Here is a 72089-nt window from a genome sequence, read left to right as displayed (position 1 = left end):
GACAGTTTTAGACTACTGTTTGACTACTTGTAGGAGATAATGACAGTTTTAGACTACTGTTTGACTACTTGTAGGAGATAATGGCAGTTTTAGACTACTGTTTGACTTCTTGTACGAGATAATGACAGTTTTAGACTACTGTTTGACTACTTGTAGGAGATAATGACAGTTTTAGACTACTGTTTGACTACTTGTAGGAGATAATGACAGTTTTAGACTACTGTTTGACTACTTGTAGGAGATAATGGCAGTTTTAGACTACTGTTTGACTACTTGTAGGAGATAATGACAGTTTTAGACTACTGTTTGACTACTTGTAGGAGATAATGGCAGTTTTAGACTACTGTTTGTCTACTTGTAGGAGATAATGACAGTTTTAGACTACTGTTTGTCTACTTGTAGGAGATAATGACAGTTTTAGACTACTGTTTGTCTACTTGTAGGAGATAATGGCAGTTTTAGACTACTGTTTGACTACTTGTAGGAGATAATGACAGTTTTAGACTACTGTTTGACTACTTGTAGGAGATAATGACAGTTTTAGACTACTGTTTGACTACTTGTAGGAGATAATGACAGTTTTAGACTACTGTTTGACTACTTGTAGGAGATAATGACAGTTTTAGACTACTGTTTGTCTACTTGTAGGAGATAATGACAGTTTTAGACTACTGTTTGACTACTTGTAGGAGATAAAAGCAGTTTTAGACTACTGTTTGTCTACTTGTAGGAGATAATGGCAGTTTTAGACTCCTGTCTGTCTACTTGTAGGAGATAAAAACAGTTTTAGACTACTGTTTGACTACTTGTAGGAGATAATGGCAGTTTTAGACTACTGTTTGTCTACTTGTAGGAGATAATGGCAGTTTTAGACTACTGTTTGACTTCTTGTACGAGATAAAAGCAGTTTTAGACTACTGTTTGTCTACTTGTAGGAGATAATGACAGTTTTAGACTACTGTTTGACTACTTGTAGGAGATAATGACAGTTTTAGACTACTGTTTGACTACTTGTAGGAGATAAAGGCAGTTTTAGACTACTGTTTGACTACTTGTAGGAGATAATGGCAGTTTTAGACTACTGTTTGACTACTTGTAGGAGATAAAAACAGTTTTAGACTACTGTTTGACTACTTGTAGGAGATAAAAGCAGTTTTAGACTACTGTTTGACTACTTGTAGGAGATAATGGCAGTTTTAGACTACTGTTTGTCTACTTGTAGGAGATAAAAACAGTTTTAGACTACTGTTTGACTACTTGTAGGAGATAAAAGCAGTTTTAGACTACTGTTTGACTACTTGTAGGAGATAAAGGCAGTTTTAGACTACTGTTTGACTACTTGTAGGAGATAAAGGCAGTTTTAGACTACTGTTTGACTACTTGTAGGAGATAAAAGCAGTTTTAGACTACTGTTTGACTACTTGTAGGAGATAAAAGCAGTTTTAGACTACTGTTTAACTACTTGTAGGAGATAAAGGCAGTTTTAGACTACTGTTTGACTACTTGTAGGAGATAAAGGCAGTTTTAGACTACTGTTTGACTACTTGTAGGAGATAAAGGCAGTTTTAGACTACTGTTTGACTACTTGTAGGAGATAATGGCAGTTTTAGACTACTGTTTGACTACTTGTAGGAGATAAAGGCAGTTTTAGACTACTGTTTGACTACTTGTAGGAGATAAAAGCAGTTTTAGACTACTGTTTGACTACTTGTAGGAGATAAAAGCAGTTTTAGACTACTGTTTAACTACTTGTAGGAGATAAAGGCAGTTTTAGACTACTGTTTGACTACTTGTAGGAGATAAAGGCAGTTTTAGACTACTGTTTGACTACTTGTAGGAGATAAAAGCAGTTTTAGACTACTGTTTGACTACTTGTAGGAGATAAAAGCAGTTTTAGACTACTGTTTAACTACTTGTAGGAGATAAAGGCAGTTTTAGACTACTGTTTGACTACTTGTAGGAGATAAAGGCAGTTTTAGACTACTGTTTGACTACTTGTAGGAGATAAAAGCAGTTTTAGACTACTGTTTGTTTACTTATAGGCAATAAAGGTTGTTTAGACTACTGTTTAACTACTTGCAGGCAATAAAAGCAGTTTTATAATAATGTTTGTCTACTTGTAGGCAATTAAGACAGTTTTAGACTACTGTTTGTCTACTTGTAGGAGATAATGGCAGTTTTAGACAACTGTTTGTTTACTTATAGGCAATAAAGGCAGTTTTTAACTAAAGTTTGTCTACTTGTTATACTTGAGATAAAGGCAGTGTCAGGCTTTTTGTCAGAGGACATGCTTTTTTTTCAGCTCGGCTTTCCATTCACTTCCTCTTACTGCCTTAGTTCATGCTCATCTAGCCATACTGTGTGTCCCCGCTGGTGCTCCATACATCATCACCTCCTGCAACCTGAGGAGAAAAGTAGGTGCAGGACTCACATATATTATTTAAATGGAGTGATATTTTTTTCTTTGCCGGCATATTTTCACTCCATGTAGTGAATCTGAGCTTTGACATTGAGGTTAATGTTTCTGTCAAGAATATGTAAGACAAATTTATCAACATTATCGAGGAGGAATCGGTAACGTAAATAGACATTTATATATAACGTTTTAGCTGTAATTTGTGGGTAAGTTGTTGAATCTCATGAAAACATGGCCACACTTCACTTCAAATTCTTTTAATTATAGTAATAATAAATAGCATAAAGAAAACCTTGATTATTGTTTTATTGGTATGTAAATGAGCCTAATTGTCATGAAATAATGTCACAATGCAAACCAACTTAATAGTACTACAAATAGGCTTTGTTTTGTTTATGTGGCCTGATCATATTCTTGACAGGTTATGTCGACCAACATAAATTGTCCTTATTTTTCAAACAAAGTCCTAACCTTTACCGTAACCCTACATGACCCCAAAAAATATGACAAAAAATGATTGGTTAATAGAAAGTTTGTTCCCAAAAAAACCCCACAAGAATATTGATCCATGAAGAAGATGACTACTTGGCCAAATCACGGTATGTTTCTTGTTTTTAGTGTTTAGGAGTAGTGCATAAACTAGATTTATTTTCATAAAAGATTTACATTAAAATTACATCAGCAATTCTCCTTGGAAATCCGTGCCTCAAATGTTGCAGGATGGGAATGGAAAGGATTTTCTCAGTGGTCTTGAATTAGACTCAAAGCATAGACTTCCTAGAATACACTCTGAAGCATGAAGTCTAAATCCAAATGAAATCATTGGAAATCCAGTTGCAGTTTTCAGAGTTGGACGCAATCCTGCAGGGCTGCTCACGCTTCTCACTTCAACCTCTTAGCCTCATTTTAATTGGGTAATAGGCAAAACGATGTTTTCACAAGGATCAGAGGAAAAAGCAATCAGACAGAAGTTTCAAAGAAAAAGAATCATTAAAATACACTCTTACCTGTTATAAATGGCCTGTTGAAGCATGGAAGTGCTGAATGCACATTTGGAGGCTGTTTAGTGATTTAATCACTTCAGAATTCCAGATTTGCATATCAAGTCAAGCCGCTCTGCGTTTCACTTATAAAAAAAGTAAACTGGTAATTCCACAGTATTCTTTAAAGTGTTTTGGAATAGCATGTACTGTAAATACCATGAAATACTATTTGTGCATCAATGGCGGCAGTGGTGGCTCAGTGGTTGAGGCTCAGGGTTACTGACCAGAAGGTCGGGGGTTCAAGCCCCAGCACCACCAAGATGCCACTGTTGGGCCCTTGAGTGAGGCACTTAACTCCAGGTTGCTCCGGGGGGATTGTCCCTGTAATAAGTGCACTGTAAGTCGCTTTGGATAAAAGCGTCTGCCAAATGCATAAATGTAAATTAAATGCACAGATTCAAATGGATTATTTGTTTTATAAAACAATATGATAAAAGACACATGATAAATGTGAATATGTACATGTAGTAATATAATTGTCAGAATAAACCATTCTTATGTCAGTCTAGTTCGTTTGTTTTACTTACAATTTTACAACTGTAAAATTCTATTTACAATTACTTTTATAAAATGGCGGCAACAACATTATGATAAAAGACAATATCAATATAAAATAATAATACTATTATTATTATTATTATTATTATACATTGTTACTTTTTATTTTACTATATATACTATATTTGATTATATAATATATATTTATACATATTATTTATTAACTATATAACTATTATTCATATATGTTCATATTAATAATCAGAATGTTAACATTTTTCAGCAAGTAATATAGTTCATTAGACTAATTGTAGGCCATTTACGGTTGCCAAGAAACATAAAAACTTGCATAATTACTTTAATAAAATGGTGGAAGCAGCATAATAAAAAAGGACAATATAAATATAGAGTATAATGATAATTAGTAGGCTAAATAAATTGTAGGCTGTTTACAAATGCCAAGCAACTAGCATACATTTTATATACACACATACTGTGTATATATATATATATATATATATATATATATTTTTTTATATATATATAATATATATTATTTTTATGTTTATAAATTACTATATTAATATTATTAATAATATTATATATTATAACACTATACATTATATTTTACTATATATAACTTTTTATTAAAATTAATTATCAGAAAAAGAAAAAAAAAAGCTTGGTAATACAGTTTATTAGCATAATTGTAGACTGTTCGTGTTTGAAAAAACATAAAAACGTAACAACTTGGTGCATTAATATACTGTAGAATATGCTGTCATTAGGTATGGATTACCGACCGGGCCAATGGGGCCAGTGCCCAGGGGCCCTTGACTGCCAGGGTGGCCCTGGGCTTTAAGGTTGAGTGATCCAGTTTGGCGATACCCCCGCTCAAAAACCTATCAACAAAAAAAAACCAGTTTAACCATTTTTGGAGGGAGGCCCTTGGAGATAATTGGCCACTTTGCAAGTCATAATCCATCCCTGGTGGTCATGAGCGTTTATTTGTATTTTACAATGGCTTAAAACATGGCTCATCCAATCAGAAATGTGCGCTTATTATCTGTTTTATAACTCAAAGTACCATGTTATTACACCCTTATATCATCACTGTACCATGGTATCACTATGGTCCTTTTTTGAAAGGGTTATATGTCAACATTTGGCTCGACAGGCAGAGTTATATTTCATATTAAAGACTCTGTGTATAATGTTGACTAAGCAGTCGTACAGCTTTATGAGGAGTCGACACATGCGCGGGTAATTCTCAGATTTACATGAAAGCGGGAACGCCACTGACCCGTATTCTTTTGTGGTCAAGATTTCATTTTACAACCACTTTTGTAACTGACTTTTTTAACAACTTGCTATATTTTTCTCAGCAACGGCAGTTAAACACAGCAAAAGTTTATGAAAGGGAGAGGTAAATTATTTCAGACAGGTACCTAATAAAACAATCTCATAGCTCGTATTTCAGAGAGTATTAGTCTATGTTTTCCAAGCTGCATTTACTCTCAGCGAAAGCCAACGAGAAATACCTCATGGGGTTTTGACTTGTGTGCCGTTTCCATTTATAATGAATCTTTAAAAACAGAAGCACCTTATTTTACAATCTAGTGAGGTGGGGAAAAAAATCATGTTTGAGTTATTCACGTCTGAAAGGAAATGAAAGGAATAGAATATAAACTTTATTTATCCCCATAGGGAATACTGTGTGTGCAAATAAAAATGGTATAAGATTTTTACATATTCTGAAGAAAATGTGAGTGGTGCTTGATTAACTCTGTGGTTCCTAAGGTATTCTAAGTGGTTGCTAGAATGTTCTTGGTGGTTGCTTATCGGTCCAGCCCTAAAGGCCAGGCAGAGAACGAACGGGTGTGATGTCATTTAGAAACTGAGTTGTTTTTGCATTCGTTTTGGTGGTACGTAACCGCTCGCCAGGGTAAACTTTCAGGAAAACTTCTTACTGGCTGCTAAACACCTTCTTACTGCCATTGGTCCACATCATCGGTAGGTGTGACCTGAAGCTGCACCTACTTTCAGTCAGTCAGATAAAATCAGTCAACATGAACACACCATCGTGTAGAGTAAAGATGCCTTCATGTGCTATCGGAATTATCCTACCACTGAAGTGGTAATAACGAGTACGTTGTTGTCAGATATAACAGGAAACATGGATGACGTCAGGTTTATTTTGAGACCATAATACATATAACTCAGCTTGCTAACGATAATGGAATTGTGGTCAAATATAATGACTCTCCTCCGCCATGTTGAAAGTTTAAATCCCAACTTGGGCTACGCTCTGGTATCAAAATGATCTCAGAGTTTACTTGTCGTAATTATGACTTTAGGGGTAGTTTGTACTTTAGTGCAACTTCAGAGTGGGAAACTCATATTTACGATAATTCTGCCTGGTGAACTGAATCGTGTAGCCGAGCCGGATGGTCCAGGCCAGCCATCGCGACGGGTTGAGAGTGCTAGCCATGCATCCAAGCTCCGGGCGAGGGGACTAAGGGGAAAATCATGTTCGATGTACCTTTGGGTGGGGCCTCGTGGCAGGGGGGAGCAGGAGACACCATGTCGAGGAGCCTTGCTTCGTCATTCAGCATAGGGCCGGTCAGCGACGGCGGAGGAGGGGGATCTTCCTTGTGACTCGTCACAACCGTCTGGCCATGGGTCTGAGTCGGCGCGAAGGCGGGGGGTCCGCGTTCGTAGCACCCTGGCCGTGAGTGCTCGGTGTCCGTTTGCCGTGACATCGGTGGTTGTAAACACTGGCCGTGTGATGACATGAGTGAGGAAACCGCTCTTTTATTTGACATTGTGGGTACTGCTGAGCAAATTCCACGATGGTGTTGCCGAATAGGCCGTTCTGAGAGATGGGCGCATTCAGGAAACTTAAGTTGTTGGCGTCCCTCATCTCAACCAAATTCAGCCATAAGTGGCACTCCTGGACCACCAAGGTGGACATCGCCTGCCCGAGTGCCCGAGCTGTGACCTTTTTGCCCAGAGGGCGAGATCGGTCGCCGAGCGCAGCTCCTGCATCACATCAGGATCGGGACTACCCACGTGCAGCTCTTTCAGTGCCTTGGCCTGGTGTTCATGCAGGGTGGCGGAGGCCTGTCCAGCAGCACTGTAACCATTTCTCACCAGAGATGACATAGTCCTACCGGCCCTGGAGGGGAGTACCGGGCGATTCCGCCAGGTGGCGGCGGTTTACGGGCACAAGTGCACCGCAACTGCCTGATCCACCTGAGGAATCTCTGTGTACCTTGGCCACCCCACCGTCAAAGTAGTGAGACTGGACGAACTGGGAAGTCGGGTTCGGACAGAGAAAGAAGTCCTCCACAACCTCGTCAGTTCATCGTGCACTTCTGGGAAGAAAGGAACCGGGGGAGGTCACGGCCGTAAGCGGCACCCAGGAACCAGTCGTCAAGCCGTGAGGGCACAGGGGCGGGTGAAGGGCTCATGCTCAAGCCCGAAACTCGTGGCAGCCCGGAAAAGCATGGCGGTCAGCCTACATAAGTCTAAAATTGGCTTTATTTATTTCAAGTAAACTAACAAGAATCTAAAAGGAGACAAATGAAAAAGACAATTGTTCGTTCAAATGTCTAACTCTAATGATTCTGGCCTTTGCTTACACCACTAATAAATAATTAAAAGGTTCATCTACATTTATTCCAACTTATCCCAGCTAACCTTTGAGCGACAGTGAAAGGTTTCTCTAATCACTCATTATATTTCAGAGCACTGCACTCTGTTACAGTGTTTCAGCTTTGCATAGAGGAGGCCAATTAATCCAAAACCCCAACCGCAGTCCACAAAGACCATACGAGAGAGAATGACAACAGTTAATGCGATTATTCCACCAAGGGCTAACCGCAAAGGGTTTAGGTGACAACATCCGAGTTTCTGATCATCACAGTACCTTACTGAAACACTACCAATTTAAGCCAGTAGAAGAGATCTTAAGCTGCTATGAATCATGTAGATTTGACACAGAACACAAATGGTGGCCACTTTATCTTACAAGACACTGCTTCTCACACGTGTGAGAGTTTTATGATTAAAGATAAAAGTAGCTCTTATTAGGCTTAAGTGAAAACACCCTCTGTACAATTGTCAAGAACGACTTTAATAGCAAGTTTTAACAATGCAGTTTTAACGTTGTGGAGGCTGGGAGTACCAGAAACGTATTTCTTCGATGTGTTCTGACATGAAACTATCCACTTAGGTTAATGACTGCATTAGTTTAACTGCAGTAAGCTTTAATCATTTCTAGCTTGCCCAACTTCACCATTATTCTACTATGCTAAAAGATGTAAAAAAATTAATTAGCATATCACTAACTGGACTTTCTGTACAACACTCACTACCATATTTAACACCTTAAGAATTCATAATTTTGATCACTCCTTCTATACAGTTTTTTAAAGATGGAATAACAAACACGACAAACATCTTTAAGTATTTAACAAAATTATATGGATTCTGTAATGTCTTGTAGTATTAGCTGGAGTAAATAACCAAGTTACACTTTTTAAACTATTCCGCTAATACTAAAAAGGCTTTTGAGACATCTAGGAGACCTTTCATGCTAAAACAACATTTATTAGCATTAAACATGCTAATCAAGTCTTGCTGATATTCATTAGCAACCAAGGGCACGACTGCCATATATCTTTCCAGCATTGACAACCAGGCCCATAGCGCCGCCATCTCTAACATATCTACCGACATCTTTAGTCTTAATGTGCAACATTAAGAGAATGTGCATGTAAGCGCACTGGCACTCCAACACTCGAGATTTAAAAGGGTCAATAACAATACACAAAGCACACCGCGAGAACTAGCGAACCATTAGCAATCTGGCACCATCTGTTGTTATTGCAGGATGTCTAACTGGCTTGATGCTATAAAACCATAGTAGCTGAGTTAGCAATATGCACCATAAAATGTTAAGGTGTAGCAAGTACATTGAAGCAGCCTGTAAGTAAGAGATACTTTAATAGACTATCAGATGAACACAGAGAATCGTGCTTTTATTATGGGCTTGAATTAAATGACTGTCAATGGACAAATATATCCTTTTCCTTCCCTTAATAGTGTAGTTGCTGTATCTACCAGCAGGGGTTATCTGCTGAAGCTAACAAGCCAAACATTGACCCTCTGGCTTGTATTCACTTTGGTGGCTGTTTGTTGCATTAACTTGTACAAGATCCACTCTAGAGACTCTTCCTCTTAACCAATGAACTCAACAGCTCTGGCTTCAGTCAGTTGGGTCAATGCAGATGTTTACTACCTCAAGCTGAGCAGCTGGCCTTTAAAGGTCATACAGTGTGAAGGTGTTTGGAATAATTATGAACAACAGCTTATCCAACACAGTTTTCTCAGAGTAGATAAACAAAAAAAGGACCTTCAGTGCAATAACTTGCTTTCTACCCACAACAGAGTTCATTTCGACTTGTCAAGATCTGCTTGTAGGAAAGAAAAATCACAAATTAGATTTTTATAACTATTGCTGCATTGATGTATCTCCGGAGAAAGAGACCCCAGTAATCTCACAAGTCACATATTTTGACTGTTAAAACTTCCCATTGACCAACAAATTTAAACATTTTCGGACTGTGGCAGGGCGGAGGGCGGGGCCGGGTCGTGATCCTACACACCCGGTCCCGTATTAGGCTAATTATGCCTCCGTGAGGTTTAAAGGCTGACTGCAGAGGATCAGTCGGGAGAGAGAGATCGTTTACGGACATGTCCGTCGTGTGTGTTTGTGTCTTCTTTTCAGTTTATCATTAAAGCTATTATTTATATTGAAAAGCCGGTTCTCGCCTCCTCCTTTCCATTGAATACGTTACACTGGTGCCGAAACCTGGGAAAGAGGAGGGATACGCCGTAGTAGAGTTCTCGCCACTACCGTCCACCCTAACGGAGCAGCTGCGGCCATCTGCCGGGGGACGAGGAGCCCAGCCGCCTGGAAGAAGATGATGGCCGGCGACCGCGAGGGGAGAAGGGGCTCCTAGCCGACCGCCTGGAGCGGTCATTGTCGCTGCCAGGGGCGCAGGAGTCGCCTACCGGTCGCTGAAACGCGGCGGGGTTTAAGACCGCCGACCGCGAGCGGGAAGGGGCTCACTGGCGGCCGTCTGGAGCAAGAGAACCCCTGCCAGGGGCGGGGGAGACCCCTTCTGTTCCCCGAGAACACGGCAGGGTGTTTCGTCTGCCAGGGGCTGGAGGACTGCCTCGGATCTGCCCGGAGAGGTGCGGCCGTTGTCCGATAGAGGGTGGAGGAGTGGCCGAGGAACAAGCTACGGTGTATCGGAGAACTGGCGAGTTTTTTTTTTTCATCTCTCTCTCCTCTCTCTGTCGCTCTGAGTTGGCCTTTACCCTCTTTTAAATTTTACAGTGTTTTGGGGGGGTACTACACTGTTACAGGAAGTACCCCCCATTTTAATGATTTCTGTTTCCCTCCCCTTGTCCCCTCCCTCGTCCAGGTAGATGGGGATGACCTGCCGGCAGACAGAGCGGGCTCACCAGCCTGAGAGAACGAGGGAGGAATGTGGCAGGGCGGAGGGCGGGGCCGGGTCGTGATCCTACACACCCGGTCCCGTATTAGGCTAATTATGCCTCCGTGAGGTTTAAAGGCTGACTGCAGAGGGCCGTGCGGGAGAGAGAGATCGTTAGCGGACATGTCCGTCATGTGTGTTTATGTTGTCTTTTAAGTTTCTCATTAAAATATGATTTATATCATCAAGCCGGTTCTCGCCTCCTTCTTGCCCATCCTTTAACTGTGTTACACGGACATAAAAAAATGTCGGGTAAAAATATTAACATGAAGCCAATCTGTAGGTTTACCTTTTTCTGACATCTTGCAATGGATGGGCGGATATTTACGATACTAATGTTTAGCAAGTTATATTTGCACTGTATAGGAACTGTTCTCCTTCCACTCAACTTAATGCAGAGAAATGCTGAACTATCAAACGCCGCTTAGCGTTTGTTAAAATAAGAAGAAGCTGTTTTTGGCCGAGGTAATGTCGGAAAAACAGAGAAACTGCAATTAACATCGAATCTATTTTAATGGGTTTGTGTGACGTTCGTTACAAGTTTATTCAAAATAAAAGTTGCTAATGTTCTGTAACTGTTGTCAATAAATGATAACCTAAACAAAACAGAAGAAATTTTAAGTAAATGCAACCATGCAAAATCTGTCATGTTACAGCATAAAATAAACACTGCAATGAGATGACCGGATTTTTTTCACATTGACTGGGACCAAATTTTCTTACTGGAAACCCGTAGGGGTATCGCTTTATTGAAATGCATTAGCATTTACACCTTTGTGGAATAATGTCAAAATATGTCCCATCCAAATAAGTTTCCAGTGATTCAATAACAATGCATCTTGGGTGCATTTACACATCAAGTGTCATCAGATTGTGATCCAATCACCTAAAACACATGTTAATGCCAGATGTAAAAGGAGGCTTTGTGAAGCTAGCAATAGTGAAACGCTGTGCTAATGCAGTGGGCAAGTCTTAATCACATTCCCTGGAGACTGCTACTACTCTACTTTATTCATACAATACTACCCACAAAGCTAAAGACTTTCTAATGGGGAGAGTTATAGAATCGATACTGTGATTAGCAGCAGCCTTGTAGCTGTTGTGTGTTGTTAGCAATCTATTGTATCAGTGCGATGCCCACGGGGGATAGCACACATGCTGTGAAAAGAAAACAAGACTTGTATGGCCTTAACTGCTGGGCCTATTAGAAGCTGCTTGGCAGCCCCGTGTTAGTCAATAATGAATTTAGCAAGCTCCGTTTCTGAACAGCATGCCCATTTCACCTTGACAACATGCAGCGAGCTTTACATATTTACATCTTTAAATGCATATTTCGCAAGTTGCCGTTCTTCAATCCTGCATATTAGTTGGCAGTTAAAAGCACAATGCTCTACATTGCTAGAAAACTTTTGTAGCATTTGTAGTTACCACCTTGCTGAAACATCTTGTGTTGAAATCTGTGTTTGGGATGTCACGACACAGTGCTCATTTGTATTTACACATCCTACAACATGTGTCATTGCACCCTTGGCCCCGCCCACTGGCATGCAGTTCGAGAGGGCAGACCTTGTGTGGCTAACTATTACTAACATAACACCTAAGGGGACACATCTGGACTATTTTAAATAATTTTGTATATGAACATGAACTATTCAGACTCTTTGACTGTTGCCTTGTATCTCGTTGCTTTTAAAAGACGTGGTGTCAAGTTACAACTCTGAAAAGGGAGAAGCGATTCTCTTTCAGCTGCTGCCTCTTGTTTACACACTGCACAGCTCTCTACCAGCTGGCTCCATTACACTCACCCCCCTAAACCTCACTCCCATCCAGGTCACGGCACCATTGTAACCGGCCCTGCTCACCCCGCTCTGAACTGGACTCGAACCAGCGTAGGAGGCAAAAGGCTACAGCCTCAGTCGCTAGTACACCTCTTGAGGTCAGGAGAGTGAACTGGACTCGAACCGGCATAGGAGGCTAAAGGCTACAGCCTCTAGCCTCAGTTGCTAGTACACCTCTTGAGGTCAGGAGAGTGAGGTTTACACACTGCACAGCTCTCTACCAGCTTGCTCCCGTTACACTCACCCCCTAAACCTCACTCCCATCCGGGTCACGGCACCATTGTAACCGGCCCTGCTCACCCCGCTCCGAATGGGTCTTGAACCGACATCTCCGGCGTAGGAGGCTAAAGGCTACAGCCTCTAGCGTCAGTCGCTAGTGCAAATCTTGAGGTCAGGAGAGTGAGGTTTACACAATGCACAGCTATCTACCAGCTGGCTGCCGTTATATAAGCTTCTAATCAAGCTTTATTGGCAAGATAAACTTAAGTGTACACTGCCAATGCATTATATGATACTATACATACAGATATAAAACATATTGAATGCTAAAGTTTCATTTGCTAATTTTAAAATCAAATTCAAAAGTATTATTTTCTCTGGCTGCCGTTTAGTCTCTATTGTACACATGCTTGATCTCTCTCGCACGGTTTCGCTTTAGACACTGGTTCTGATGACAATGACAATGAGTGAGCATTTTCGGGTGAACCCAAGAGATACGGCAACTTATCTGTATCTCTCCCACACTTGGCTCACCACTTGCTGGTGAAATCTCCATTATCTGTACAGTAAATCCGCTCCCGTGTTTATTATGCACGGGACATGCTCCGCGCGTAATGAATAAGCGTGCATTGCACCACACAATAATTTTCTGTGCAAGGATGTGCAGTTGAGTCAAGCGTTAACGCTTATATATACATATATATATATATATATATATATATATATATATATATATATATGCAATTGTTTTCAGGAAGTCTCAGGAAGTACAAAACAAAGGATACTGCATTAATGCCATATAAAAAAGTGTAACTATTAATCGCAAAAATTAACGCCCTAGTTTTTTCATGTTTTAAGCATAAACACCACCAAATTCTCCCATATATTAAGCATTCTTATCATGTGTCCGTTCTCCAGTTCTTTGAACTGAAGTATATGTATATGTCCTATATGTTTATAGAAGTACATCTTCAAGAGTAAACTGATGTAACTGTCCAGCAACAGTAATCCTCATTCGAACCGAAACCTCAGGCACAAACCGACTGTTTCAAAAATCAACTCTGGGGTTTTGAAGAGCAATGCACCACAAAAAAGGAACGTTAACAAGCCGAGCAGTGCTTAAGATGGGTTAATCCCTTTTTAAAGTTATTTGTCTATACGCACACATCTCTGCACACTTCTGACTCAATTAGAGGTCTCGGACTGTGTGCTAGAATTCATTACTGCTTTGCATTACATGGCCATGTGGCCCGAGTCAACCGAGGGGATGAGAGAGCCAATCAATATAGTGGTATCTGCTGCTCCTAATCTCTGTCGCATGTGTCAACGTTGCTATCTGTAATAGATCTCTGGGATTATAGAAATTCCTTAGACACTACGACAGTCACCCAGGTTACAGGCTTGTCTGCGACCTGGGGCATCGGAGCATTGCCTCCATCTAGCGTGAGGGGAATGCCGTTGGGAGTTAACAACCACGGAGCTAGCAGAGGGCGGATAAGCGCAGAGGGCGAGCAAGCAAAGAGTCTGTGTAATTTCTATAATCCTTGTGGCATTTATACCTCTCCACTGACAGATACTGAAAATTAAAAATCTAAATGCAGAGGAAATTTCCCAAAGCTGAGCGTTTTAGGTTTTTTTGCACGCTTAACTTTGTTCCTCCTGGTCAGAAAACATCTACTGTAAGTGCTGACTCATAAGTTGATGTCATGGGCATATTAAGTGTTGTAACCGTTAGGTTATGGGGTAGTCTCGTGTAGTCAGACTTTTGACTATCAGCACAACAGCTTCTTCTGTCCCACTCAGACAGAAAGAGACAATTTGACTGACAAGTCAAACAGCTCTATGATGCCACAATAGCGCAACGTTGCTTGCCCACTTTTTCCGCCATCTTGGATTTGGAAGCTCTTTTGCCGCACTTTGTTCGCAGCAATTCAGATCGGTGGATCATTTCGCTTCAGGACGATGGGTGGTGCAGTTCTTTAACAAGAATTGCACTATTAATCTCGATGTTTTGTCGATTGTAGTGACGCATGGGGTCTCTTCTGAGAGCCTCGCGTACCTCTGAACTTGAACTTGAGAAAAGGCCAATCAAGTTGGCAGACAGAATTTGCATGCCACGCCCCCGGACATACATAAAGGGAGCGGGCGAGCGAATGCCAGACTGGTTTTCGCTGAGGAGCCGAGAACACGGTTATGGCGCATTACAGTGGCAGGGATAGTGGCGTGGCAAGGGGAACACAACGTCTCGTTTTTTCCATTGGGGAACGGAGGTTACAACAGTAACCATGACGTTCCCCTTCTGTCACTCACTCGACGTTGTGTCGATTGTAGTGACACAAGGGCTCTCGTGTCACTACAATCAACACAATGTCTCGTTCCTTCCATCGGGGAACGGAGGTTACAACAGTAACCATGACGTTTTGTTTTATTTAAATGAAAACCACCGCATACCATCGATTAACAACCTCGTAGCTTACGGTAAGTCTGTCTTTAAAGGTTGAAAAGTTATAGTTCAAAATCAATTCCCCTTTGGAGAAAATGAAGCACTCTATAATAAAACACTGTGTAAAAAATCAAACTAATTGGCAAGAACTAGCCAAATATAAAAAAGAAACGTGAACTTGGACTGTCCTGTTAGAGCTTAGAGTTTCAGTAATTGGACGGTTTATTAGCTCACAGTTCTGAATGAATGTAAGGTTGTTTATTCATCCATGATCACTGTGTGGAACCAACAGATAAACGTGATGTAATGAATTGAAAATAAGCATGTGTGTTGCTTGGTGATTATTATACATATCACTCACAGAGAAACTGAGTCTAGATTAATAATGATGAAAATTATTCACAGTCAGTCTTTTATAGCATTGCTGTGTTCTGAGAGTCAATTGCTTCACACGTGTTAATGGAATACCAGATATTGTAGCTAAATGCTATTTTTAAACCACCATTATAATATTTATGTTGCTAATTTGTTATTTTTTGATAACTTCGGATGACAGGGATAAGATCACACACACACATATATATATATATATATATATATATATATATATATATATACTCATGCAAGGACTCGCTATTTTGGATTTGCTATATGCAACACATAATTTAAATTAATTAAACCCATTGCATACTGTTGAGGACACTCTATGTAGTAATTTAATGGTTGCTATGGTGACTAAACAGCATAGCGTCGATTTCCGTGAACTGTTTCTATGGGCGCAGCGCCAACAAAAGTGTCTCTGGTAAGAAACCTCTTCGATTTTTTTTCACTGAAACCTGTTTGGTTGTGAAGAGTATCGTCTCTAGTTTCATTTGATATGCTGCTTTAAATATTTTGTTCATTTTCTCGCTTTGGCACGCTGATAAACATGAAGTATTTGGATGAGTGCTGTGGAGCGGTTTTCTGACAGACGTTCCAAAAACATGTTATTTTGAATAACTTTTCACAGTAACACATCTGTGGGTCATTTTGCTTTTTTATATATTTGTGTTTGTTAACACTGTACAATACAGTTCTATTCACTAACATTAATAAATGCATTCCTATATTGACTGTGCATTATCACATGTGTCATCCAAAAGCTGAAACGTGTCTTTCAGAGGCTTTATATGGAGTTAGGATGAAAATAAGGTGCATTTCAAACTGTTCTGAGACCAGTGCAGACAGACAGCACACTGGAGGTTAAGTCATTCACTAAATAGGGAGCAAGGGAGCATCCTATAGTTCTGCTATAACTGTTCTGTGACCAGTGCAGACAGACAGCACACTGGAGGTTAAGTCATTCACTAAATAGGGAGCAAGGGTGCATCCTATAGCTCTCTATAACTGTTCTGAGACCAGTGCAGACAGACAGCACACTGGAGGTTAAGTCATGCACTAAATAGGGAGCAAGGGAGCATCCTATAGCTCTCTATAACTGTTCTGAGACCAGTGCAGACAGACAGCACACTGGAGGTTAAGTCATTCACTAAATAGGGAGCAAGGGAGCATCCTATAGTTCTGCTATAACTGTTCTGTGACCAGTGCAGACAGACAGCACACTGTTAAGTCATGCACTAAATAGGGAGCAAGGGAGCATCCTATAGCTTTCTATAACTGTTCTGAGATCAGTGCACACTGGAGGTTAAGTCATTCACTAAATAGGGAGCAAGGGAGCATCCTATAGCTCTCCTATAACTGTTCTGAGATCAGTGCACACTGGAGGTTAAGTCATTCACTAAATAGGGAGCAAGGGAGCATCCTATAGCTCTCTATAACTGTTCTGAGATCAGTGCAGACTGGAGGTTGTCATTCACTAAATAGGGAGCAAGGGAGCATCCTATAGCTCTCTATAACTGTTCTGAGACCAGTGCAGACAGACAGCACACTGGAGGTTAAGTCATTCACTAAATAGGGAGCAAGGGAGCATCCTATAGCTCTCTATAACTGTTCTGAGACCAGTGCAGACAGACAGCACACTGGAGGTTAAGTCATTCACTAAATAGGGAGCAAGGGAGCATCCTATAGCTCTCTATAACTGTTCTGAGACCAGTGCAGACAGACAGCACACTGGAGGTTGTCATTCACTAAATAGGGAGCAAGGGTGCATCCTATAGCTCTCTATAACTGTTCTGAGACCAGTGCAGACAGACAGCACACTGGAGGTTAAGTCATTCACTAAATAGGGAGCAAGGGAGCATCCTATAGCTCTCTATAACTGTTCTGAGACCAGTGCAGACAGACAGCACACTGGAGGTTAAGTCATTCACTAAATAGGGAGCAAGGGAGCATCCTATAGCTCTTCTATAACTGTTCTGAGATCAGTGCATACAGACAGCACACTGGAGGTTAAGTTATTCACTAAATAGGGAGCAAGGGAGCATCCTATAGCTCTCCAAGCAGTTAAGTGCGTTCACTCTTAAAAATCTGATCATAAGTTCAGTTTCAGGCTGCAGATGATGTTTGGATCACTCAACATGTTTGACACACACGGGACGATGATCATCAGCACATAGATTCACCATTTACAATGTAGCATTTTATTTGAACATGGTTGACAGTGATTGGACGATGCTGGATATTACTTTGAATCCGAAATATGAATTCATCGTTCTAGAAATTCAGCTGTAATGTTTATAACATCCCAAAATCATGAATAACCAACACTCCTGGACACATAATAATCTACCGAATGAAAAAAAATCTTTGCAAATGCACAGTCACTAACGCAAGAATATTCACCGGTTGACGATGTAATTGGATATTGGGATTTTTATAAAAAAAATATTGTGAAAATATTTCTTGCATATCGTCCAGCCCTAAGAGGGAACAAAACAAATTCATTCACACACATTCAAAGTCATTACCCTTCCGAAGCAGCTAAACTAGGTCCTGGGATGAAGATAAAAAAAACTCCAACATTAAACCCGCAACAATCCACAATAAGTGATGTTCCCCGTCTGTCGCTCTCTCGACGTTGTGTCGAAGAAGCGACACTAGGGGTCTCTCTTGAGCGCCGAATATGCCTCTGATCTATGAAAAAAGGCAAATGAGAAGTTGGCAGACAGTATTTGCATACCCCGCCCCCGGACATACGGGTATAAAGGCAAGGAAATACGTCGAGTTCATTCAGAAATTTTCTTCGGAGCCGATGGTAGTGCATGCAGTCTGCTGCGAGTCACACCCGTTCCTACATGCTGTTGGATCGACGGCGCATTACAGCGGCTATTTCTCCTTCTTTGCACGGCAGTGCAATTTTCCCCTGGGTGATTCGACAGTGCAGAGAAACTCTAAAATAGTTGTTTAAAAGAGGTAAAATTGTGCACTTTTTCTCTCAGGAGATCCCACTCATCAGATCCCTGGACGATTCCTCCCTAGCCCTTGTGGGTCCGCAGTTCAGCGGAGGAACTCGCCGACCCAATCCACTGCGGGTACTTAATCTACCCTGTACTGGAATAGGTGCTCCACAGGGTAGAACTCCTACATGGACTCCGCCTGTGTGTATTTTCCGTGGTACAGTCCCCTTGCGAGTGGACCCGCGTCTCCCTTAGGCAGTCCCAGGTGCCCTCCGGTCGCCGTGTTGTAGCAACTCCCCCCTCCTAGTGAGGTTGGATCTACCACTGCGCCATTTCCACATGCCGCCTAAAAAACCCATGTGATGTATTCAACACTCTTACCTCCCCTTCAGGGCAGGTGTGGTCTCTGTAGGGTCTTTCTCCCCTGAAAGAATAGGAAACTGGGTAAGACCCCCTTATCTCGATGTGTATAAGGGATCCGGCCGTTTGTTGCTCTATGGGCAGAAACATAGAGAGAAAAGAGGCCCAGCCATGCTTGGCCCGTTCCCAGGTTGGCAAGCGTCCCCTTGTTCCCCTGTTTAGGGTAACCAGAAGGACTCCGACCACTGTTTTGGGGCATTGGGGAAGGGTACGTGCGGTCTGACAAAGCTGGTCGCCTGTGCACGTCAAAGACCTGCCCGCTCCTGTGTCAGCAGAACACGTACGCGGCTCAGCGCATGGCGTGATTTAAATTGGACCCCTAGTGTCGCTTCTCCGACACAACGTCGAGAGAGCGACAGACGGGGAATGTCTAGGTTACAGATGTAACCTCCGTTCCCTGATGGAGGGAACGAGACGTTGTGTCCTCCCGGCCAGGTCGCTGAGTCGAGCCACTGTAGTGCCCGGACCATTTCCGGCTCCTCAGAAAAATCCTGAATGAACTCGACGTATTTCCTTGCCTTTATACCCGTATGTCCAGGGGCAGGGTATGCAAATACTGTCTGCCAACTTCTCATTGGCCTTTTTTCATAGATCAGAGGCATATTCGGCGCTCAAGAGAGACCCCTAGTGTCGCTTCTTCGACACAACGTCTCGTTCCCTCCATCAGGGAACAGAGGTTACATCCGTAACCTAGACATATTTGCCCGGACAACGAAATACCCGACCGGTAGTGAATGCACGGATTAAGTCGGTTCATTGCCAAAGAGATGTTGCCCTTCACAACTGTTGAAAAGCCATCTTTCAAAAAGTTGAATAACATAATTTTAATTGCACTTCATTTTGTTTCCATTGCATTTGAATTTTTTGTTAAAATAAATCCAAAATAAAGTTCAAAGTTTGAAATCAAGCTGCCTTAATTTAAATTACCCAATAGTCGTGCCTAGCATCCACCCAGCGGTAATACTGGTGTTGAACGTGAACACCACACCGGTTTGAAAATTATATCGTGGCAAGGTTAATGTCCTCACATATATAACTGTCATGAAAATAAAGTCACAATACAAAACAATTTAATGGTTTTAAAAATAGGCTTCAGAAATATTCCTCCAACTCTTCAAAACTACTCTCTAACCCTTTCATAAAACTAGTAAATAACTCATATATAAATAAATATATTTTGAGGCAATTAAAACGCCGAGTGCTTCATGGAGACCTATCTTTAGAGAGTTAGCCTTTTGAGTGGGAGATTAGTGTAAACTGAATTGCAGCGCGTAATGCTATACACAAAGCACTTGACATCTGAACTCAAATATTGACATGGGCCAAAACTGTCCCTTTGCATAAGCACACCGCAATTAACCTTCAGCCGCAATAGGTCAGCTAACCCCAAAAACATTCAAGAGTCCAAAAACTATATTGCCATTATGCTAACTTTACACAAGCTTCCTTTGCTAATGGTAAAGTTGCTAGCTTTAACATGCATGCGATTTATTTCATGCAATCTCCAAACAAACTTGTGTACATGAACTCATGGCTAATATAGCTAGCCTATTAAAATGTAAATAAATGTATATTACTTCAGTTAGTGTCTGTTTTGTTTTTATTTTCTTGAGACAAGCGCCTGATGTTGAGCTTTCTGCAAAGCAGTTAATATACTTGTAAAAAATCTAAACTAGCCGCAAACTTTGCCTTTAACTAACATAATAAAATTAAAATAAAACTGTTAATAATATGCATTTATTTACATGAAAATAGCATGTAATTACATTACAAAAGGTATTTAATTAACCATTTTAAGTTTTGGCTGTAAATGAAGAACAAATATGACCTCACACCCTCAAATAACAAATAGATGAACTTTACTTTGAAAATAAAATCATACAATGTGGATTATTGCTTATGAAAACTGAGGAAGAGCATTTAGATCTGCTAAAGTCTTTATATTTGACGATATCAACCTACATAAGAAAACAATAGCAATCTGATGTTAAACTCTATTTTTACACAAAATAATGTAGCCTAAAACTGAGAATAGAGCATTTATTAGAGCATTTTTGTTTATTATGCTCCCATTCAATGAGGGGACAATTAGCCTTTTCTTGTCCTGCACACATGCTTTGAATTCAGGAGCCATATACGTGTGCAGGGCTGGACTGGTAATCTGGCATACCGGGCATTTTCCCGGTGGGCCTGCGCACTTTGGTGCCGATCAGGGGCGGGCTGGCCATCCAGAGTACCGAGCGGTCCAGTGGGTCGGCCATGAATCATTCCGAATGGGCCGAGATAAACTAAAATGAGCCGCCGTGTTATGCAGAACGGACCACAAAACGGCACCGCGATATGCCCAAAAGGACAGCGAACAACCCCCCACTTTATGCAAGTTCAGTGACACTTCACATAATCTATTTATGAGCACTACAGAAAAGAATAGGGAATAAAAAGCGAATTTTCCGCAATTTATCATAATTGGGAAGGTCAGATAAAAGTGATCTGCTGGCCTCATCGCATCACTGACTTACATTAAATAAAGAGTTTACATCATTTACACTTATAGCTCATACCGCTGCCCTTTTCTGAATATCGCAGCGCTGTTTTACGGCCTTCTTCAGCCAGTCTATTCAGCGGCTGCTCTTTTCAGCTTATCGGTTTCGTGGCCGGCCCACCGGGAAAAGTCTCGGCTCTCCCTAAAAGTCAAAATGGGCACGTCAGTATTTATGGGAGTGACTGAATATTCCGATCAAGGGAATTTCTGAGTCAGATGTTTTGTAGAATCAATAAAGTAATTAATAAATGTTGATGCCACCTTACTTGGATTTTGGGTCACATTCCCCCTCTATATTTAATTCTATTGTTTTATTTATGGCATTTCATTTTGCTTCACTAACAGCCTTAATGAAAAATGTTACTTCTGCCTTTCTGAGCTCTTTTACAATCTTAGTGTGGTAAATAAATATCTCTCATGTTCCACCTTATTCTTGAGAGCGTGAGCCCTTTGTTTCATGAGCAATACATTTTTTCATTTAACCATGGTAGATAGTTCACTGAACTGACTATTAGGAATTTTATACTCTTCTAGCTTCTTGTAGGCTGAATTTCCTTTTATTGAGATTTCTTACAATCAGAATCATATTTTGGTCAGATAACTCAGATTGTAAGATTTCTTTATTCTCTCTGGTCTATTAGTGAAAGCCAAATCAATAAGGGTTTCTGAGGTACTAGTTATTCTAGTCGGTCCTTCAATAATCTGTTGAAAACCAAAATTACTTTCCTTTTTGCTTTGTCATGGTTCAGAAAAGTTTTTATGGAAGCCCTGAACCACAAGATGGAGCAAAATATAGTGTCTCAGATAATTGAGCCTGAGTCTTATTTTTTCCTAAAAAAGTTTTTTTCTTCCTCTTAATTTTTTTTTTCTCTCTTCCAAATTTTTTTATTTCCTCTCTTCAAAAATATATATTTTTTCTCTATTAAAAAAAAAAATAAATAAATAATAATATTTTCTCTCTTCCAAAAATATTTTTTTTTCTATCTTCAAAAAAAAAATATTTTTTCTCTTCCAAAATATTTTTTTTCTCTTTACAATTTTTTTTTTTATTTTTCTCTTCAAAAAGTTTTTTTTTTCTCTCTTCCAAATTTTTTTTTCTCTCTTCAAAAAAACTTTTTTTATATTAATTATTAGTAGTTTAACAACTTGAGAACTTCATTCTCAGGTGTTGCTCAGTGTTACATTCACCATGTAAATGACATACAAGTGTTTAGAAAGATCAACAATTTCCAAAAAAAAAAAAACTTTTTTATACAAATAAAGTTACTTATGTTGTTACATGACAACGAATGCCATATCAAACATATGTAACCTGATTTTGTCTTGATTAAGGTTTGCAAACCCTTAATAAATAAATAGTAAATGTATTATTCAACTATATAGCAGCAGAGAAAGCATTAAAAGCATAATATGCACCTGGTGGCCAAGGTTGGTACCACATGCATTTAAAAAAAATATGTATATATTTTTGGAGAATAAAATAATTTTGTAGAGTGAAAAAAAAAATTAGGAAGAGAAAATTAGGCTCAGGAAGGAACTGAGACACTATTTTTAATATATATATATTTTTTTTTCTGGGCTTCTGTAAGTTTTCATTAAAGCATATAAGAAAGTATATATTGTTTTTATTATTAATAACTCAATGCATTTATTTCTAAAACTGGAGGATGTGGTCATCAATTGGCCTAGCAGACTGACAGAATCTTGTCATAGTGGCACACACTGTTTGCATTAAAACAGATGAGAAGCTATGCAATTTTCTGTGTTTTAGTCAAAATCAATGTCTTTAACTCATTACTCTGCCAAAACGTTTCCTCCTGTGGTGGTGAAATAAACAGGTGTCGCTTGATGAAACCTTGCTGGCCGTCTGAATAATTGTGAGCAGATTGTAAGCAGATGTTGTTGACATGATGCCACGGCAGGTTGACAAGGCCTTGACATGTCTCGGGTCTGAATCAAGAGGCAAAAGAGAGCAAAACAATTTCTAACACTTGTTTTTTCACCCTTTTCCCCTCCGCTGTCATAACACAATGTGAATATCTGTGGCCACGCAGCTGTCGAAATTCATTTGCTACGGCTGGCAGTCACCCGCAGACACAGGACACCTCGCTCAGCTGATTTCAGGGGGAATAACACTCTCATATACAGGAAGACATACGCAACATGCCATGACAAAACCAGAGGTCTGCATGTGTCGTGCTGAGAGAGCGAGTTCATAATCGCCACAGCGTCGTAGTTGTGTAGAGTTCAAAATGGCAAAGAATGATTTGTAACAGTAGAGTTGGAAAAAAAAAAGGGTAATTTATTTCAAATGTGTCATGTTTGAAGTCAATGTGAAAACGGCATTCACATCCAAAATTACCTCCGTAATGTGAAATATTTCCATATTTATAGTTAGATTTACTAGAGCGGCTACATACCATTGAAGTCTATTGAGAATGGCATTTCACTTCAAGGTCTGGCAGATACACCAAGGGATAACAAATACAAATTTTAACAATAAAAAATCTCTTCGTTTCATTCTCTCGTACATATTTTATATCCAAAGAACAAAGCAGGATCCCCGCAAAATGCCACATCCACACTAACCATTCCTTTTCAAAAAGCATGCATTAAGCAAGTTTTTATTTGGCGGCAAAAGCTTCAACATAGCTAAATGTATGTATTAGTGTGGAGGTGGCCAAATGATGCGTTCACGTTGATTGACAGCCCTAGAAAGATCAAACAAAGGTGAATTAATTAATACATGTAGTGATAAATATTTTGCTGTTATCAACAAAAAAGCCATTTAGACCCCATTTCTACCTGGTATTACGATGCGCCTTGGGTGATCCGATCACTTGTGTACAGGTGAGACAGATTTGCCCTAAGTCATACGTGGAAACACAATGGGCATGGCCATGAAGCTTTGGTATTTTTGTACAAGCATGCACTACAGTGCAACCGCAGTTTGCACGCTTACACCCACTTTAGTGCAAAAACTCCCACCCATGGCCATTTGCACTTGGCGCTGGCACAAAAATTGCACTTACAATTAGCGTTCTCATTAAAACTGGACGTTGCTCACAGTCAAAGGGTGTTGTGCTGCACGAAATAGTGCTCCAGGTCCCTTAAATGCATCTTTGGTGACCACTTGTATTTGGAATTGGAGGTGAGGGTCTCAGTTTCATGACATACATGAACCACTCTGTCAGTGTGTTACTGCATGATGTAAAAGCGCAACAAAGTCAGAAAAGGCAAAGAAAGCGTGAAAAAAATGGCGCACTGTTTCTCCCAGAAGCACAAACGCAAGATATCAAGCAGAATTATCCATTATTTTAGTGGATTTTTTCAATAGGACTGTTATTTCCTTTTAAATCCGGCACATTTTAAACCCTTGTTTTAGCACAGTGGTTGATTGACAGGTGAGGGGGGCGCTTATATGCTGCCGGGACACATACAAGATGGATTTGCGTTTACACCTCAAATGCGATGCATTTTTGACCATATTCGTATGTGGTTTTTGTGATACGATCACAAAACATTTTAGACCACGTTTAGACCTGTATTTAGGGTTGACCGCATGTAAATGGATCAACAAAATTCATCTTAACACCAGGTCAGAGAGTGTTGCCTTGGAAACGAATACCTTCCCGAGTAGACCCCGAAGCCGCCGCCAGGCGCCACCATTTGCGCCATTTAGAATTTCAGCCGCCGCCAGCCAATAATTTCGTAAGCCAAATTGAGCCGCCATCTGATAAAGTTTGGCTGAGCCGGCTAGGATTATTTGCATCAAATAATAATTCTATCACATAGAGACATACACACACGAAATATATAAACAATACACGAGATCTTTCCCACTGGATTCATAACAGCACAGTCTTGTGCTCGTTGCTATGATACACAGACTCACAGTGAATTGACGACCAATCCACATTGCTAATTCACGACGCATGCTTCAGTGTACATTGAAGTGAAATGTGCAAAACTTTGTCCAAAATAATACTGATAGCAGTGTGTGTTTATATTAAGGCGAGACACGGCAGGCAAAAACATCGGGGTTTTTTTACTGGTCAATTTTGAGGTCTTCTTTCAGACTTGTGGTGAAAAAAGTCTGAAATACACATTTGTCTTTATTTTACTACACTTCGTCTGTTTGCGTCTGTAGATTTCTCATAAATTCAACAAAAGTTTGCGTTCTTACTTCTCTGCATCTCTGCCGTCACGCAGGTAGTGTGCCGGTGGAATGCATGTTTAGTTCCACTGGCCTACTGCTCAATGGCAAACGATCATCACTTGCTCCTTCAAGGTGTAATATGATAAGCTTCATCCATGATAATGCCAAGTTATTGTATACAACTTAGCCTACATACATTTAGCCTAAACACAACACATTGTAGGCTATTTGAAAATGACTACAAAATAAATATGTACATACGTTGTGAAAGTAAAATCTGATGTTTTCTTTATTACATTGTATTGCATTTTGTAGAAATATAGTGTAAGCCATGCATTGCTTGGATATATTGAGATCTAGTAAATCAGTATAACATAGACATCTGTAGACATGAAGTGGCAGCTTCAGCCGTTTGGCGGCTGCAGCAGCCATTTAGGTTTTGGCTGAGCCGGCTAGCCAGCCAATAACTTTATCAGCCAGCCATTATTCTCAAAACAAATGGATTCGGGCTCTATTCCCGAGGACATGAACAGCAAATTTTTCTGGTGTTTCGCAATATTTGTCCAATCAGTTTTACCAGGGACGAACTGCTGAACATTCGCCAGCACATACCAGACAATCTTTTCACGGTTTTTGACTATTCGGACACTTTGCTGGACATTTTAGTCGGAGGTGCCGCTGTGTTTTTTTTAAGTGAACACAGCCTTGCAACAGCTGGCTGATCAAATCACAGACACAGAACAAAAACACCAAGACTCAGTTAGTATTATTCTTGGGGATTTTAACAAAGCTAACCTCACACGTGAACAGCCCAAAAACAAACAGCACATTACATGCCCAACCAGAGACAGAAGTATACTGGATCACTGCTACACAACAATAAAGGATGCATATCACTAGATCCCTAGAGCAGCTTTGGGACTTTCTGATCACTGTGTGGTTCAACTTCTTCCAACCTACAGGCAGAAACTAAAATCAGCTAAACCTGTAGTAAAGACGGTAAAAAGATGGACCAATGAAGCAGAGCTGGAACTACAAGCCTGCTTTGCCTGCACTGATTGGAGTGCTTTTGAGTCTGCAGACACCAATCTGGACGAGCTCACAGATACTGTGACATCATATATCAGTTTCTATGAGGATATGTCCTACTAGGACCTACAACATTTAGCATACAACAACAACAAACCGTGGTTTACAGCAGAACTCAGGCAGCTTTGTCTGGCATAAGAGGATGCTTACAGAGGTGGGGATAAAGGACTGTAAAATCAAGCCAGGGACCCACTGAACAAGGTAATCAGAGTGGCTAAAAGAGGCTATTCTGATAAGCTGAAAAACAAGTTTTCAGCTAGTGACCCTGCATCAGTGTGGAGTGGCCTGAAAAAACGTAATAACTACAGGACTCCTGCCCACAACGCTGTAGTGGACCAACGACTGGCTGATGACCTGAATGTGTTCTACTGTAGATTTGAAAGGCCCAATCTCACACCCCACACCCGCTCTGACCTTCACATCACACAAACATCAACACCTCCTGCAACCCCCCTCCTGCTACTCAACCAGCGCTTAAGATCTGTGAAGAAGAGGTGTGCCTTGATCTTCCAAAATTGAAAGACAAGTAAATCCTTTGCTAACCAGCTGGCCCCGATCAGAGCAGTGTCGAAACGATTCACGTAAAGTGTTCTTCTGCAAATTACTTGCAATTTTACGTTTTAACCACAGATGTCGCTAGAGAGCACAGAGTTACGTAGTACAGCTTTTATTCCCTTAAACGGCTGCATTCGCGTCTACGTGACGTTTTAATGCCGCTTTCTGCAAAACCCCAGATTAATACATTAAATTAAAGATATATATAAAATAAAAGATAAAGAAGCCTCAGCAATTTCAAATGGCGTCCACATAGCAAACTAACAAGGATGTTTGTAATCATAAGTGGAGAGCTGTAGTTCTAACCACACAACTTTGCGATGTAGTTTGCAAATGTTTGTTGGAACTACAGTTTCGGGTAACACGTTGTTGGTAACGATGGAACTTGCAACCATAGTTGGCTAACGATGCTTTTGGGAAATGCACACCAGCCCGACAAAGCAATATTGGCTCAACCAATTGTGTGAATTTGGGGTGAGATTATCTATTTTTCGACCAATGGCAAACAGGGGTTGTGTTCGGGAAAGCTGTTTGAATCAACTTGCCGTTGGCATTTCTAATAATCAAACGATGCCCTAGTGTTCTGTAAATCCTCTCATGGGACAGAGAAAACATCTCACTTTTGGCTGGGGAACATGTAAGCCCATGTTCATTCAGCATCTTCACCAGCTTCCCAAAATCCAAGGAAGTCCTTCATGGCGCCAAACACTGCTGGAGTGGAAAAAATCAGTTGAATTCAAAACAGAAATCTTTCAGATTCATCCTCTTTTATTCTTTACCTCCTGCCAGTCCAAGATTAAATAATCACATAATGACATCCTGTCAGGTCAGCATCACATTAATCCTGACCCAAACAGTGCTATCGACAGAGCCATTTTTAATGAAAGCGAAGCGAGGCGGCAGTAATTGTTCTAATTTGGGGTGGATCGATGCTTTTGGCGGAGCACAAATCACACAGTTACACAGGCATATAAAAGCAGCCTGTCAGACGCCTCATCCGCTCCCTGCCAAAGCTCTATTCAACACAGCTGGCACGTTGTAAAGCTGGCCAAGTTGGCATGCAATGCTTTTTGGTTCTCTATTCAGACAGAATGGCTTTTGACATATTATATAGTGCACTGATGTCTTTTAACTCAAATGCCAGCAGGTTCAATTAAGGCACAGTTGCGTGCATCTATGTCCAATCTGAGCCAACAAAAATAGCCAGTAAATATAATTAGTGGTGTTTTCTAAGGCAAACCTCTGACCCTTAGTGATAACTCATGTGGCTTGTTAAGCTATATGTGTAAACTATCTATAACTGTTGAGGCGTTGCCATTTTCGTTCTTTTTAAATGTCACAACAGACAAGTAGGAGATTGTAATTTTGAGTTCTACAAAGATGGTTTAACAAAGTCAGGGTCTCATAATTATGGTCATTTCGACATGCTGTGAACGTACCAACAATCAGAACACCTTAACAACTGCATAGCAACACCCTGGAAACTGCTTCAAAACACCCTTCTTGCCACGTTATTAGCACAAGCACCACTCACATTTTCTTCAGAAAATCTCAAATATTTAGTTTTTACATGTCGTTGTAAAAAATATGTTGGTCTACATGGTATTACACTGATGAGCCAAAACATTATGACCACTCACAGGTGAGGAGAATAACGTTGATAATCTCCTAACAAGGCCACTTGTCAAGGTCTGGGTAGATTAGATGGTAAGCGAACAATCAGTTCTCGTAGTCAACGGTGTTGAATGCGGGAGAAATGGGCATGAGTAAAGACCTGAGCGACTTTGACAAGGGCCAGATTTGATATGGCTGACTGGATCAGAGCATCTCTGAAATGGCAAGGCTTTTGGGGTGCTCCTGGTCAGCAGTGGAGAGTACCTACCGACAGTGGTCCAAGGAGGGACAAATTAAAAACCGGCGACAGGGTGTTGGGCACCGAAGGCTCATCGATGCACAAGGGCAACGATGGCTATCCCATCTGGTCTGACACGACAGAATGTCTACTGTGGCATATGTCACAGAAAATGTTATTGATGGTTACAGGAGGGATGTGTCACAACACACAGTGCAACGCACCCTGCTGCGTATGGGGCAGCGTAGCCCAGACCGGTCAGAGTGCCATAATGACCCCAGTCCACCGTCGAAAGCACCTACGATGGGCATGCGAGAGTCTGAACTTCTTCCACTGCCTTGGAGCAGTGGAAGAAGGTAAGATGAGTCCCATTTTATTTGACATAACGTGGATGGCAGTGATGGCATTGGGGAAGATTCACGATCACGTTCTGCTGGGAACGTTCTACCTACCTAAACATAGTGGCAGACCATTTACATTTACATTTATGCATTTGGCAGACGCTTTTATCCAAAGCGACTTACAGTGCACTTATTACAGGGACAATCCCCCTGGAGCAATCTGGAGTTAAGTGCAGCCCTGATGGCTGAAAGAGTGGCCTCAAGGACACAATGGTGGTGGCCATGGGGTTAGAACCTGTGACCTTCTGATTAACAGCCCTGTGCTTTAGCCACTACACCACCACCACTCCAGACCAGGTACACCCCTTCATGTCAACGGTATTCCCTGATGGCTGAAAGAGTGGCCTCTTTCAGCAGGATATTGCACCTGCCACACTGCACACTTTGTTTGGGAATGGTTTGAGGAACATGATGAAGAGTTCAAAGTGTTGCCCTGGCCTCCAAATTCCCCAGATCTCAATCCGATTGAGCATATGTGGGATGTGCTGGACCAACAAGTCTGATCCATGGCGGATCCACCTCTCAACTTACAGGACTTGAAGGATCTGCTGCAAATGTTTTGGTGCCAGATACCACAGGACACCTTTAGGGATCTTTTAGAGTCCATGTCCCAGCGGGTCGGTGCTATTTTGGCGGCACGTGGAGGACTAACAGCATATTTGCCTGGTGGTCATAATGTTTTGGCTCACCAGTGTATATCAGTAACATCATGCTATAACAATATAAAAATTTTAATGTAGCTTTTTATGTATATTTAAAATAATGTAAATTTTTAAGTGAATACATAACGTACAAATCTTACATATACATCTGCACATATTTAAATATTTATTAAATACATATTTAGAATTATATGAAAAAAGAAAATCATACTCATTGGCACCATTTCCTTGGATACATTTAAATAAATTTGAAGTACCCTCAAAGATAATTGCCTATTTTAAATAAAACACATATGTTGTCATTTTTAAACTGCCTAATTAAATCTAAAGTAATGATACACTTCTCAGCCCAGCATTGCAAAGTGACTTAATGTCACTCACTAACCTAACGGCAGGTGCACGTACAGCGAGACACAATTTGCTGAAATTGACTTTCATATGTTTATTTAAATCAGTTTATAATCACACCTAAGTAAATATGCTTATCTGGGCAAAAATGTGCAATATTTTATTTAAATGTCAAGGGATGATGTGATGAACAAAAATAAATGTTAATTTTAAATGGCCTGTTAAATCAGCAGGAAACTAAATCATATTTGGGCCCTTGTTTCTTGATGACCGAAGCAAAATATTGATAAAACACAACACAAAAAAGTCCACATTGGATGAAGCCTTCATCTTTGCCGACCGTTTGTACATTCAGTAAATGATACCTCAAATTGGGTGGCTTGCGATAACTTTTTGAAAAGATTTATCTTTATCTCATAGACGTATATTGAAGGACTCAAATCATATCTAGACTTGGGGGTGGGCTCTTTAGATTTAGGCCAGTGAGTAACCACCCAGAACACCCTTGCAACGACTAAGCGACACGGTAGCAACCACACACACCATAAAAATACAGCATTTCTACATTTTAAAAATACATTAGCAATAACATTTAAGCAATCATTTACAGGTTTTGCATGGGTACTCATTACTCAAATATAAAAATCTACTTTTGTGTCTAAAGCGATATAGAGAAGGCGTTATTTTTTTGTACATATGTCTGTAAAGTAATTCTTAATGCAGGTGTCTGTCATTTTTACTGTCAATTTGCACAGGATTAGCCAAGCCGTGTCTATGAGTTGTTGTCATGACGAAACTAAATACTTTAGCGGCAGTTAGGTTAATTATTTATTTATTTTTATGTATTTACTTTTTCTCTCTCCCCTTTTGTCCCCAATTTATAACGCCCAATACCCAATGCGCTCTCAGTCCTCATGGTGGCGCAGTGACTCGCCTCAATCCGGGTGGCGGAGGACGAATCTCAGTTGCCTGAGACCGTGAATCGGCGCATCTTATCACGTGGCTTGTTGAGCGCGTTACCGCGGAGGTGTAGGGCATGTGAGGCTTCACGCTATTCTCCGCGGCATCCACGCACAACTCACCCCCCGCCCACTGAGAACGAACCACATCATAGCGACCATGAGGAGGTTACCCCATGTGACTCTACCCTCCCTAGCAACCGGGCCAATTTGGTTGCTTAGGAGACCTGACTGGAGTCACTCAGCACGCCCTGGAATCGAACTCGCGACTCCAGGGGTGATAGCCAGCGTCAATACTCACTGAGCTACCCAGGTCCCGCAGCAGTTAGGTTATTAAATATTAGCTTAATTGATTATTTATGTATAGGGTGATGCATAAGCCAGGCTATCTAATGCAGAATAAATCTTATCTAAAGTTGCCACAAGCCCTAATCCTCTGAGAAGGGGTTCGCATTTTCATACTGCATCTTTGGGCTCTATGTCTCGACACGATACTACTACATGGTGAAATTAAGGGACTAGGGGGGTAAAATAGCACCTCCATATTTAAAACTATTAGGGAAACTCCTTTTTAACGTTTGGCTGCAGTTTCCCAGTGAAATATCCAGCAGGGGGCGCCAAAAGCAGGTGAATTGGTGTTGTAAACAGACAAGGTTTTTAAGGTGAATATAAGATAGTGGTTTTAATGAGTAAAACGTACCTCTCTAACCTACAACTTTACAGTTGTACAATCTCAGACTGATCTCACTGTAAAGCTGCGTTCACACTGCCAGCGACAACGCGACCTCATCTCGTTAATTTTCAATAAGAGTTGGCGGCTTCCGGCAACACGAGCGACGGCGACCGATGTGGCTGACGGCTGGCCGTGTCCAGCGACGCGACAAAGTTGAGAAAACTTTATGCAAACGAAGAGCGACTTTCGGGAGCGACAGCCAATACGAGAGAAGATAGTAGAGCTCACGTGATCCTAATATTTTTATAATAATATTAATTGTAAAGAAGCAGTGCTGTTTAGACTCTCCATACACACCACTAGCGACCTAACCGCCAGTCACTGGCGATAGGCAGCGACAAAGTAGCTGGCAGTGTGAACGCTTTACGGAACGCAACTGTGGAGTCGTGTGGGCCAGAAGTCGGGACGGCTGTGGCTCAGTTGGTATAGCGGGTTGGCTACTAATCACATGATTGGTGGTTCGAATCCTGGCCCACACGACTCCACATGCCCTTGGGCAAGACACTGAACCCCAAGTTGCTCCCAATGGCAGGCTAGCACCTTACATGGCAGCTTTGCCGCCATTGGTGTATGAATGGGTGAATGTGTCACAGTGTAAAGCGCTTTGAATACCGTTAAGGTTAAAAAGGTGCTATATAAGTGCAGACCATTTAACTTTCAACAAAAATAGTGAAAATACACCCAAAAAACGATGTTCGCCATTTCTTTTCCTCTACCTTTTCTGCTGCCTTGTTTAACCCTCCTATTATCTTTGGGGTCAATTTGACCCCATTCAATGTTTAACGTCTCTAAATACATGATTGACATACTTTCTTGTTTTTGCTTCTTATTTAATGACTTTCCTAATTAAATGGGGACAGCTGGGTAAAAATGACATTAACATGATGATGTGTTTTCAATGTCCTGTACACATTTTGTAGCATCAGTGTTCTTTGGGGTCTGTTTTAGCTGTATAAAACATATAAGAAAAATCTAAATTTGACATACATTTGTTTTGGTTGTTTTGGATGATATTGAGGTCACTACATGCAATTTTATAATCTTCAAAAAACTTCCTTCTGCTTTAGGGCCCTAACCTAACATAACAATACCTGTAGTATTGCGAGAACCACTGATAGTTCACACGGCATGGGGGAGCGGAAAACATAATTCCATATCAATTCCATATGTTCCATATTCCATATAAAAGCTTGCACAGCAGCCTTCTAACCCATTCCTCTTGGTGCTCTGTGGGCTCTCTCTTTATGCTCTCTCTCTCAATTGAAAATGACCTCTATGCAAAGGTTTTCTGTCAATGAGGTTTTCTCACAGTTCTTTGACTGTGAAAGTGACATAGAGGAGAATGGACCCTGTTCATCATTTGAGCTCTTTGTAACACCATTAATCTAAAAGGCACGTGTATGGGGACATTTGGAAAGACTTGGATGTGACCCACTTGCGAGTCTACATTGGGTTGCTCAGTTTTCCAGGAGTGTACAGGTCAAAAGGGGAAGCAACAGCAAGCCTTTGGAATGCTGACACGGGAAGGGCAATATTTCCAGCCACAATGCGTCTGTGGCAGGGCGGGGCCGGGTCGTGATCCTACACACCCGGTCCCATAATTAGCCTAATACGGGTAATATGGGATATAAAACTCGCAGTAATATGGGATGTATGGGACAAGTGGGTCCAGCGACTACCCTTTCTTTACAATCCAGGCCCCCGTGTCCCTGTGGATGAATGTCTGGATGCATTTCGTGGGTGCTGTCCCTTCAGACAATACATACTAAGCAAACTGGCCAAATACGGTTGTGGAGCGGAGGGGGGCGGGGCCGGGCTGGAATGTCGCACGCCCGGTCCCCAATCGGCCTGATGGGGCGCGCGAGGGATAAAGGTGGCTGGTGACGACGGTTCGAGAGAGAGAGAATTACGGGCATGTCCGTCATGTGTGTGTTTATGTTTGTGCTTTTGGTTTAAGTTTTCATTAAATTATCATTTATATTGACAAGCCGGTTCTCGCCTCCTACTCGCCCATCTTAACCTCCTTACAACGGTATCAAAATATGGGCAGCATGTGATGCACAGTCCAGATACGCCTGGAATATCCCCTGGGGAAGCACCTGATAAAAGCAGGGCATGAGAGTGGTACTAGACATGGCTGAAGGACTGAAAGGTCATATCATTACATGTGATAATTGTTTCACATCGTACGCCCTGGGTAAGGAACTGCTGAAAAGGAAGGTTACCATGTTTGGGACAGTGAGAACAAAAAAAGCCGGAGCTTCCCTCTGAGTTTCTTGCGATGAAGAACAGGATGGTAATGTTTGCCTTCACTAGCAGAGCCACTGTCATCTCCTATTGCCCCAAGAAATTGGAAAATGTCCTGCTGATGAGCACCATGCACAAAGATGCTGTCCTGCGCACCAGAGAAGACAGAAAACCACGAATGGTCTTGGACTGCAACGAGTCAAAGGGAGGGGTTGATAATCTGGACAAGGTCACAGCCACCTACAGCGGCCGATGCATGACTGCCCGTTGGCTCCTTGTCATTTATTTCAACATCACTGATGTGAGCGCCTACAATGCCTTTATATTATGGAGCCATATAAACAAGGATTGGAACAGCGGGAAACTGAGTCGAAGGAGGATTTTCCTGGAGCAGCTGGGTTACGTGCTGGTGAAACCTCATGTCAAGAGAAGACAGTGCCTTCCAAGAGCATCAACAGCAGCTGCAACTGTTGCGAAGGACATCCAAATGGAGACACACACCCCAGTGGTTCAAACTGTAGGCAAGGAGCGTGGCAGGTGCCAGGTCTGTCCCAACAGAAATGACTCTAAGGCCAGCAACACCTGTGTGAAATGTAAAAAATATGTCTGCAAGGAGCACACACACACACACACACACACTCTCTCTGCACATCATGAGCACAGTAGTGCAGACATAAGGCTGGACTGTACCTTCTGGTGGGCTGTAGGAAAAATAATATCCTGTTCGTATTCTGTCAAACTCATTTTGGTGAATATGCAACTTAGTTTTTTACTATCTCGCATACAGTCGCATAGAACAATCCCTGGCACAATGCTCAAATGTACATTTATAGGCGTTTTTTTTGTACATAATCAACTGTTATGATGTTCTGATGATGTACTGTTATTATGTTTTATTTAAAGGGCTATTTAGGTAGTCAACACAGAAACATACCTGACACATATCATATTCTGGAGGTTTAAATTGCTGGGGTCAAATTGACCCCAAGGATAAACGATGTTAGTAAATTTGAGGATAACAGGAGGGTTAAACTTTCGCCTGGCACCGCAGCACGTGCAGCTTTTGACAGCCCAATGCATTGATGTCAGGTGCGCTCATGTAAACAAGGGCATTCTTGCATGCACGGCAGTTTCAAATGAGTGACGAGGTGAATTAACAGTTACATTTCGGTCCGTTCCTCACACAACACTATCCTATGGCTTCAGAAGAATTGAAATCTAAGGTACGAGTGTTATGGATGACTTTTACGTGTGCTTTCGGAGCTTGGACAGCCACCAGGGCTGGACTGGCAATCTGGCATACCAGGCATTTTCCCGGTGGGTCGGCGTACTTTGGGGACGATCACGGACAGACTGGCCATCGTGAGAACTGAGCGGGCCGGTGGTTTGGACGCGAAATGGGCCACGACAAGCTAAAATGAGCCGGCGCGTTATGCAGAACGGACAACAAAACGGCACCGCTGACATTGAACACCCCCAACACCGCTCAACAACTTTTGGGCCAGTTGCTATGTAAAAATCCCAGGCCGATTTCTCTTCCTAGTCCAGACCTGAAAACCACAAGCACGATCCTCTCGGCCCTCAATCTTGTGTTTTACGAGGTTGAGTAATTGATGGCGGAAAGGTCCGTTTTATTAATCAGGTGCAAATGATTGTCAAGATGTCCTGACCGCTAGCAAAACAGCGCAAATGTTTTTCTTGTTTCAAAGGGGCCGTGACCCAAAGAAATTGAGAACCACTGCCACAGTCGAAGATCGGCTACGTGAGACTTTTAGTGCGATTGCTTCCTGGTTTCCATGGGACCAGAAACGGTGTTTCTGAGGCTGTTCGCACAACACGCTAACAGTAGCGCTACAGGAACATGTAAACACCTTTGAATGAATGCAAATATGTCTATTGGGAGATGCCCAATTGTTATACATAGATACATATTGTGGAGTTTGGCGAATTTGTGGTCAAAGTAAAATGGTATTATGTATGTATCAGCCACCCTACTGTCTAGATATCTGCAACAGCCAATGAAAACCCCATTTCAGTCGATCACTAATGGCATGAATATACTTGTATATACATGGTAACCTTCCTAAGGCCGGTGAATATACTTGTATATACATGGTAACCTTCCTAAGGCCGGTGAATATACTTGTATATAAATGGTAACCTTCCTAAGGCTGATGAATATACTTGTCCCTTGTCCTACAATGTTTAAAGAGACTTTAATGCCTCTTTGCAAAACAAAAATTCAGCATTTTTGCACTTAAACTTTCTCATCATACTTGTGCAGCTTTTTTATTGCAACTTTCAAAATTTGCTTCCCTCGTTAAAAAAAAAAACATGTTGATGCATATTAAAAAGATGCTTTGCTGAGGCTGTAATTGGCAGTAGTGTTACTAAATAAGTTGGCCAGGCCTGTGCCAATAAAGGGGGTGCCACAAGACTGTTCCAGAATCTTGATAAAATAAGCTGAGGTTAAATCAGTGCAGGAGGCAGGGAGGAATTAGCCAGAATAATCGCAGTGGATGTCAGTACATAAAGAGACAGAACAATAGTTAATTAAAGTGTTGACAGCAGTTTGTTTACCTTTTGTAGCTGTCTTCCAGAATTCTTCATTGGGACAAACGCTGGTGTTATCAATCAGTCAAGACCTGGGCTGGACTGGGAAGCGAAATCGGCCTGGGATTTTACATGTCAACTGGCCCAAAACTTGTTGTTTGGGGGGGGGGTGTCTTGGGTGGTACAAAAGTTGTTGAACGGTGGGGTTGGGGGTCGCTGTCCTTTTCTGCGTATCGCGACTGCATTTTGTTGTGGGTGTAGACTTGTCGGGGTGGCTGTGGCTCAGTTGGTAGAGCGGGTCGGCCACTAATCGCATGGTCGGTGGTTCGAATCCCGGCCCACACGACTCCACATGCCGAAGTGTCCTTGGGCAAGACACTAAACCCTAAGTTGCTCCCAATGGCATGGGTGAATGTGTCACAGTGTAAAGCGCTTTGAATACCGTTGAGGCTTAAAAAGGCGCTATATAAGTGCAGACCTTTTGTCCATTCTACATAATGCGCCGGCCCATTTTAGCCTATCGCGGCCCATTCGGCATGTTTTGTCCCAACGGGCCGCTCGGTTCTCCGATGGCCAGTCCGCTGATCGGCCCAAAAGTGTGTCGGCCCACCGGGAAAATGCCCGGTTTGTCAGATTACTAGTCCAACCCTGGCCATGACTCGATTTTACAGTTTTCAGTAATGCTTCTGAAAGGAAAACATCCTCCCAATTTAATGATGGGGTTCCTTGAATTTGTTATCTTATACTTGGTCTACATGAAATGGTAATTCCCTCTGTGACGCTTTCTGCAACTTTTGTCATGTGGAGGGCGATGTGGCGCTTTACGCTGGCGTTGAACGGAGCATTGACGCCTCGACTCAACTCTTTATGACGAAAGGACATTATTGAAACTCAAAATGATTGTTATTTGTCTATTATTGTGGTCTTTTCTGATAAAAGCCATGCTCAGCTGTTTAAATCATAGACTGTAAAAAAGATGGATGACGCCCCTTCGCTCTTTTCCATTGGTGAGAACTGAAGTCGCCAGTGTCCCAATGTGGCGCTGACATCTTGGGACTTGAGTCTGTGCAGTTGCGATTTCGGGACCAGACCTGCGCAGTAGTGAGCAGGAAGTAAAGCCGCAAAATCAAGGCCCCGCCCTCACTCTCGCTGAAGCAATCGCAAGGACACGCCCCTGCACTTTTGACTTATGACGGTGTGAAATAATTAATTATAGAAATGTAGATATTAAATTTAAAGCTCCAATCTCCTCAGTCCTCCGAAGATCCCGAAAAAAAGTCAGTTGGCGCTTCAGTGACTACTTTGCTCAGAGAACCTGTCAATCACAGCTGTCAATCATGATGTCACAGCAGCGTTTTTATAGCATCAAATAACTAAAAACAAACTTATTTTGAAAACAAACACATGAAATGACATCAACGTGATAGAAACGACAGTAAATGACAGAAACTATCTTTGGAAAAAAGATATGTGAAGTGTAATTTAATTGTTTAGTTGGTCTCACATGTTGAATAAGATGGGGAGGCGGGGTTTATGACCTATACTAGTACCAGCCACCGGGGGGCGATCGAGACGTTTTGGCTTCACTTTTGAGGGCTTGTGCGGCACGCTTGGTTTAAATAGGCCACTGTGGGAAAATGATCCCGTTTATAATCCTCATACTGAAGTCAGTAGATTTGTACTTATGCAAGTTTTATTAAAGAAGAAGGTCGTTATTGAAACTCACTATTATTAGACTATTATTGTTGTCTTTTTGGATGACGAATAATGCTCAGGCGACTTAAGGAAGGCTCTAGATCTGCTTTGTTCTTTTAATGCTTAAACACTATAAAGTCTCAGTAGATTTCGGACATGACGGATTCACTCGTAGCACATAAGATGCTCATTTGTCACCACCTAGTGACATTTTCTTAAGGGGTCACTGAACGAATCATTGATAAAATTTAACAAATTTGTGAAACAGAAGCAATCCTCACCAAAATACTCTTTATTTTGCAGCTAATTCTGCACAATTTTAATCTAGAATAAACTTGAATCACTAAAATAGCTGGAATTGGTGCTTTTAGCTTATTCTTTAAAAACAATATCCCCAGAAACAATGTTGTTGGACCAGTTTTTCACTTGGGAGGTTGGGAGACACTGATCTAATCCATTCATTTCCAATGGCCGGTCATTTTTGACCGGGAACACAACAAGCAGGGCTGGACTGGAAAGAGAAACGTCCTTTTCTGCATATCACAGCTCCATTTTGTGGTCCGTTCTGCATTATGCGTTGGCTCATTTTAGCTTATCGCGGCCCATCCGGCCCGTTTCGAGGCCGACCCACCCGACCCCTCAGTTCTCACAATGGCCAATCCACCCCGATGGGCCCCAAAGTGTGGCGGCCCACCGGGAAAATGCCCGGTATGCCAGATTAATCAAATAAAATTATGAAAATAATGGTCCAATTTTTTCTTTGTTTGTTTTCAGATACCGTATGTGATTGACCAGAACACAACATAAGGGTTAAAGGAATACCTCAATCAAACATTTTAAATCTGACATTATTTACTCACCCTCATGTCGTTCCAAACCTGTATAACCTTCTATCTTCCATGGAACACAATTTAAAGAATTTTCACCACGTCAAGCTCCAAAAAAATCTGTAAAATAAATATCATAAAAATAGTCCGTACAACTTAGTGAACCATATTTCAACCCTTCAGTCAAACAATAGCTTTGTGTGAGGAACCAACTGAGATTTGTCAAATGTTTCAGCTTCAAGTGTCATTTACTCTTAACTGATCCATCACCATTGCATTATTAATATCTTTATATTAGTAAGTGATTGTTTTCAGTTTATTTTATAAACAAACTATAAACAAAATGATAATTCAAAAGGTTCATCTGCTTAAATTTAATCCACAAACCCATAAAATCACACAAATGCTATATACAAATGATTAAAACGAATTTAATCAGTAATCTCTGGCATTTACCGAACATGGATGGGAACTCGTATTGCAACAAGGAGGTTTCATAATGCATGCATTATTGAAGTATATTAGGGAAGTTGCTGACGTAGATTGTCATCAGGTTTGGAATGGCAGAAGCGAGTTCATCTTTATCCACTCTGACAACCATTTTTTGCCTCTTTCATGTTCTTGGTAATTACATGATTAAAAGTTTGAACTTCCCAAATTGTTCCATGTTTCATAAGACACTCCAAGACTCGGCTATTGATTAAACCTTGTTACCTAACGATGCAACCTTCTTTTGAGCATGAGTCTATGACTCTTCAAAGATCGGTTAATCCAACATTAATTAAAGCAGACGTGTTGCAGGACACAGAAATGACCTGAGCTGAGAGTGAATAAGCCTTTCTTTATGGTGAAGCTATAACCCTAGCAAGATATATATTTACACATCCACATGCACATTATTTCATGAAAGCATAAGGCCGGTCACCGCAGGGGCGATGAAATTTTAATCAGTTCATTCCAAGCAACCTTGATAAATGTAACTGAGAAAACAGTCACACTGGAAACATTTTTATTTTCCTAATCAGTATTTGGTCTTGTTTACCATTAAAATATCTAAACATCCTAAAAACAAGATACTTGTAGAAGCAAAATTGTGAACGAGTTGTTTTCAGAGACTAGCAAAGGTTTTTTTAGCATAAAGAGAATCTTTACCAAAAAGTGCTGCAGCACATTATCATGCATAGGTGTGGTAATAACATGGTACTGAAAGATTGCAATTTTCATATTCAACGGGTTCCCAAACATTTTTGACCAATATTGAAATTATAAATAATGATTTATCCTTCCAATAAACATATTGAATGATTAAATACTAACTTTATTTTGTATATGCAGTATATGTATAAGGGCTGTCAATTTAACGCATTCATTTGGTGTGATTAATTATATAGAAAATAACGTCCTTAAACAAGCCCTTATAATAAATCTCGACTGATTGATGAATTCACTTGCAAAAAGGATTTCTGTGAACTGTAGACCAATGATTGACTTATGTTCAATAATATGGAATTAAACAATATATTGCATTTTAAAGACACTTTTTGAGTAGTTTTTTTAATGCTTTAGCCTTATTGTGTGCCATAATAATGTAATGCAATGCATTATAATGATCTGTATTTGTATTTTTATAATATACAGAATATATCGCATATACTTGCAATCCTGCGATATGGCCCTATATCAGCACTGCTGTGATTCGAGTGCCGTAGGTAATTACAGCAGTGCTGATATAGGGTCATATCGCACGATTGCAAGTGTGATATTGCTTCTATACATCAGTTCAATGAACAAGTACATTTTAAAAAATTAGGAAAAACTGAGTACAGTCATAAAAACACATTTGTGCATGAAACACACAGAATCTGCCGTTGCTGGTTCAAAACAAATGATGCGTCCAAGCCTCCGTTATTAATTCAAAAAGTTCACTTCAGAAATAGTATCACGGCTTGTGCTGTTTCTAACAAGCTATTGGATAAACAAGGATAGACGGCTGGATGTGTGTGTTTGACTGTGTGTGTGTGTGTGTGTGTGTGTGTGTGTCTGTGAGAGAGAGATGTTGCCACACCCAATCAGAGATGCTGTCAGCTTTCTCAGTGGAATATAGAAGTCCAAGTGGGTATTCCTCTCTATTTCGGGGTAGCCGGTGCGCAAGAGTCATTCACTATAGAAACAGTGATGTCCTCCGCTAACTCTTACTCTTCACGTCACCAACTGGCTCATATTACACACAAAAATGATCTTTTGCCACCACCTGCTGGCTAACATATGTCATTATAAAAATAAAGACAGTATCTCTTAACACATCTGCACTGCTCTTACACTTTAGTTTAGAACAGCAGGAACACAAGCGGAGTGATACACACACACACAGTGAAGCGTCCGAATGCTGATGATGTCACACCATCAGTGCTCATGGAACATCTCTCGTCCAATCAGATTTGAGGACCAGAACTAACTGTGGTATATATATATTTGTATATCGTTTAACATTTTTAATCAAATAAATTACATGGTGTCCCGATTAATTAATCTCAATTAATCGCATTTACAAATATTTGCTGTGAAAGCCCCTCATATAACAATAATTCAATATATAATGATAAAATAAATATACATAGCTATCTTTAAATATTGAAAAATTTTATATATATATTTCAATTTTCACCTTTGAATGCAAGAACGTGTTGTGACGTCTGTTGGGTGGTTGTTTTCTTCACTGTATAAACTGCGTGTTGTCCAAACAGCTGAAGTTTCACTTACTGCCCTCTGGAGTAAACAGGTGGTACTACAAGCTTGTGTTTCTCAGGACTTCCTTATTATGGTCCGGGGGCATTGCGATTAATTGCGTTAATTTTTTTCAAGCGGTATTTTAATTAAATTATATTATATATATATATATATATATATATATATATATATATATATATATATATATATATATATATTTATTTATTTATTTATTTATTTTAATTTTTATTCCTCAGTGACATTTTACAAATCCCTGGTTGAAAAACCCTGTTTTATATCATGGTATTTTCATCACTTACAAAAATGTACCCTTACAGAACCAAAAATACTAAAGTACTACTATTGTATATTTGTACTGTGAGGATATTTCTTTGTAATTTTGGTGATTTTGTAAGCGATGGCACTCCAAGTCACTAAAAAAACATGGTATTATCATGAAACATATCCAAAGACCAAAGTATTCAAGATCCAAAGTATTACCATAGTACCAAATCCCCAAAAAATACCATGGTTCTTTTTTTTTTAATGAATGCAATATCACTGCCCTGATAGCTCACATATATCAACCAGACTTCTATTGGATGTGTGTTTACATCTGGAAGATTTATTTTTTGTGTTGTTTTCTCATCTGCAATACATTTACATTTATGCATTTGGCAGATGCTTTTATCCAAAGTGACTTACAGTGCACTTATTACAGGGATAATCCCCCCTGGAGCAACCCGGAGTTAAGTGCCTTGCTCAAGGACACAATGGTGGTGGCTGTGGGGATCGAACCAGCAACCTTCTGATTACCAGTTATGTGCTTTAGCTCACTGCACCACCACCACCAGGCAATACATCTATAAGTTCAATAAGACATTCTTTGAGATGTTTATGATTTAGAATGATGCTAATTTCGATCTTTTTAAGATGTTTAGCAGATGTTACTGAGATAGTGATGCTTTCCAGATGAAACGCTCTTAAACCGACATCTCGGAGATGTACATGCACTATCTGGGTGCAGTTAGAATCATATTTGACGGTCAAAAACATCTTAAAAAGATCCGATTTACGTCTTATAGACGTATTGCAGATGAGCAATCAACCTAAAAAAATTTTGCACACACATCAAATAGATGTTTGGTGATGCAAGCATGCTATAATGGGCTATAATGTTTTCATTTAAGTTGTCGTAAATAATTGTTTTTTTTCCCTTCATGTCCATTTGCGTTCTGAGGTACTTGAGGTCTAATGACATCAGCACTCGGGAATTACTGTGTGGTGATTTTCGTCTCTGAACTCCACAGTCCAATCTGTGTGACACTTCAACAATCCTCTCCATTAAACACAATGACAGTGATTCATTGTTACGAACAATCACCCATACATGCTCAATGCCTCCTCCAGAATCACGTGTCACTCTGTCCTCTCACGATTTGTCCTTGAAACAGGGTTGCTAGGACAAATTTTGAGTCGTTTTGGTTTTATATGCTTTCTTTAGCGTCTTGATAAATTCTGACCCTGAGATATGTGCTTCAAGTTCTGCTTGCTTTTTCCTCCCATCCTGACCGTTTTTGTTATTGTTAGTGCTGCTTTTTCCCCTCTCTACCCCACCCTTATTTCCTGTTGAAGTAAGTGCTGACTTGGCATTTGAGTTAACGTCATTATGACAAGGCGACATTTATCACATAATGAACTGATGTAAGCTTCTAGAAAACTGTCTGTATGGAAGCCGTTCCCGTGGCTCACAGATTGGCTGAGAAGATCTAGCATCTGGACTCACGCTTGACTGCTACCAATTTAGTCTGAGAGCACAGGTAATGTTTTATTATTAGCCAGATATCTGCAAAGTGTTTTCTATGATAAACCCGCTGAATTTGCCCTTCCATGCCACTTTACGACCGAGTAAGTTGACCATGACCAATGTGTTTATTTACGTGGGTCGTAGCTTGAGAGAATCTACAGTTAGCGGTATGGAGAGCCCAGATGCACATTTATATACAGTATATGGACATCATCACAGTTTATCCCTACGCAAAGTAGTTGCTATACAGTTCACTCCAGCTCCCTATAGGAATTAAGGAAAAGATAGACATGGAAAGTTTTGGGGAAGTGGACTCAGTCAGAAAATCACATCAGTCTTTCAGGGAAAAAACTGCCTTATTCTACATATGTTGCTGAACGCACATTCGTTAGCACCGCCATGCTGAGATTGTTTGACCAGCCGAATATTATTTGTTTTATCTCAATAATTCAATGGCAAGATATCATGGCTTACAGCTAAAAATGCATTTCTACAGCGGCATTGGTAACTGAAAACTGTGGAGTAGTGGTGGCGTAGTGGGCTAAAGCACATAACTGGTAATCAGAAGGTTGCTGGTTCGATCCCCACAGCCTCCAACATTGTGTCCTTGAGCAAGGCACTTAACTCCGGGTTGCTCCGGGGGGATTGTTCCTGTAATAATTGCACTGTAAGTCGCTTTGGATTAAAGTGTCTGCCAAATGCATAAATGTAAATGTAGAACTTCCATTTTTGTATGATGCTGCATATACTGTACACCGCTAGCTATTAGCACAATATAAACATGAATATTAATGTGTGACATTTACCACAATATATAAATAAAACTATATAATGAAAATATTATGGACACAAATGTTCAGTAAACATTACTTTATTAAGCAAATTAGGAATTTATGAAGCATAAGGAAAATCCCTCTTTGACCCAGCCATGCACAACTCATGTTTCGTGAAATATGGTTGCCATTTAAAAAAAAAATAAAAAATTATTAAATTCAACATTTTTATAACAGCAGCTTTAAAGTATTTAAAAACTGATGAATAGAAATGTTACAAGTATATTTCAAACCAAGGCTCAAAATGAAGACTCACCAAGTATCAAATGTAACAAAACAGTTAATAGCGGCAAGTTATTGCATGGTAAAAATGACAAATGGGCCTTTTCCACTGCACGGTACAACTTGACTCGACTCGACTGCTCACTTTTTGAGGGTTTTCCACTGTGGATAGTACCTGGTACCTGCTACTTTTTTTAGTACCACCTCGGTCCGAGAGAATCGTCACTACCAGCGTCACTGGATTTGCGACACGAGACATCAACCCGCTCATTTTAAAGTTAGCAACAACGATAGCGGTATCATTTGTTCACATGACTTTTGAATTTTGAAAAAATAAATGGCTGTGCGCAAAACCAAGCCATGGTCAATAAACGAGGTGTTGATGGTCCACTCGTTAGCGACAAGCGAAATGAAAACGTCTTTCAGGAAGTGTCTCAGCTGTTGGCCGCACACGGCTTCCACCGGACCTACCAACAGTGTAGGGAAAAGTAAAAAAAACCTTAAAAGTGGCTACAGAACAATCAAGGAAAAGTGGAAGTGGTTCGACCAAATGGACGCTATCTAAACCAGCGAGCAATTGGAGGGAGAGTGCCCTGAACTCGGCCACGGCGTTGTTGGAGTCAACGATGGAGGATGGTATGTTTTGTTACGTTATCTCTATACTCTGCTCTATATAAGCTTCACTTTATTGAGTTGAGCAGCTACTGGAAAGCTTCTAAAACAACCAGCCCAATTTAACTGTTACACTTGTGTAAAATCACCATGCAACAACTGCTTTATACAGCACAATGAGCTAGTCGCTAACAGCTAGCGGTCGTGTTTAAGACGATGTGACAGGCAGTAGAGGCGGCGTAACTATGACGATCAGACTAAAATCCCACCCATGTTCCCACGTTGTTGCGGCACTAAACTGCAGTGGAAATGCAAGCTCATAAAAGTAAAGCGAGGTGAGTTTAGGCGAGACGAACCGTAACGTGCAGTGGAACAAATAAAATATCAGGCATACACACTTAAAAGTCACCTTTAAAAATGTCTGAATATCATTTCATTAGACAACAAAATATAAAAGTGGCATCTATTAAAAAAAATAGCACAAGCAAACTTTTCAAGCAAATTCGATGAAAAGAAGTTTGTTAGGCTTTAAAGTTTAAAACAATAGATAGTTCAAGTATTTGGACACTTTTTGGCAGCATTTGAGTGATGACACTCATTTTATATTTTGAAATATCAATTGGGGGTCTAGGGAGGGCATTGCCCCCCCTACATTTTCCTTGTTCATTTATTACATTTTACATTTACATTTATGCATTTGGCAGACGCTTTTATCCAAAGCGACTTAAAGTGCAATTATTACAGGGACAATCCCCACAGAACAACCTGGAGTTAAGTGCCTTGCTCAAGGACACAATGGTGGTGGCCGTGGGGTTCGAACCAGCGACCTTCTGATTAACAGCCCTGTGTTTTAGCCACTACGCCATCACCACTCAGGTTGTTCCTCACCTGAAACATCTGATGCCCCTCCAGACAAATGCCAAAACACAATCAAGGGGGACAAACCGAAGCAAATTTATCAAGGATGAGCACCCCCCACCTACAAAAAAAGGAAAACATTCTACATCCTAGTACCGCCCCTGCAATGCAATGATATTCAGACATTTTTGGTGTGGCTAAAGTGTCCTATTGGGGCCACTGTATGATGCTGTGAGTGACCTGCAAACTTAAAGTGGAATAAACTAAATTATTCCATTGTCATAGGAGACAAAGCATACATATTTTAAGAAAATAAAGCAACATACAGTTTCATGGCTCGGAAATGTTCTCAATTCATTCTGCATTGGTAATTGTGGCAAGTAGTTGGAGCCTCTTTCTTAAATGTAATTAACAGCATGCTAATCAGAAATGTGTAACCCCTACTTGATTTAATACAGCAGTTCATGGTTTTTGCTGATAGACTTAAATAAAACCTAAAACCGACTGAAAACCAACCGTAAATAAGAGAAAACAGTAACTGGTCTTTGAAAAGCATTTACAAGTCAGCGAGGTCAAAGTTGGCCATGTTGGCATCATCTGACCAGGCAGGATGTTGTGCTCCATCCATCTCAGTTGCCACGGCATTTCCCTGAACAAGAGAGTGATTGGCTCCTCCAATGGTAGTATTGCACTCAGGACATTTACTTTCCTCCATAGCACCTCCACATTCACCTATTGCATACACATGCCCATTGGGACATTTGTACCAGTGACCCTTGTTCAAACCGATGGCTTTGAGTATCATTACCCTCTCCTCATCGGTGATGCCCAGACCAGTGCAGGGAAGTTTGGTGTCAAGCTTCTTAAACATCTGCTTCACGGTGACTTCTAGTCCTGCACTGAAAGGTAAAGTGTCCTGCAGGATCGCCCGTAGTTGTTGAATCTCTGAACGAAGTACAACATCACCAAGTACATGACAATTCGACAAAGCCATTTTACAGCGAGCATTGAGATCAGCCAAGTAAAAGAGTCTCTTAAATTCACGTTCAAGATCTGCTACCTGCTGCTCTGAAAACCTCTGAGTCGGATCTAACAGGAATTTCAAGCCTTCTCCAACCTTGCGAGAGAACTCCAGCATATCGTCTATATCTTTAATGTTTTCTTTCTCCATTTTTTTCAGCTTCCCAAAACTCTCAAGGAAGTTCATCAAGTTCTCAAGATGCCAAAGTTGTTGGAGGGATAGGTTATTTGTGTCAAGTGTCTCTTTGAGTGAGGTAAACTCTTTGCGAAGATATTTCCTCAAGTTTGTCTTCCCATCCAGTTGCAAAAGAAGGGCTTCATGTTGATGCCTGTTAACAGCAGGCACACCATTGATCTTCTCCTTTACCATCTCAATTGCTGCCAGGCTGCGGTTAATGTGAGCACCATACCGCAGGTTTCTACGGATGGGAGTGCGACACCTGGGACAATCCTTAAGTCGGATCACCCTTTGATCCAGTTCTGCCCCTTGATCTTCATCCAGACCCATGTAAGTGTCCATTCCTGTGGACTCAAACAGGTGCTTACAGTCCTCTAACTGGATGAAGCGAGCATCCGGTTCGTCTTCATTGCCAAAGAAGATCTCCATTACATCATCCGGATGGCAAATGCGACACTTGTCCGGACAAGGGTCTCCACATAGACCTATGCAGGGGTGTCCACAAGGTAAAGTTTTGGAACAGGGAACAGAACAAGGCGGTCTGTCACATGGCTCGTGACACATCTTGGTGCAGCGTTGATGTGCACACTGCCATGCACAGGGTTCAGCACAAGGGGCACAAGGCTGACCGCATTTCTTCTTGCAGATACTGTGGACGCAACGGTTCTCGCAGGGTAGGGAACATGGAGGACAGTCTCTTACACAGGGCTCCTGGCACATATGAGCACACACAAGGGTTCGCTTGCATTCATAGGCGCATCCTTTGTGGAGGCGACCCTGATAGCATCCGTGACAAGTCCCAGGGCAGGGATGGCCACATTTCAGGGTAGTGCCACACATTGTCCTGCAATTTGGCTCCTTCTTGGAGTCCTGAGAAATGCGGCATGGTTCTTCTTGTATATGGCCACATTTCAGCTCCATGGAAACTTTCACCATGCACCAAGCAGTGCAAGATTCTCCACAAGTTGACTTGCAGGGGTGTCCGCATGTGAGGGTCTTTTGGCAGTGCTCCTGGCACACAAAATCATCTGGGTCTTGGTGGCATGGTACCTTCTGCATGTGCTGACATGACGGTATTATCTTTTCTATGAGTACCTGGCATGGATCACACTTCTGGTGACACCGACGTGGACATTTGTGCCCAAGTTCACACAGCACCTTGGGGCAGTTCTTGAGGCACTTGTACTCCTTGTGGTCAGCATCGTAAGGGTGGCACATACGGGCGCACACATGGCCACATTCCAGGCGATATTCGCAGGGCTGTTCGCAACCACCCTCAGGAGCGCACTTGAAATCAGCGGCACTGGACACAAGGCTTTGCTTTTCAGGATGGTTTTGACAGCTCAACGTTAATGCATTACCCACTTGACCACATTCTCTCAGACAATGAAGGATGTTGCTCCACAGCGTTACTTTGCTGAGCATCTCCATATTTCCAATGCAATAGAGACCCATTTTAGCACGAGAGAGGGCAACACAAACACGGTTTGAGATGTTCAGGAAACCGACCCTACCCTCACGGTTGCTGCGCACTAGAGACAATATGACAATGTCATTCTCTTCCCCTTGATATTTGTCAACTACATGGACTTTGACGCCAGAAAACTGAGTAGAGGGCATGAGCTTTCGCAGACAGTGAAGCTGTCCTGTGTAAGTGGTGAGGATGGTGATCTGGGAAGGCTTGTAGTCTTGACACAGCAGATAGCGGCAAAGCGCGACAACAAAATGAGCCTCGTGAAGGTTCTGGTGGCTTCGCCCATCCTTAATCTCCTCTTCAAGGTGAGGATGATCCACGAAAAATAGATTAGTCAAAAGCCCCTGTTGACCAAACATTGCACAGAATTTAATATTTAAGGAGATGCAAGTAAACAAATCATCTGCCAGGTATGATGTTATGTTATAGTAAAAGTGGCACCATTAATTAAAGGGATAGTATACCCAAAAATTTAAAATAATTCTTCCATGGAACACAAAAGGAGATGTTAGGCAAAATGTTGAACCTGACTCACCTTTAACTTTCAATAGCCGCATTTCCACTATTAGGCCAGTGCGAGACATGGGAATCAACTGGAAAGCCAGGGCCAATAGCCTCGGCGCTCGAGCGACCAAAATCAATCTGAATTCCCACCAACAGGCCAATAGCCCCACAGTGTTGCCCTAAAACCCACCCTTAATATGCCGCCATGGTAGCAACATCACACACCCCGCATATTTCACAAGCAAGAGGGAAGCTCAAGCTGAGGTATAGGATTCGGGAGATTCGCTAGCCCTCTAAATGAATATGATGGACACTAAAGCTGCCGTTTGTTTGCCTATTTTGGTCTTTGCTTTGTTGAAAGCAAGACCTGACTCAGCTAAACTCCACCTTTGACCCAGCTTCACTCCCCAGGTGGCCTTCTTTGGCCCAAAGGTAATAGGAGAGCCAAAGGCACTTGGACGTTGGCCCAGAGGAAGCCCCGAGGAGGCACGATGAAGTCCCGAAAGTGACAACAGGAGCGTAACTGTCCCTAGCATGTATTAGCATGCCCTTATTTGGCCCAACCATGGAAACATGACTATTGTATGGAAAAAAATATGTAATGAAGTGAATGATGACAGAGTTTTTCATTCTGCGTCACATTTCCTTTTGTGATCCACAGAAGAAATAAAGTCATACAGGTTTCGAATGGCATGAGGGACAGTAAACGATGAGCGAATTTAAATTTTTAAGTGAACTATCCCTTAAAGGCTGTGTAATTATGTAATTTAAACCATTACTTACCTTAACATTGTCATACTTCAGCACAGAGGGGTGGTTTTCAAGCTCTGAATAGATATGAGGAGTCAAGAGTCGAGCAATGCTTGGCCTCATGCGATGCTAGAAGTGTACACCAAAAATAAGAAGAGCAAGATTAGCTTTGTAATAAGGAAAATGGAGTTATTATATAGATCAATGGCTGGTGTGATGGTGCATTAACTAACTTGGTAGTTGAGTCGGACAAATGGGAAGTTCACTTTGACAAGCCTCTCGAACATGGAGACCTCAAGATTGAAATTCTTGGCCAGATCATACACTGTTGCGCTAGGCCTCAGCTGTGAAGGTTAAAATGTATAAACGTAAATACACCATTAATCACAAATACATTGTGAATAATCATGTAAGCCTATATGTTCACTGAACCCTTTTCACATTTCCGGGTTTTGAACCATAGCATCATAAAAGTATAATAGAAGTAATCCATACTACTCATGCACTATATTCAAGACTTCTTGAAACAGACACATTTTTTTTTGTCATTTTGGACCTCGACAGTCCCAGTCCTCATACTGTGTACCTGTTGGTGATCTCCGATCAGGATGAGGTGTTGACAGGCTCGACTGAGTGTGGTGATGGTGTGGGCCTCCAGCACCTCCGCTGCCTCCTCCACTATCACCAGTCTGGGCTGCAGCTCCTGCAGAGCTTGTCTGTATTTCGCCGCTCCTGTGGTCGTCATACCAACGACACGAGCTTCTCGCAGCACACACAGGTCCTCACGACGGCGAATTTCATTAAGTCGCTCAGCAGCATCCTGGAAGACCTGTTCAGAGTGGAGAGCCTTTGTACGGAGATCAGTGCGATACCGCAACACCCAGAGCCTGAAGACGAAGAGAAACAATGAAAGTTTATAGTAGATTGTCATACAAATGCTTACGATCGTATACTTGATTCACATACACCTTAATAAGTCATTTATTCACATTGAGAATCCAAGCAATTAATTAATTTGGCCTCTCTAGAGGATCTTAGTGTATCTTAAACTGACAACCTGGGCTTTTGGGATTAGGCCACAACAACATCCGCTCCTTGGTCTTACTTTAAAAAGAAAGTATGACATCACAATTCGGCACATTTTATGGAGTGATGAACATTCTGTATTTTGTATTTAGTGTTAATATTTGATTGATTTGTCTTGTTAATAAACTTTATTTAAAAACATTATTTTATTTTACAAGAAAGATATTGATGTTGGGACTCAGTACATGTATTTTCATCTACTGGGTGACACTACAGGTAAACAGTGCAGAACAAAAAACGACGGTAAATCAATGAAATAAGATTTGTGTTCCAGAGTGCTGAATGATATTCATGATTGAACCGATTAAATGCAGGTAATGCTAATTCATATGTTTACTAGGGATGGGACGATATATCATCTTAACACATGCTAGCATCGCCTAGCGAAGTGCTAAAACATGCTAAAAACGTGCTAGCATCATGCTAACACGTGCTAGCATCGCCTAGCGTAGTGCTCTAACATGCTAAAAATGTGCAAGCATCATGCTAACACATGCTAGCATCACCTAGCAAAGTGCTAAAACATGCCTAAAAAGTGCTAGCATCATGTAACATATGCTAGCATCACCTAGCGAAGTGCTAAAACATGCAAAAAATGTGCTAGCAACATGCTAACATGTGCTAGCTTCGCCTAGCAAAGTGTTAAAACATGCTAGCATCATGCTAACACATGCTAACATCGCCTAGCGAAGTGCTAAAACATGCTAAAAATGTGCTAGCATCATGCAAACACGTGCTAGCATCGCCTAGCGTAGTGCTCTAACGTGCTAAAAATGTGCTAGCATCATGCTAACACATGCTAGCATCACCTAGCAAAGTGCTAAAACATGCCTAAAAAGTGCTAGCATCATGTAACATATGCTAGCATCACCTAGCGAAGTGCTAAAACATGCAAAAAATTTGCTAGCAACATGCTAACACATGCTAGCATCGTCTAGTGAAGTACTATAACAAGTTATAAACGTGCTAGCTTCATGCTAACACAAACATAACATCTACCATGCTACCATCATGAAAAACACATGCTAACAACATTCTATGACCATTATTTTAGTGCTTAGGAACAAGTTAGAAAATTCTATTTGACGAGTTTTGCCACGGCAAGCACCACTCACATTTTCTTCAGGAAATGTACCTATCTAGTTATACACTCACCTAAAGGATTATTAGGAACACCATACTAATACTGTGTTTGACCCCCTTTCGACTTCAGAACTGCCTTAATTCTATGTGGCATTGATTCAACAAGGTGCTGAAAGCATTCTTTAGAAATGTTGGCCCATATTGATAGGATAGCATCTTGCAGTTGATGGAGATTTGTGGGATGCACATCCAGGGCACGAAGCTCCCGTTCCACCACATCCCAAAGATGCTCTATTGGGTTGAGATCTGGTGACTGTGGGGGCCATTTTAGTACAGTGAACTCATTGTCATGTTCAAGAAACCAATTTGAAATGATTCAAGCTTTGTGACATGGTGCATTATCCTGCTGGAAGTAGCCATCAGAGGATGGGTACATGGTGGCCATAAAGGGATGGACATGGTCAGAAACAATGCTCAGGTAGGCCGTGGCATTTAAACGATGCCCAATTGGCACTAAGGGGCCTAAAGTGTGCCAAGAAAACATCCCCCACACCATTACACCACCACCACCACCAGCCTGCACAGTGGTAACAAGGCATGATGGATCCATGTTCTCATTCTGTTTACGCCAAATTCTGACTCTACCATCTGAATGTCTCAACAGAAATCGAGACTCATCAGACCAGGCAACATTTTTCCAGTCTTCAACTGTCCAATTTTGGTGAGCTCTTGCAAATTGTAGCCTCTTTTTCCTATTTGTAGTGGAGATGAGTGGTACCCGGTGGGGTCTTCTGCTGTTGTAGCCCATCCGCCTCAAGGTTGTGCGTGTTGTGGCTTCACAAATGCTTTGCTGCATACCTCGGTTGTAACGAGTAGTTATTTCAGGCAAAGTTGCTCTTCTATCAGCTTGAATCAGTCGGCCCATTCTCCTCTGACCTCTAGCATCAACAAGGCATTTTCAGCCCACAGGACTGCCGCATACTGGATGTTTCTCCTTTTCACACCATTCTTTGTAAACCCTAGAAATGGTTGTGCGTGAAAATCCCAGTAACTGAGCAGATTGTGAAATACTCAGACCGGCCCGTCTGGCACCAACAACCATGCCACGCTCAAAATTGCTTAAATAACCTTTCTTTCCCATTCTGACATTCAGTTTGGAGTTCAGGAGATTGTCTTGACCAGGACCACACCCCTAAATGCATTGAAGCAACTGCCATGTGATTGGTTGATTAGATAATTGCATTAATGAGAAATTGAACAGGTGTTCCTAATAATCCTTTAGGTGAGTGTATATATACAATTTTATGATATAATATGAACTAATATAATGTAGAATATTTATATCTTTACAAAGTTAAAGTTTGATTTGAATAATGATGACAAACAAATTATAAAAAAAGGAATATTCTTTTTTTCAGGACAGGTTTTGTTCAGTTCTGCACCTGGTCAGCCTGAATGTACCCCACTATTTTTGAAAGATTATTTGTGATCTTTTCTTATAGATAAACTCTTATTATTGAAACTTTGAGCATTTATATTGTGGTTTTATATATATTTATATATATGTATATGTGTGTGTTTGTGTGTGTGTGTGTGTGTGTGTGTTTATGGCCCCAGACATTATACTGACGTTGTTATTTAAATATTATATATATTTTTTTGTCCTAAATTCTTTACTTACATGTGTTTAAGGCAGTCCTATCAAAACCTGCAAGCCTTTATTTATCATTAAAGAAGACCTAATTTAATAATCGTAATAATCTGTCTATTTCAAATAATCATGATTAGATCAAATAATCACAATAAGATGATTATTTAATAATCATGACAACTTCAGTTTATAGCGTTAATCCAGCTGGTTTATTCTGTGTATATGTAACATCAGAGATCACCTTTAATCTCAAATCAAACGTGTCAGCTTGATACAATATGACACAAAATACAGCTGATGTACAGTTCACTGGTGCTGCTTGAATAAATGTGTAGTTCAATGCTGCCATCTGGTGGAAGGTGTTTGTGCACTCTCTAGTGAAACTGTGTGTGTGTGTGTGTGTGTGTGGGAGTATGTTACCGATACAGTCTCCATCTGTCTTTCAGATTAATGCTCCACACATCACTGACACGTCTTTCCTCTTCATCACTCATGACTGAAGTCTTCCTCAACTCTTTACGAACCATTTGCTTAATTCTTTTCTTCTGGTGGCCTTGCATCTGACAACACACAACAGAGGAGTAGCATTGAAATGACCACAGTAACACACACACTAACAAAAACACAAACAGCACAATGACACTATTTATTGTCTTAATACACTTAAATGAAATAGTTGAACATAGAGTTACGTTTTGGGGAAGTTATCCAGTTATCCATAACATTCAGCAAATAAAAGGAGTTTTTGACATTTTGTTGTTACCTGCCAGCCCTGGTCATCAGTCTGACCCTGTGTTTGACCTTGTATTTGACCCTGGGGTTGTTGTGTCTCATTATCATTGACGTTCATAGACAGCATCAAATCAGCCAGTGCTGTGATGTCTCTCTCCTGTTGCCTCTGCTCTTTCTGAATGTTTCCCTCCCCGTGCTCCGCATCCACCAAGATCCGCTCGGCCTGGATCAGATCCGCCTCTTCGTCAATATCTAACAGCTCTTCCTCCTCTTTTGCAGCCTCTTCATCATCTGCAGCCTCTGAGATAAGAATGAGAAGGATGGATTATTATGTACTTTTCCTCTTTACTTTACCCTATTTATTTTCATTATTGTCTATTTTAATATTTTAGGTAAACTATGGGTGTTTCGTCAACTTTGGGAGAATGTCATGTCCCATTGGTTTTAACTATTTTTCTTTTTATTATATGAAGGTCTCATAAAAACTGAATTTGAAACATTTAACCAGGTCTTCATAATTTATTTATGGTACTTTTCAAATGACTTTTATGTATATATTTTACTGACTATTTTCTGTTGATACGACAAAAGTTAAAGCATTACAAATATAATTCATCAGTGTCCAAAAATGTCTCCAAACAAATAAAACATAATAATTGTACATAAGAACTAATTACACATGCAAACACAACAATGACTAAAGATTAGCATAGAATGCAGACATGATTTTAGTCATGAGATTTCACAGAATGAGTTTCATTCTGTGTCATTTGTGTCATCATTGAGTCTGTGTCGTGTATTTGGCGCCATCTCCTGGTGGTCATATGTAACATTGTGCTTCATGTGGATTATCTAATGATCTATACATCTGACTCGATTGAAAGATAATCACTTCCTCAAGATATTTTATATTCCATTTATTTTTCATGAGGTTAAAAGCCAAAACGTGGCATACAAGCAACACCAACATAATTGTCAAGTAGCTTTTACTCGCTATATATTTGTCTGAGAGTAAAACAAGGCTGGTTGTGTTTTACTATTTGAGAGCTTTCCAACAACATATTACACCTGGCTATTTGATGAGCTTGATGTTTTTACTGATTGCAATAATACGTAAAATGCAATTATTTTTAATAAATTATCAAAATTGAACACTTCCGGTTTGTCTGCAAATTTAAAAGTACATAATGCCTGAATGCACTGGAAAGTAGATCTTCTAAGCTTCCAAACGAAACACTGTAGTTGTTCATATTTGGATGATTTATTTTCTCACGGGCCCATCCGAGGTTAAAGGGTTAAAAAACTACGACTGTCCCACAGTTGTGGCATAATTTCCATCACACCAGACAATTTTGCCCCTTTATAAAGTTTGTTCAAAAGTTAGTGTACTTGTTAACTTGATAAAAGTGTCAGTGAAGAGCATAAACAAAGAAACTCAAGAGAAATATAACTTTTTGTGGGGCGGCTGTGGCTCAGGTGGTAGAGCGGGTTGGCCACTAATCGCAGGGTTGGCGGTTCAATTCCCGGCCCACACGATTCCACATCCCGAAGTGTCCTTGGGCAAGACACTGAACCCCAAGTTGCTCCCAATGGCAGGTTAGCACCTTGCATGGCAGCTCTACCGTCATTGGTGTGTGAATGGGTGAATGTGTCACAGTGTAAAGCGCTTTGAATACCGCTAAGGTTAAAAAGGCGCTATATAAGTGCAGACCATTTACCATGTTGGGCGTAATTTCCAATCAAGCTGTAATTCTGCCAAATTATGCAAAAAGTGCGAAAATATTATTTAATTGTGTGTATTTATGTCACATAAAATGTTAGCTATGATATTAGACTAAGCAAGTCAAAGAAGTCGGTAATTAATTCCATTTACTATTTGTTGTATTGTTATAATCGTGGTTCGATTCTCACCTGCCCCGCCATCTGCCATGTGTTGAAGTCCCTGTTGAAAACCAGAGGATCCAATGCAAAGCCACTCGGCGATCATTGAAGACTTCCGTCCAACACTCTCAAATCCATCCCAAACCTAACACACAAACACAGATACACAAAATAAGACTAACACCATATGCATATGAATAAGTGAGAGTAACCAGAAATATGTAAATACTAAAGACATCATTATCACCAGGGCTGGACTGGGAAGAGAAATCGGCCTGGGATTTTACATAGCAACTGGCCCAAAAGTTGTGTGTGTGTGGGGGTTGTTGAGTCAAGACATGTTGAGTGGGGGGGTGGGGGCTCATTTTAGCTAATCACCAATCGGCCCATTTCGCGGACGACACACCAGACCCCTCGGTTCTACCGATGGCCAGTCCTCCCCTTATCGGCCCCAAAGTACGTCGGCCCACCGGGAAAATGCCCGGTATGCCAGATTACCAGTCCAGCCCTGATTATCACCAAAGTTTGTATGAAATCTCTGATGGGCCCACTAACGTGAAAGAGGAATCTGAAATCTGTTACACACACCTGTTATTTTGTTTATTCATCCCATTCAAGAGTAATAGAACAAACTACATTTTTGAAAGGAATATCCTGTATGTGCAGCCAATTCAAAATCTGATATTGCTTGTCAAACAATGATCACATTTCACAAACATTGTGTATCTTTCGTGAATCTATTGACAGCCCTAATACAGACACAATTACACATAGTTTGGTGTGTAAAGGTTATAGACTGACTGGTTGTTGGCACAGGCTCTCCCAATGTCGACCACTGATGTAGTTTTCCAGGAAGTCTTCTTTTATGACACCACGTAAGCTGCATTCCAACTGCGCAGACTGTCTCTTTAAGTGCTCTTCTGCGTCCTTCATCTGCGTATGGATCTGTGGACATAGAGCAGAAGCTCATTAACATATTGAAGTCAAATGAATATATATTACATACAAATCTTTTACAAAACACTAAAATACCCACACAAATCTAGATGATGATAGATGATGATATTAGATATGCATAATAATAATAATAACAGATATGCACAGTCTTTGTATTTTGCCTTGTAAGCGACACATTTCTTTGTGTTTGAATTTTTCCTACAGTTGATGGCCATAAAAGCAGTTAAAAAACAAAACAAAGAAAATACAGAAATATCTCAATGAAAGAGGACTCGTGTCTTAATGTAGTGCGCTCACTTCGTGATGGGCTCTCCTGAGGTGCTGCGGCAGAGATTTGCGGAAGTTTGCTGCTCTAGTCAGCTCCCTCAGAGAGAAGTGCTTGAGAATCTCACTGTTACTGCGACCTCCAACTCTTACAATGCCGTCCTTTAAAAACCCATTGATACCTGAAACAAACGTCATGACATTCCTGCTTATTTCCTATACAGTAGGAATAAATCATACATCTCTTAAGACATACTACTTCACTCCATATGTTAGTTTGGAATAAATAAAGTCAATGTGATGAAATTGTAAACCAGTTTGTATAGTCAGGACATTAATAACATGAAAAATTACTATTATCATTTGAAAAAAAAAATTGTCAGATAGTCTTAAACTACTTCAAAGAGTTCTCATCAGCTTTGCAGATCTTTGTTATTCTAATGGTCAGTTTGTCCAGATACTCAAGTGACCTTTCACCCCACACTTCCTGTAGCACTTGCCATAGATGTGTCTGTCTTGTCGGGCACTTCTCACGCATCTTACAGTCTAACTGATCCCACAAAAGCTCAATGGGGTTAAGATCCGTAACACTCTTTTCCAATTATCTGTTGTCCAATGTCTGTGTTTCTTTGCCCACTCAAACCTTTTCTTTTTGTGTTTGTGTTTCAAAAGTGTCTTTTTCTTTGTAATTCTTCCCATAAGGCCTCCTGAGTCTTCTCTTTACTGTTGTACATGAAACTGGTGTTTAGCGGGTAGAATTCAATGAAGCTGTCAGCGGAGGACATGTGAGGCGTCTATTTCTCAAACTAGAGACTCTGATGTACTTATCCTCTTGTTTAGTTGCACATCTGGTCTTCCACATCTCTTTCTGTCCTTGTTAGAGACAGTTGTTCTTTGAAGACTGTAGTTACACCTCTGTATGAAATCTTCAGTTATTTGGCCATTTCAAGCATTGTATCACCTTCATTCCTCAAAACAATGATTGACTGATGAGTTTCTAGAGAAAGCAGTTTCTATTTTGCCATTTTTTACCTAATATTGACCTTAAGACATGCCAGTCTATTGCATACTGTGGCAACTCAAAAACAAACACAAAAACAACGTTAAGCTTCATTTAAGGAACCAAATATCTTTCAACTGTGTTTGATTTAATGGCAAGTGATTTTCTAGTACCAAATGATCAATTTAGCATGATTACTCAAGGATAATGTGTTGGAGTGATGCTGCTGGAAATGGGGCCATTTGATAAAAAAAATTACCTTTTTGGTTTGGACAGATGGTGTTGTTTTTTACATCAGTAATGTCCTGACTATACTTTGTGATCAGTTGAATGCCACTTTGGTGACTTAAATCACCAATTATCTTCCGAAAAAGCAAAATCTGTACATTATTCCAAACTTTTGGCCGCCAGTGTATGTAAATATTTTTTTCTGAAACTATTAGACACTTCAGCAAAGTCTCCATTTGCTCTCTGTTTAAAATGATTGTTGTCTTGGAGAAACAACTGAGATTAAAAAGATCTCATTTGTGTTTTTTCCTTCCTATGGGAATCCCACGATTGTCCCCACAAAGTAAGTGAATATTTAGCAACAAACTCTTCAACTTTGTACTCTATAAATATAGAAGTGATAGATTTAGGATACCTTCCAGGAACTGGTCAAGAGCATGATTGGTATAGCAGACCACCAGCATTGGAGAACCAACCGCCCAGGCCTGATGGTTGTCTAACAGAGCCTGAGCGATCTTCAGTCCCACATGTGTTTTTCCTTCAAAGTATAAATCATACAGGATCAACAAATCAATGCTTTTGAAGATATTATTTACAAATACGAGTAAGAATATTCTTGCACAATGAAACCTTTACCAGACTTGTGAAGACATGCCCTGTGAAGACATGGAATAACTGCAGGTTTTGTTCAATTGCCAAGCAACAATGCAACTTCCCGTATTCATATAGAATTTGGTTTGTGTCCAAGTTTCAATAAAATATATAGCATAATATAGTTTAGTTTAGTTTGTATAGTATGCAAAGCATAGGACAGTACAGTAATTGTTTGGTTTGTGTCTTAGTTCCAATCAAATTCATATTATAGTATAGCAGAGTAAAGTGTTTTGTTTGTGTCTAAGTTTCAATAAAATGTATAGTATAATATAGTATAGCATATAGTATTGCACAGCACAGCATAGTAAAGTACATTAGATTGTTTGGTTTGAGTCCATGTTCCAGTCAAATTTATAGTATAGTATAGCAGAGTATAGTGTTTTATTTGTGTCTAAGTTTCAATAAAATGTATAGTATAATATAGTATAGCATACGTAGTATAGTGTAGTATAGTATAGTATTGCACAGCATAGTAAAGTACATTAGATTGTTTGGTTTGAGTCCATGTTCCAGTCAAATGTATTGTATAGTATAGTACAGCATAGTACAGTACCGTATATAGTTTGGTTTGTGTCAGTTTCAATAAAATGTATAGCATAATATATTATAGTATAATAAGGTATAGTATAGTAAAGAATAGTAAATCATTTGGTTTGCATCTAAGTTCCAATCAAATGTATAGTATAGTATAGTATAGTATAGTATAGTATAGTATAGTATAGTATAGAAGAGTATAGTATAGAAGAGTATAGCATAGTATAGTACAGTATAGTATAGTATAGTAAAGAAGAGTATAGCATATTCTAGAATAGTTAATCTTTTGGTTTGAGTCCAAGTTCCAATCAAATGAATAGTATAGTATAGTATAGAAGAGTATAGTATAGAAGAGTATATCATAGTATAGTATAGAAGAGTATAGCATAGTATAGAATAGTTCATTTTTTTGGTTTGAGTCCAAGTTCCAATCAAATGTATAGTATAGTATAGAAGAGTATATCATAGTATAGTATAGTATAGAAGAGTATAGTATAGTATAGTATAGAAGAGTATATCATAGTATAGTATAGTATAGAAGAGTATATCATAGTATAGAAGAGTATAGAAGAGTATAGCATAGTATAGTATAGAAGAGTATAGTACAGTATAGAAGAGTATAGTATAGTATAATAAAAAATAGTATAGCATAGTATAGAATAGTTCATTTTTTTGGTTTGAGTCCAAGTTCCAATCAAATGTATAGTATAGTATAGAAAAGTATAGCATAGTATAGCATAGTATAGTATAGTATAGTATAGTATAATAAAGAAGAGTACAGCATATTCTAGAATAGTTAATCTTTTGGTTTGAGTCCAAGTTCCAATCAAATGAATAGTATAGTATAGTATATCATAGTATAGTATAGAAGAGTATAGCATAGTATAGAATAGTTCATTTTTTTGGTTTGAGTCCAAGTTCCAATCAAATGTATAGTATAGTATAGAAGAGTATATCATAGTATAGTATAGTATAGAAGAGTATAGTATAGAAGAGTATATCATAGTATAGTATAGTATAGAAGAGTATATCATAGTATAGAAGAGTATAGAAGAGTATAGCATAGTATAGTATAGAAGAGTATAGTATAGTATAGAAGAGTATAGCATAGTATAGTATAGTATAGAAGAGTATAGTATAGTATAGTACAGTATAGAAGAGTATAGTATAGTATAATAAAAAATAGTATAGCATAGTAAAGAATAGTTCATTTTTTTGGTTTGAGTCCAAGTTCCAATCAAATGTGTAGTATAGTATAGTACAGAAGAGTATAGCATAGTAGAGTATAGTATAGTATAATAAAGAATAGTATAGCATAGTATAGAATAGTTAATTTTTTTGGTTTGAGTCCAAGTTCCAATCAAATGTATTGTATAGTATAGTATAGTATAGAAGTATAGAAGAGTATAGCATAGTATAGAATAGTTCATCTTTTGGTCCAAGTTCCAATCAAATGTATAGTATAGTATTATTGTACATCACAGCACAGCATAGTACAGTAGAGTACAGTAGTTTGTTTGGTTTGTGTCCAAGTTCCAATAAAATGTATAGTATAGTATATAATATAATATTGCACAGAACAGTACACTACATAATTTGTTATGCATCTAAGTTCCAATAAAATATCCTCTCACTGAACACTTTATTAGGAACACCTGTACACCTGCGTATTCAGTGTGTGTGTTTATGTTTATGTTTGTTTTATGTTGTTTTAAATTTAGTTTATGTAATTCAAGTTTACATGGACTGTTCTGCCGGTTCCCGCCTCCTCCTTCTCCATCCTGAACTGGTTACGTATATCTTTTAGTTTGTGTCCAAATTACAATTAAAAATAATATTAATCAAATGAGATGTAGAACATTTCAATTATAAATTATTTAATTCCATGAATTATCCAAAAATTGGCATTACTAGTTTTTTTAGTTGAATTTCCAGCTAAATAATATTTGGATGTATACTGTTATTGTAAAATAACATCACTACTAAGTGATAAATGATTAGTCATACCGCCATCCACTCCAATGTCTCACCTGTGCCTGGTGGCCCTTGTATGATGGCCAGCTCATTGGTTAAGGCCAGTTTTAATGCTTGAAGCTGGCTTCCATCAAGTCCCATTGTTTCCTCATCAGGCCAGGCCTCTGGGGTAAGAGGATTGAAGGGTAAAATCTTGTCCTGCCCTTCTGCCGTGATGTTGGACAGATCATACTTCCTCCCCTCCATACGCAGGTAAGCAGGAGCGTAAACCTCTGTGTTGCACTCCACTATGTACCTGAATTAACAGACATGTTTACATACCTTCAAAAAAGATGTAATAATCAAATGTACAGTTTCATTACCATTGTGCAATTGTAGTTACTTCTAAATTTGTTGTCTCAAAACACACTCATCTGAAGAGTTTGCAAAGACAAGCATCATTATTAATAATGATTATACTTAGTGTTACAGTAGGCATTGGAAAAACCCCAAACCCTGAGCATTAAACTTTGGCATGTACCTTTTTACCATTTTGATACGTACATGAATGATCCCTAAAATTGTGTGACTTGTTGATGAGATATGTGCTATTACTTTTCAAAGTGATCAGATTTAAGATTTTCATATGGTGGATTAAAAATCCCATTGAGAGTTAAGGAGGGACCCAAGCCATATCTAAGGACCAAAATATCAGATACTTGGTGGTGAGCTCTTTTGACTTGGGCCAGTAATCAACCACCTAGCCACCGCATAGCAATGCACCAAAACAACCCCTACCCATGTGGCGGCAAGTTTGTGGCCAAGCAGGAATAAATATATTTTTTAAGAAAATGTAAAAATCTAGTTCTAATTGTTATTAATGTACCTTTGAAATGGGAGATCATTCTCATCTTGCTCCTGGAGACCCTCAAGGACATATCGGTAGGCCTCAAAATAAGCCGTTGTCTCCACCATCAGGAAAGAGTGCGAGGGCTGAACACTCGCCAGATGGACCCTACTGTCAGATGAAAAACAGAGATGTACCTGTCCCTGCGTCAACAGTTTAGGGTCGCGGTCGGACACAGTAGCAAATAGGAATGTTTTGAAGTTGTCCATGGATAGACAGACAAGGGATCCGTAAAGCAGACGTTTGGAATTTTCCCACCGGACAAACTGTGGGAGAAGATAAGTTATTGTGCAAAAAAATAAGACATAATGGTGAAAGGCTAGTAACAAAGAATTAATTTGAAGTTATTATTCCAAACAATTTTATTCACACTTCAAAGAACCATAGCAATAAAGTCTGACCTTAAGCGGTCTTGGATCAAACTGCACTTTGTAAGCAATGCCGGTTGATGTGCAAAGTGGCACAACCAATCGAGTGTCAAGGTAGACTCTGATATCATCAAAACGCCTCTTCTTCATTGGTACACCCTCGACATCCTCATTGTACAGGATCTCCCTAATGCCCTCTCGAAGTGGCCTAACGAAATCTTCACGTAGAAGCCGGAAGTGTGTATCAAGATAGATGCGAGCATTGGGAAAGCTCTGAGCCATAATGTTGGGTCTCAGGAAAGGCTTCTGTTCTATGTGGAACTCTTCAGGGGTTGGATAGATGCTCATTGTCCTAAAGTCTTCCTCACCAGGTGGGGCGTCTTCATTAGCTGCAAACAAGGAGTACTTATCTGACCGCAAGGTTCCCTCCCTTGACTTCTCCTGGAGATGGTTCACCAAACCTTGGATCCTCTCAAGGTCCTCATCAATGGTGTTTGGCATATCCACACCAGAGGCTCGCAACTGGTTGACAGTTGGTTTTAGAACAGCCACCAACATGGTGACAGATTGGAAAGAGCTTGAAGGTAACATGTTGAGAACATCAGAGAGAAGGCTGACGATGTTGCTCAAATGTTGGGGATACTGATCCCTTCGAGCTGGTATGTAGTCCGACATCATTCCTGTCACATAATACGGAAGTATGTTGCGGAAAAACACAGAGTCCTTGATTACCTGGGCTAAATGAAGCACTATTTTGCGGTCAATTCTGGACTGGAAAGCCTTGCAAAGGACCTGGCAGACCAGTTGCACCAGGTCGTTTCTCATATTCTTTTCCTCAAGCAGAATCTTGAGCCCAGTGCTAGTTGAAAGGGTGATGGCTACCTCAGATGCTTCTTTTTCTAGTAGTCCTTCCAGTGTTTTATACCCCAGTTTGCGTACCTCAGGGGTTCCATCTCTCCCTCTTCCTCTCCCATGACCACCTCTTCCTCTCTGAATGTCTCCTCTTCCTCTTTGAGGTTCTTCGTTTTGGGGACTTACCCCTGGGTCAGTCGTACTTCCACTGGCTTGTGAGCTACTCCTGTCTTCAGGGCAATATATTGAATTTACAGGGGCTGGGGCACAATACTGTAAAAAATTTGTATGGGTGGGACCATGAACATGCCCCCCTTTAAATTGCTGGCGTGAAAATGCGTTTACTTGGCCTCCTGATCTCATAGGTCCCCGAAGAACATTGCTAGTTGTTCCCCATTGATGATGGCCATGCTTGTCTATGCCTTTCCACTCTCCTCTGCCCATTCCATCTCCTCCTCCTCTTCCTCCTCGTCCCCACCTACATCCTCTTGCACTTTGAGTGTTTTCCCACTGGTGTCTCTCATTTTGACCACTTGTACTTCCACTGGCTAGGTGGGTACGCATGTCTTCTGCTATCCTCCCTCCTCTACCCCTTCCATGTCCTTCTTCACTTCCCCATCCTCCTCCGTCTTCATGCCCACCTCCTCTTCCTCTACCTTGGTTAGGAGACCCACTTGCTTGTCGTTGACTAGAACCATCTGATGTGAACAAAATCTTGGTGTATAATTAATCAGAAAGTAAACTGACAAAAGAGGGAATGGAAAGAGAAGCAAAAGAAAGATACAAAATGAATACCTCGTCTTTGCTGGGCATTGACACCTCCTCTTCGCCGAAAACCTCCTCTTCCTCTTTGTGGTCCTCCTCCTCCTCTTGGATTGAACATTTTACCGCTGTTCAGATTTGAGATTATATTTCAATACTCACAAAGCATACCATTTTGCCCATATTCTGGACATGTGCCATGGTAATACCATGGTATTGTTTAATGTACCTTCAAGTACCATGTCAATTCCATAGTATATAAAAGTGGTAATCTTTCAGTACCACGGCATTACATCTGATAATTTTACCGTGGTACAGCCCCAATACCTTTTAAATGCTGTTATCCAACAATACAGGACTGTTATCACAGTATCTCATTTATATAACATGCATTATATACAGTATATCGCCCCAGGATTTTACATAGCAACTGGCCCAAAAGTTGAGTGTATGGGTAGCTTTTCTGCATATCGCGGCGCCGTTTTGTGGTCCGTTCTGCATTACGCGGTGGCTCATTTTAGCTTATAGCGGCCCATTAGGCCTGTTTCGCAGCCGACCCACCGGCCCGCTCAGTTCTCCCGATGGCCAGTCCGCACGGATTGGCCCCAAAGTGTCGGCCCATCGGGAATATGCCAGACGGTATGCCAGATTACCAGTCCAGCCCTGCTGATAATATAATTGTAAGGGAAACACTCCGTAGGCGGCACCATCTTACCCTAGGAGTCAGGGGCGGGACAGGGCTGGACTGAGAAGAGAAATTGGCCCTGGATTTTACATGGCAACTGGCCCAAAAGTATACAAAAGTCATTGAGGGGGGTGTTCACTGTCCTTTTCTGCATATCTCTGCATCGTTTTGAGGTCCGTTCTGCATTTTAGCTTATCTCGGCCCATTCGGCACATTTCGCGGACAACCCACTGATGGCCAGTCCGCCCCTGATCGGCCCCAAAGTGCGTCGGCTCACCGGGAACATGCCCGGTATGCCAGATTACCAGTCCAGCCCTACTAGGAGGGCACCAGAAAGTCCACCGGCTGCCCTTACTCGTACATTAATCAAGGACCCGAAAGTAGTTGCGGTATCAATTTGGCAATATATATATATATATATATACAGTGAGGAAAATAAGTATTTGAACACCCTGCTATTTTGCAAGTTCTCCCACTTAGAAATCATGGAGGGGTCTGAAATTGTCATCGTAGGTGCATGTCCACTGTGAGAGACATAATCAAAAAAAAAAATCCAGAAATCACAATGTATGATTTTTTAACTATTTATTTGTATGATACAGCTGCAAATAAGTATTTGAACACCTGTCTATCAGCTAGAATTCTGACCCTCAAAGACCTGTTAGTCTGCCTTTAAAATGTCCACCTCCACTCCATTTATTATCCTAAATTAGATGCACCTGTTTGAGGTCGTTAGCTGCATAAAGACACCTGTCCACCCCATACAATCAGTAAGAATCCAACTACTAACATGGCCAAGACCAAAGAGCTGTCCAAAGACACTAGAGACAAAATTGTACACCTCCACAAGGCTGGAAAGGGCTACGGGGAAATTGCCAAGCAGCTTGGTGAAAAAAGGTCCACTGTTGGAGCAATCATTAGAAAATGGAAGAAGCTAAACATGACTTGTCAATCTCCCTCGGACTGGGTCTCCATGCAAGATCTCACCTCGTGGGGTCTCAATGATCCTAAGAAAGGTGAGAAATCAGCCCAGAACTACATGGGAGGAGCTGGTCAATGACCTGAAAAGAGCTGGGACCACCGTTTCCAAGGTTACTGTTGGTAATACACTAAGACGTCATGGTTTGAAATCATGCATGGCACGGAAGGTTCCCCTGCTTAAACCAGCACATGTCAAGGCCTGTCTTAAGTTTGCCAATGACCATTTGGATGATCCAGAGGAGTCATGGGAGAAAGTCATGTGGTCAGATGAGACCAAAATATAACTTTTTGGTCATAATTCCACTAACCGTGTTTGGAGGAAGAAGAATGCTGAGTACCATCCCAAGAACACCATCCCTACTGTGAAGCATGGGGGTGGTAGCATCATGCTTTGGGGTGTTTTTCTGCACATGGGACAGGGCGACTGCACTGTATTAAGGAGAGGATGACCGGGGCCATGTATTGCGAGATTTTGGGGAACAACCTCCTTCCCTCAGTAAGAGCATTGAAGATGGGTCGAGGCTGGGTCTTCCAACATGACAATGACCCGAAGCACACAGCCAGGATAACCAAGGAGTGGCTCTGTAAGAAGCATATCAAGGTTCTGGCGTGGCCTAGCCAGTCTCCAGACCTAAACCCAATAGAGAATCTTTGGAGGGAGCTCAAACTCCGTGTTTCTCAGTGACAGCCCAGAAATCTGACTGATCTAGAGAAGATCTGTGTGGAGGAGTGGGCCAAAATCCCTCCTGCAGTGTGTGCAAACCTGGTGAAAAACTACAGGAAACGTTTGACCTCTGTAATTGCAAACAAAGGCTACTGTACCAAATATTAACATTGATTTTCTCAGGTGTTCAAATACTTATTTGCAGCTGTATCATACAAATAAATAGTTAAAAAAATCATACATTGTGATTTCTGGATTTTTTTTTAGATTATGTCTCTCACAGTGGACATGCACCTACGATGACAATTTCAGACCCCTCCATGATTTCTAAGTGGGAGAACTTGCAAAATAGCAGGGTGTTCAAATACTTATTTTCCTCACTGTATATATATATATATATATATATATAGAATAATTTTATATATTTAATCATTTTAAATAATTTTTGTTCCTACCCTCACCTATGGTCATGAAGGCTGGCTCATGACCGAAAGAACTAGGTCGCGAGTACAAGTGGGTTGCCTCAGAAGGGTGGCGGGCTTCTCCCTTAGAGATAGGGTGAGGAGCTCAGTCATCCGTGAGGAGCTCGGAGTAGAGCCGCTGCTCCTTTGCGTCGAAAGGTGTCAGTTGAGGTGGTTTGGGCATCTGGTAAGGATGCCCCCTGGCTGCCTCCCTAGAGAGGTGTTTCAGGCACGTCCAGCTGTGAGGAGGCCTCGGGGAAGACCCAGGATTAGGTGGAGAGATTACATCTCCACACTGGCCTGGGAACGCCTCAGGGTCCCCCAGTCAGAGCTGGTTAATGTGGCTCGGGATAGGGAAGTTTGGGACCCCCTGCTGGAGCGGCTGCCCCCGCGACCCGACTTCGGATAAGCGGTTGAAGATGGATGGATGGGTGGATGGAGTCTATTTAACAACTGTTTTGAAACATAAACCGTTTTAAATATCTATAAATATTTCTACTTGAAAAGTAATTTATTTATTTATATTTGAATGTTGGAATAAATAAACGGATGAATGACATCTTTATTTTATTTTTTTATCTGGCACTCCTGGTCTTCCATACATGCACACAAACTAGGCTAGGCTATCACAAGCTTTTCCTATAGCAATACAATAACAAGCCAGCAAATATATCGCCATGGATGATTTGGTTCTCCATAATACTAAAGTAACAATAAAACGACTCATCAATGCTAGTTATTTATGTTTACATAATAAGGTTTAGGTAAATAAAAAAAAATAACAATCAAAAAAAGAGCCTACGCAGTATACTACACCCGTAAATCCTTAAGAAATAAATTGGTTTCTCATCTAGTGCCTATAAAAAAGAACAAACTGCACTAAATGACGCTTTTGCATGTAAATTATAGCAACAAGGCGATTGTGCTAGTTTAATTTCATGATCTTTAAGAACTCACCCGGTTATGGTGTCTCTCTTCTGTTCTGCAATGAGTGATTCATCTGTCGGTGTATTTTAAGCCCAGTTTAGTTTCGTTTCTCGTGTTATTGTGATAGCAGTTTCGATGAGTCAGAAACGAAAAGAGTTTAAACGCTGAATAAAAACCGCTAGCTGTGCTAATTGATGAACACTATAGCAACATGTAATAATAAACAATACAGTAAAACCAGGTCGGGGCATATAAAACTCATCTTGACACTTTAATAGCGCCAGAACTGTAAGACTCGATTATTTAACGATTTATATAATTTGTTTACATTTATACATATTTGACTTTCAAATATAAAGGCAGTGTTGTACTATTGTAGGTATGTATCTTTAATTTGGATATTATATTTCCAGATTTTAACCCTTTAAAAAAAGTTACTCAGAGGTCCTTAGAGGACAAAAATGACAAAAATGCGACAAACGTGCGCCAAAAAACTGCCATAATAATATTATATATTAATATTATTTTCCACTTTCAATGAGTTACATTTATTTTTATTTAATTTTTTCCCCCTGATCATAACTACCAAATATTCAATCCTTTTCAGGATTTTAACCCTTTAAATGCCAGGTTGTATATATTACGCCACAGTTTTTTTAATAAAACAATTTAATTAAAAAAAAGGTGAATTTTTTTTGACAGTCTGGGATATGTCAATGATAAGCAACAACATTGATTTTTATACATTATTATTTTTTGTGCAGTGTCAGATTAAACACACACACACACACACACACACACACACACACAGGACCTTAGAGGACAAAAATCTCCACATAAAAAAAACTGCCATAAAAATATTATAATTATTTTCCACTGACTTAAATTTTTTTAACCAACATCAGTCCTGATCATAACTAACAAATATTCATTCATTTCCAGAATTGTAATTTGTCAGTTTGTTTACATAATGCCAGTTGTTTTTACACACACACACTCTCACTCTGAGATCCACACAATTTTAGCTGCATCATTTATTCGATTGGCCTGCAGTCCTCTATAATACAGAAAATAGGCAAAAAGTATGTATTTGCTCCATAGGCTAAACATGAGAAAAATGGCGCCATCTGGTGGAAAATATTAGAAATGTATATTTTGAAGCCAAGGCTCCAGAATGAAAGCATAATAACATAGAATTCATAATTTTATGCTTTAATGGCACTGGGATAAAATACTGCAGTTTAATGGTTTTCAGTAGGGACATTTAAAAGCACAATTATACGGCCCACCAAGCAGGGAACGTTCCAACAATTATGGCTAACATTATTTAAAGGTTTGGAACAAGTGTTGTAAATAAAACGTTAATGGAACAACCTCATAACATTATTAACCTGGTAACGGGACATTTTCATGTTCCCACAACCACAATGTAACGTTTGGAAAATGTTTTTAAAACATAAATTTACTATCAGGGAAATCAGGGTATTTTTTGCATGTTGGTTTCAAACACCTAGTAAAAAAATAAAAAATCTTAAATTCTTAAAGAGTTCTGCATAATGCGTGGCCCATTTCTTACTCGGTTCTCTTGATGGCCAGTCCACCCTGAAAGGCCCCAAAGTGCGTCGGCCCACCAGGAAAATGCCCGGTATGTCCGAATACCAGTCCAGCCCTGATTGTGATCGAATCAGTCAATATGAGTCCACTATTCCCCCACATTATTCATAACAAATCTATTCGGCACCATTAAGACAAATTATGTTTTAGGGGTCTTTAGCACCTGCAACAGGGGGCCTATTTTCCCCAAATACTATCCTTTCACTTATTGGACAGTTATTTTCATTTTACTTAATGACTTTAAACCAAATTGAAAATGACATATAACTATTATGGCTCAAAATAAATGTGATCATTTCCGGATTCTCATTAGCGACAAATAATTGTAAGGGTCGTGCTGCCAAAACTTCACCAACCCTCATCTCAGAACGGCATTCAGACATGATAATCTCCTCAACACAATTGTACAGAGTGGTTATCCGAGTTACCATTGACTTTATCAGTTCAAACCAGTCTGTCCGTTCTCTGTTGACCTCTCTCATCAACAAGGTGTTTCTGTCCACAGAACTGTCGCTCACTGGATGTTTTTTGTTTTTGGCACCATTCGGAGTAAATCCTAGAGACTTTAGTGCATGAAAATCCCAGAAATACTCAGTATCTAATCAGCCAATCGAGTGGCAGCAGTGCATAAAATCATGCAGATACGGGTCAGGAGCTTCAGTCAATGCTCACATCAACCATCAGAATGGGGAGGAAAAAAAATGTGATCTCAGTGATTTGGACCGTGGCATGATTGTTGGTGCCCGACGGGCTGGTTTGAGTATTTCTGGGATTTTCTAGAAAATCTCTACAATTTACTCAGAATGGCGCCAAAACAAAAAACATCCAGTGAGCGAAAGTTCTCTGGACGGAAACACCTTGTTGATGGGACAGGTCAACAGAGAACGGCAAGACTGGTTTGAACGGACCAAGACTACGGTAACTCAGATAACCACTCTGTACAATTGTGGTGAGGAGATTATCATGTCTGAATGCCGTTCTGAGATGCGGGTTGGCGAAGTTTTGGCAGCACGAGGGGGACCTACACAATAGTAGGCAGGTGGTTTTAATGTTATGGTTCATCCACACACACACACACACACACACACACACACACGCACGCACCTTCAGGGTTGCCTGACAAAAAACTGCTTTCTGCATAAACACTGGTTCTTTGTTTCATGTGTGCTATGAAAGGGTTGTTTTGAGTTGATTTCATCCTTGGGAGCTCCCAGAATAAAGACAAACATTATAATAATAATAATAAAAACGGTCATTAATAACCCTCATATTATTCCAAACCTGCATCACTTCATTTCTTTCTACCATGGAACACAACAGGAGATGTTAGGCAGAATGTGAGCTTCAGTCACCATTCACTTTCATTGTAGTGTAGATGCAATAAAGTGAGTAAATGATGACAGAGTTTTCATTTTAGCTTGAACTATTGGGGGGGGTGAATTGTCACAGCTCTATGT

At 40.4% G+C, this 72089-nt stretch overlaps 1 protein-coding gene across 1 annotated transcript; it reads right to left on the bottom strand.

Annotated features, from left to right (window-relative positions):
* Nucleotides 1-44853: 44853 nt before the first annotated feature.
* Nucleotides 44854-65423, bottom strand: znfx1 (zinc finger, NFX1-type containing 1). The gene is made up of 14 exons (XM_052130145.1): nucleotides 65334-65423; nucleotides 63720-65236; nucleotides 63298-63584; nucleotides 62489-62727; nucleotides 59686-59808; nucleotides 58076-58224; nucleotides 57623-57766; nucleotides 56852-56966; nucleotides 54972-55240; nucleotides 54629-54768; nucleotides 50975-51275; nucleotides 50622-50732; nucleotides 50422-50517; nucleotides 44854-49478 (listed from the first exon to the last, which is right to left on the bottom strand). The coding sequence occupies exons 1-14, from the start codon at nucleotides 65419-65421 to the stop codon at nucleotides 47019-47021; spliced, it is 6039 nt and encodes a 2012-aa protein (XP_051986105.1). The 5' UTR covers nucleotides 65422-65423; the 3' UTR covers nucleotides 44854-47018.
* Between the last annotated feature and the right edge of the window lie 6666 nt (nucleotides 65424-72089).

This window comes from Xyrauchen texanus, chromosome 7 (genome assembly GCF_025860055.1).
Source record: "Xyrauchen texanus isolate HMW12.3.18 chromosome 7, RBS_HiC_50CHRs, whole genome shotgun sequence".
NCBI classification, from domain to species: Eukaryota; Metazoa; Chordata; class Actinopteri; order Cypriniformes; family Catostomidae; genus Xyrauchen; species Xyrauchen texanus.
Note: the sequence above shows the minus strand (reverse complement) of the source record. Positions and strands in the feature narration are given on the sequence as shown.

Coding starts and splice junctions, on each gene's coding strand:
- znfx1 (XM_052130145.1), bottom strand. CDS start 65,421: ATGTTCAATCCAAGAGGAGGAGGAGGACCACAAAGAGGAAGAGGAGGT. Junction 56,967..57,622: donor AGAGCCTGTGCCAACAACCA/GTCAGTCTATAA, acceptor TTTGTGTGTTAG/GTTTGGGATGGATTTGAGAG. Junction 50,518..50,621: donor TTGTCCGACTCAACTACCAA/GTTAGTTAATGC, acceptor GTACACTTCTAG/CATCGCATGAGGCCAAGCAT.